Source organism: Eucalyptus grandis, chromosome 6, assembly GCF_016545825.1.
Source record: "Eucalyptus grandis isolate ANBG69807.140 chromosome 6, ASM1654582v1, whole genome shotgun sequence".
NCBI lineage: Eukaryota > Viridiplantae > Streptophyta > Magnoliopsida > Myrtales > Myrtaceae > Eucalyptus > Eucalyptus grandis.
In genome coordinates this window covers 24475677-24547765 of record NC_052617.1, presented here as the reverse complement: position 1 = coordinate 24547765, position 72089 = coordinate 24475677, and the positions used below count along the sequence as shown (strand labels likewise).

General features: G+C 38.3%; 1 protein-coding gene across 1 annotated transcript; it reads left to right on the top strand.

Moving 5' to 3' along the window:
• The first annotated feature begins 32271 nt into the window (after nt 1-32271).
• On the top strand, nt 32272-39949 carry LOC120294389 (wall-associated receptor kinase 2-like). Its single transcript, XM_039314454.1, has 2 exons — nt 32272-33139; nt 39399-39949. The coding sequence occupies exons 1-2, from the start codon at nt 32272-32274 to the stop codon at nt 39947-39949; spliced, it is 1419 nt and encodes a 472-aa protein (XP_039170388.1).
• The last annotated feature ends 32140 nt before the right edge of the window (nt 39950-72089 follow it).

The window sequence follows — 72089 nt, the reverse complement described above, 5'->3', positions numbered from 1 at the left end:
AATTTCCTTATTATGAGTGCTAGCTCTTCATCATCCATGTCATCTTCAGAATTTGTATCATCAGAATCATCGTTAGATTTTAAAGCAATTGATTTCTTACCTTTAGGATCTTCTTCTTCATTGAGTTGCTCCACTTCGTATGACTGAAGTATGCCTACAAGTTCATCGATTATAAGAGGCATGATCCTTTGGGTTTCTCTTATTGAAGTCTTCACGTGATTCCAATCTTTAGAAAGTCCACGCAACAATTTATTGACCTTCATTGGTCCTAAGATTGGCTATCCCTAATATGATAAACCATTTACAATCTCTATGAAATGACTAAACATGTCAGTAATGGATTCTCCCGGTTTCATCTTGAAGGCTTCATAGTGTCCGAGTAAGATATTGATTTTTGTTTCTTTAACTCGATCAGTTCCTTCATAGGTAACATGCAACCTATCCCAGACTTCTTTGGTTGTTTCATAAGATGAAATTCTATTATATTTGGTAGGAGATAAAGCATAGTATAAATAGTAGATTGCTTTAGTATCAAGAACTTGTCTCTTGGTTATTTCATCTTGTGCCATTTCTCCAGCATCTACAGCTTCTTTTCCTCTTTCTGAGACTAATGCTGCTTTAGGAATGATTCCATTTTCTACCACATCCCATTCGAGAGGATCTTTCGATCTTAGGAATGTATTCATCTTGTTTTTCCAAACATTGTATTCATTTCCATCAAAGTAAGGAGGTCTGGTGTTGCTTTGACCTTTAACCAAACGTGGAGCTAAAATACTAGTCATAGATCTTTAGCTCAGAAGTAAAGACACTTCAATAAAACGAGCACACAAGCTGCGATACCAATTGAAAGGGCTAGTAAGATCACCTAGAGGGGGTGAATAGGTGATAAAGAAATTTTTACGATACTTCAAAATAATTTGCTAGCGATGTAAACAGTAGTAAACAGTTGTCGCGACCTAAATTTTCAGGGCAATCCTAAAGTTTAGGTTAATGGATTACTAAGTCTAAAGACTTGGTACGGACCCTCCCAAGTCCTACCAAACGCGACTTGATGTTAAGAAATTTAAACATGCAATTATATTCAATTTGGAGCCGCCACTAACCAATTAGGGTTGGTTAGAAACCCAAGTAAAGTATGAGAGAATACTTTACTATTGCGAACTAGAGATTCAATAGGTCCGGGGACATGGTTACGCTAGATTAGTCTAACGCCCTTTCGGTACCTTTTATTTTAAAAATATTTTGCAGGCAATGTTGATTAATTTAAACTTAAGCTACTAACATGCAAATTGTGGTCATGCGGGTGCACAATCAATAAAATAACATTAAAAAAATGCTAATAAAAATGCATGCCCTAAACATGATTTCTAAATGACATGACACCTAATTTTTCTTTTTTCTTTTTAAAATGTTAATTATATGCAATCTTAATTTAAACTTAATATGCATGAATTTATTTTAATGACATGCGAGATGCAATTCATATGGTATGACTGAAACTTATCACTGTATGTATGCAATCTAATTTTATAATCCTAAATATGCATGTGCTACATGATATGGGATAAATGACATGATATTTCTACATACATGCTCTTTTTTTGATTTTATTTTAATGATGATTCATTTTTAATGCATATATGCAACCTATGCTAAATAATGATGATATTAACCTATTAACTAACCAAGGAAATGATCTTTTTTTTTAATGTTTTTAATGACATAATGTTTTTTATTAAAAAGAAAACAACTTAATGGTGCAATGATCATCTTTTAGCATTTTCTTTTTTATTAAAAAAAAACTATAACTCATATGGCATGCATAACATTTTTTTGTTCATTTTTTTGTTCTATTAAATGAAAATTGACTTAATCTAAAAATATCTAAGTGTGTTGCTTTAATATGAAATGTGCATGGACCTAAGTACCTAAGTTCTAGATATGACAATATTTTACTAATAAACAAATTCTAATTAAACCTATTATGCAAATTAACTAGCATGTACCTAATATTTTTTGGATTTATTTTTTTATATTTTTTTTTGTGTTTTGGTTTTATTAAAGGAAAATCATCCTAATTCTACATGAATCTTTAAAAAAAAACTAAAATGCGTTGCTTCAAATGTGATATGTGTATAGACCTAAATACCTAATATGATGCATGATATGTGATGAGCAAATAATAATAACATGCCAAAATAAAAATCCATCCATATAAATCAATGGCATTTTAATATGAGTCAATGGTGCAAAGTAATTCATGAATTTTTCCGTAAAAAGTCGAAATAATCAAAAATCTAACCCGACGTCTCGCGGGTCAATATTTTTAATTACCATAACTTAATATGACAAATTTCCTAATGATAAAAATAAATCAAAACAAATCAAGTTAGAATATATAAAAAGTAAATAAATAAAAACTATGAAACCAAATACCTAAAATTTACCTAGTCTAACTCACGGTAGACTTGAAGAAATGGCAAGGAAGCAAAGAATGGCTGAACTGCGATGGTGGCTCGCCAAGGGTGATGGGTCCCGTGACCGGAGCTGGGGTGGTCGTCGGAGCTCCGGCAAGATTCGGCAAGAACTGCACTCGTAGCAAAACAAGGGAGGCAACAGGTGGCGGAACTCGGGCGTTGCGGCGGCGGGCACGGGCGGTGCGAGGCTCGGACGAACTGCACCGACGCGCAGCTACCGGCGCGGGCGTCGGGGTGGAGCAGCGAGGCGTCCCGGCGGGCTGGGTCGGCGAGTGGAGTGGCGAGGAGCGTGAGCGTTGGTGGCTGTGTCTGCTGCGTGTCAATGGCAAAGTCCGGCGAAGCAACGGTGGCGGAGGCGTGATGATGCTCGGAGTAGTGTCGCGGGGAGCGGGCTGCTGCGATGGAGGTCCGCCGATGTTGAGTGATGCTGGAGCAAAGGGCGGAGCGGCGCACGGTGGTTGCGAGCAGCGGGTCGCGGGTCACAAAGTGGGCTGCAACAGGAACCGAGGGCGGTCGCGGCTGGCTTCGGGCGGCGGTGACGCGGCGGGGACGTCGGGCGCCGGGCGGACGTGAAGGTGATGGCGTCTCGCTCCGGCGGAGGTGCGGTCGCCGGACGCCGGGACGTGCGGCGGCGGAGGTCGGATGACCGGTCGAGCGGATGCGAGACGGGGAAGCTCCGGAGAAGATGAACAAGAACTCTTTTTTTTTTTTTCTTTTTCTTTACCTTTTCTCTCTCTCTCCGTCACTCTTACGTCTTCTCCCCCGCTCTGTTTTCCCTCCGACCTCTTTTCCTCTCGCAGCAAATCAGCAAAAAGGGAAAAAGAATACTGCCCTTTTTCGACTTCCTATTCCCAAAGAACCGAATCCTCTCTTTCCTCTCCTCTCTTTTCACTTTTTTGACTTTTTTTCTCTTCTTCTTCCGTTTTTTCCTTTTTCCTTCGACGAAGAGGAACCCCACACTTTTTTTCTTTCTCTTTCAGTTTTCTATTTTTTCTTTCGACGAAAGATGAAGAGAAGCCCCCCCTTCGCTCGGTTACGAAGCCTCGCATTTTATAGCGAAAGTGCTCAAAGTTGTTGAAGATTTGCAAATATTTGCTCAACCATCCAACAAGAAAAGGCTCCAAAATCACACAATCGAAATTTTTTTAAAATTTTGAAATGAAGATATGTGTTCAACAAGAAAACACTTCATTATTTCTTTTGAAATCTCCCTCCACAAACCCAAATGTTTTATTTTATTTATTATCCTCCATTTTATTATATAAAAAATAAAATAATAAAAATCCTAAATTAGGTGTCAACAACAGTTATATAAAGCTGTAAATTGAAATAAGGAGTTTAAGAGAAAGAGAATAGAAACATAATATTTATAGTGGTTCGGCTTAGATCAAGCCTACGTCCACTCTCCCGCGCTGACAGCTCACTGGCTGGATTTCACTAAGAATCAAAAGAGATGTTACAGTCTTATGTCATTGACTTTACAGTGTAGAGACTCTACTACACTTTTTCAAAGTCTCACAAGTGTTTGATCTCTCTTTTGAGTACAAATAAAGCTCTACGATTGAAATAGCAAAGAACTAAGAGTTTCAGACTTTGGAATTCTTCTTTCACGTACACACTTGAATAACTTGAGCGACTTCCTTATATACTCCTTCATGCCTTCACGATCGTTGGCACTTTTCAAAGGAGTTCTTCCAATCTACCCGTTGGACAGAATCAAATAAGGAGATCTCGAGTCATTTAAGGAATGTGATGATAGCCCACCAATCCTGCTCACCTATACAATCAGAATCTAGGTTTCCATAAGTAGAACCTTCCAAGTATACTTCGCATTTCAACAGATCTGATTATTCGAATTGATTCCAATAAGAATAATGGAACACGAGGTGCTATCTCCAGCCGTAAGATCTTCTACAAACTGTACAAACCGAATCCTTGGAGATAAACTCGCATTTGGATAAGTCTTCTCTTCATCAGTCTAGAAACTGTAAGTGAAGGTAAACTTTGAGTCTTGAGTCTTGCGGTCTTCAGACTTTGACAACAAAGTCTGGAATTCTTCAGACTTTAACACTTGAGTCTAGAAATCTTCAAACTAGACTGATGAAAACGTTTTGTCAACTTCAAAATAATAAGGGAGTTTTCTCCAACAATATATACACATGCATAGACACTAGTCCAGTTTGGATCGTTTTAGGAGGCAATTTCACACCTAAAAGAGGGAATTACCCAAAACCGGCTGGTTCGGCCTGATTCGAGTGGTACCCAATTCATTCTGGTTCATGTGCTCACCCCTAGGGCATATGATGGCCAATGGCCAAGGTGGAGGTGGGCTACAAGGAATTTGATTAGCGTGCATGTGCATGTGTGCAAACATGATTTTGCCAAAAAAATTTTTTTTTGACTAAACTCACTTCACTTTAAATAATTAGTTAATGAAATATTTTCATTATGAACAAAATTTTATGTCTAAATATATTTGTAGACAATATAAATATTTTTCGTTCATTCATTTTTGTAAGTGATATAAGTGATCATTTTTATTAATATATTTTTAAATTATTCATTTTTTATGAAACAAAAGAGCCTTAATATTATGAGTTTTGAATTTGGTCAATATTGTTCCCTTTAGGTATCCTACCGTGAATTCAAAAATTATTCAATTAAATTTTACTAAAGTAGAGAATTAGAAAAATAAAGAGAGGTAAAACGAGAAGAAAGGGGCAAACAGAGTTTTTGAGAGAAACAGAAGGAAGCTATGCGACAGGGGGCGGATCTTAGGATACTGCTTGTGTAATTTGAGATTACAAGGACAGAGAACAGTATGATAATCCATATTTTAATTGAGATTTTGCAATGGACGTGTTGATTTTTCCTGAGGTATAAAAGTACATTTTGCCATCTAATTTACATATTGAAGTGAACCATATAAATTGAAATGTCAAAATTAGGATATTAGTAGCCACAAAAAAGGAACGGATCCCAACCTAAAAGATTCTAGGACCGGGGTTCTTAGGTGCAAAGGATGGGCAAGAAGCACGGCCAATCTGTGTCCGTCGGGGCATATTTTCCCCGCATGGAAATTTGGCAGGACGATGGGCGACGTGAGGTGGGGCTCGCACTAGCGCTACCTCGCCAAACAAATATGCCCTCGTGTACACTTATGGAATTTTTTTTTTATTTGTAAAATTTGTTCTGAAGTTATGAAATTTAATAATAAAACCTAAAGCATGATTTTTTCTCCTTATAAGTCTTATTTTTATAGATGATGAAAGCTTGGAAAGTCTTTGGATCAAGGTGGGCTAGCAATATCACCTAGAAGAAAGTGAATAAGTGATTCTAACAAACTTGACAAATAATGCAGTATAAGAAGTGTCAAGTACGTTTAAAGTGTAACAATGTGGAACAAAGTGTTGATGTAAGCATAGTTTGACTATATCCAGCAGTGTAGTGCGATGCTTTTACCATACAGTAAGTAATAGTAGAGAGACAAAAAACAATGCATAAGAGCTTATAGCGGTTTGGCTTAGCGTAAGTCTACATCCACTCTCCTAGCTAATAGTCTTCTAGCTAGATTGCACTAGCCAATCATTGAGAAGCATAGTAGCAATGCCGCTTATATTTAAGTACTTCTCCTTGAAGCTGGTGTTGCTTTTATCTAATTAGATAGGTCACTCTATCTCACACTAAGCACAAACTATGGTTCTGTTAGTACTTCTCAAGAGACTAAAATGTAAAGCTCACAAAAGACAATAGAAAGAAGTAAAGATCTCTCGAATTATGGAAATAAGAATTATTGATCTATCTGTCTCTTCAATTCCTTAGTCTTCTTTTATACTCCTCAGCATTCAAACTTCTCATTGGATAATCTTTCAGATGATTAATCTCCAATCTAGCCATTAGACATATTGTTGAGAAGATTAAGTAGTCATTGAGGTCAATCAATCAGAATTCACGTAGATTTGGCCACCTATACAATCATATCTTGGTTTCTAGTCATAGAGTACTCGTCTATGGAATGTATCTTGCCTTCAGGATGAGTGTCAATAATTAAAATATCTCGTGCGATTGAATATTTCGTGAAGATAATCTTTAAGATTAATTACCGATCAAAATTTTCTAAATTAGCATCCCATACCACATCACAAGTTGTCAAGGAACGAGATAAAATATCTTAATATAATAATAACTTTGAATTCTGTGATAAGATAGTTGTTGTAGGTTGTATATGTGCTTCGCTTGTATTCACAGTTAGTGCTTATTTCCAGTATTCTAGTATAGTGATGGTATCCCGCTTACATTCTGCATGTATCCACTCAGTAAGCTACTAGTGTTTGTGCAGTACTTTGCTTCTATTCATGTGATACGCTACTTCTATCCATGCGATAGATACAATTAACTCCTAAATATACTCAACTATTTCTTACAAGATACTTTGACAACGATAGATATGTAGATCATTTACCTTAGCCACTTGGTATATTCAAATACATGACATCCACATATGATCATATCAAATTTCTTTTCAACACAGATATGTTTTGAAACATAAATTGTAGCAATTATCAAGATCGATATAATAGTGCAAATTTGCCTAAGCATAATTTTGAATGATGTCTACATTTGTAATCCCACTAGGTAGACTTTCCTCCAATAGGATGGACGGAAACATGTAATCATGATAATTACAACGTGCATAATTGATTACCTTTCATATCATTTGAAAATGGAAAGAGATAAAACAATGTGAGGTGAATGCTTTCTTATTTACCTTTGTTTATTACAGACCTTGTCGTTAGGATCAAGGAAAGACATTTGGAAGAATTTTTTTTTTTTTTTTTTTGGTAAATTTGGAAGATGTTGGTAATACGTATTCCAATTGAGTCCAATTGATTACATAAGGACTTTTATAAGAATTGTTGCATGATACATATTATATTTTGAAAGATAGATTAATTATCTAAATAAATGGTGATGGATGCAGCTTATGCAATAAAAGATTAAATGGGTAGTTTGTTTGAAGTTAATTTCTTTTATGAACTATGTGGACGGTGTAAGGATTACATGCTTGAATCATTAATCTAGTAACATAAATTCTTTGGCAGTGATTGCTTTGTCATTCTTTCACATAACTTTTGGTGCTTTAGCCTTTGACATTGTAGGAGGAGAAGCAAACATAAATACTTCAAAAGAAATGGAGGAAAGCTCTTGGAACACCATAGAGTTCAAATCTTTACAGAGCCAAAGCTGGCAAAAGCTACCAATAACTATGATGATAGCAATAAGCCCAACGAGGGCGGTTTCGGTTCTGTCTACAGAGAAAGAATAGCAGGGAAATCGTGGTTGCGGTCAAGAAGCATAAAGATGTGCACAAGTCTCTAATAAGGAAGGAGTTCCAACATGAACTTGAAACTATGATGCAAATGAACCACAAAAATGTGGTGAAGCTTCATGGCATTTGTTTGGAGACTAAAATACCCTTGCTAGTTTATGGATACATTTCTAATGGTATCCTATTCCAACACATCCATCAGAATGTGTCGGCCATCTTAAGATCATGGAAAAACCAGGTCAGAATAGCCGCCACAGCTACTCTTGCACTCAAATATATGCATTCCTATGCAGAACCCCCAATCATTCACGGCAACATCAAGTTGGTAAACATACTTCTATATCAAAATTACTTTGTAATACTCTGTAAAAGTATCTGATTTTGGAAGTTCAATACTTCTATCACCAAAACATAGTCATGTCGAAGCTAATGAAATACAAGGCATGTTGGGCTACATCAATCCAGAATATTTGACCACCAGTATACTAACACCCGAAAGTGATGTATATACCTTTGGAGTTGTCCTCATGGAGTTGATAATAGAAAGAAGCCCACAAGTTTTATTACTAAGTTTGGAGAGTCAATCAATATTATCCATTATTTCATCTCTTCCATGAAGGATGAGACACTCTCCAATGTCATAAGCTTTGAGGCCGGTAGTGAGATGAAATAGAGAGAGTAGGAATGGTTGTTGAGATTGTAGTGAAGTGCTTGGACCCAAGTGGTGTGAGGAGGCTGGCAACGAGGGAAGTGGCTAAGCAACTTGCCAGGATTAACCGCGAGTTTGACAGCTCAATAGTTGAAGAAAACAATGAAGAGACTAAGAGCGTGGTGCACCAAGAAAACCTCTACTCCCATGCGACTTCAACTACTTCAAGGATGAGCTAACATGGGAGGACGGGCTCTCTTTTCTATTTAGTAGGTTCCAACATCCAATCCTTTGTTACTATAATGACACGTCTATTAATTGTCCATAAGGACTTCTAGGGTTGATTGTGTATTCTATATATATTTATGTTATGTTTGCCATTTGTTTTGGACTTATAGTTGTGGAAGCATTTGTGCAAGTTTAATTGTCACAATCTAATATCATTGTGCACTAAGGTAGACTTACAGAAGGCCGACATATGGTCATTTTGACATTATCATAATCTCTCTTTCCCTTTATCTTTTCTTTGTTGTCTTTTTTTTTTCCCTTACATATGACAATAATAGGTCCAAAAAAAAAAAATCTACTCACTGCTTTTCATCTTCTTCTTTTCTTATTATAAACCCAATTCAATTTTATGACAAGTAAGAATCCCCATTCACTTCCAGTCTTTAGTTTTCCTAATTATATTGCAATTAATCTTGATGTAAATTTCATTTCTGTGAAAAGATAACAGAATTGTTGGCCAAAAGGATTCTAATAGGCCAGAAAAAGTGTCTTTTTCAATTTTTCTTTCTTTTTTGTAATATGATCGTAATTTGATATGATGGCAAAACAAAAATAAAATCTCAATTTGCTTTACTTTATCTTTATTTTTAGGTTCATTTAATCAGTTTAGTGTTAAATTAGAGTAAAATTGGGAAAGACAAACCGATTCAAAACTCGGAAAATACCACATCTTCCAACCTTGATATGATTACTTATATTTGTGCAAGTTTAATTGTCACAATCTAATATCATAGTGCACTAAGGTAGACTTACAGAAGGCCGACATATGGTCATTTTGACATTATCATAATCTCTCTTTCCCTTTATCTTTTCTTTGTTGTCTTTTTTTTTTTCCCTTACATATGACAATAATAGGTCCAAAAAAAAAAAAAAAAAAAAAAAAATCTACTCACTACTTTTCATCTTCTTCTTTTCTTATTATAAACCCAATTCAATTTTATGACAAGTAAGAATCCCCATTCACTTCTAGTCTTTACTTTTCCCTAATTATATTGCAATTAATCTTGATGTAAATTTCATTTCCGTGAAAAGATAACAGAATTGTTGGCCAAAAGGATTCTAATAGGCCAGAAAAAGTGTCTTTTTTCAATTTTTCTTTCTTTTTGTAATATGATCGTAATTTGATATGATGGCAAAACAAAAATAAAATCTCAATTTGCTTTACTTTATCTTTATTTTTAGGTTCAGTTAATCAGTTTAGTGTTAAATTAGAGTAAAATTGGGAAAGACAAACCGATTCAAAACTTGGAAAATACCACATCTTCCAACCTTGATATGATTACTTATATTTGTGCAAGTTTAATTGTCACAATCTAATATCATAGTGCACTAAGGTAGACTTACAGAAGGCCGACATATGGTCATTTTGACATTATCATAATCTCTCTTTCCCTTTGTCTATCTTTGTTGTCTTTTTTTTCCCTTACATATGACAATAATAGGTCCAAAAAAAAAAAAATCTACTCACTGCTTTTCATCTTCTTCTTTTCTTATTATAAACCCAATTCAATTTTATGACAAGTAAGAATCCCCATTCACTTCCAGTCTTTAGTTTTCCCTAATTATATTGCAATTAATCTTGATGTAAATTTCATTTCTGTGAAAAGATAACAGAATTGTTGGCCAAAAGGATTCTAATAGGCCAGAAAAAGTGTCTTTTTTCAATTTTTCTTTCTTTTTTGTAATATGATCGTAATTTGATATGATGGCAAAACAAAAATAAAATCTCAATTTACTTTACTTTATCTTTATTTTTAGGTTCATTTAATCAGTTTAGTGTTAAATCAGAGTAAAATTGGGAAAGACAAACTGATTCAAAACTCGGAAAATACCACATCTTCCAACCTTGATATGATTACCTATATATATGATAAAGGGATGAAAAACACTATATTAGTCAATTCAACTAGAACAAAATATTCTTATCCAACATATATGAGAGGATCACAAGATCAATAAAAAAGTACTAGGGAGATTACATGATGATAACTTCATATCACAACAAACTCGTTTTATTTTAGGATAAAAGAACTTAATTTATTGTAAGTTTGATACTAATAAACCGCAATGAAAAACACTAGCTAGCAAGGAATAAATAACCTACATCAAAGGCGATAGAATTTTTTTGTTTTTTGGGTTCTAAAAGGGCAATAAAAATAACCAGTACTTTTTTGTACTCTCTATCGGAACTTTAGAAATTAATGGCTCAGAGTAAATTAATATTTTAGTCATTGACCGGGCTGCTCCTATATAATATCTCAACTGACATTGCAATGTAGTCTCAAACTCTATTTTAATTGATCTGCAAGTGTAACAAAAAAAAAAAAAAAAATCTCTTATCAAAAAATTGAAAACAAAAGTATTTCTTGTAGTTTACCTTCGAGTAATGCATCTTTGCTATATTTCTAAGGCTTCCGTACATACCAAGTCACCACAATGCCTCATTATATTGAAAATGAAGTCAGAATAATGCTTCTCTATATCGCAATTGTTGCAGTTCGACTGATGGTGACAACCTAGTCTTTTTGCAATTTGGAAAGAACGTGATGGTTTTAATTGGTGATGGGCTTAAGGCTCGTCCGCCCATGCTGGTTCCAAAAGGCCCGGCCCACGGGAATAGGGCCCGTGGATGGGGGAAGGCATAAAAGGGAGGAGAGAGAGAGAGAGAGATGACACTCGTTGGAAATAAAAACGCACGTACGTCTTCTCCCGCGCGCTCCCACTCCCTCCAAAAAGGAACAGTAAGCAAATGGCGACACTGTCTTCCCTTCAAGGCGTCATTGGATCGAACAGGGCCAGTTTCTCTTCCTCTATCAGCGTCGGTGTCTAATCTGTGGCTAACAAGGTACGCTCGAATCCGTGGTGTGCTTTACGATCGGTGATATGTGTTTTTTCCCGAGCTTCGTCTTCCGCATTGATTTAGGGATTCGATTTAGTGTCGAATCCGGTTTTTCGGGGATCCATATTCCCAACATTGGTATCAGAGCCCTAGTTCACGTTTTCCCAACCTGTTGACGTTTTTTGATTGATTTTTCGCAAAAGCAATTCGGCCGTATGGATCGGGGCGAGAAATCCCGACACTTGAGCGCTGTTCGGCCATTTTTCCGAGTTTTCGTAAGTCAAAATCGAATTCTAATGGCATAGGAAGAAAGGCGACGTCGAGATGACTCCGGCGATACGTCGAGCGCCGCCGAGAGACGCCGCACACGCCCACACGCGCGGCCAGAAGCGCTGGCTCGCCCAGCGCGTGCGGCACACGCGCCGGTCGGTGAACTGGCATGTGCTCACTGCCGACCGGCGAGCCGGCACGCGCCGGTCCACGGACCGACGCGTGTGCCGACGTCAACATGACGTCACCCAATGGCCGCACTGCTAGGGTGACGTCATCGATGACGCGCACGACGACATTTCGCCGGTCGGTCACCGGCCGACGACCCGACCCGACCCGAACCGCGGACGCCGACACGTGCGCGGCACGTGCCAACCGACGTCCGCGTGACGTCGCTCGTGCACGCGCGCGGCACGTGCCGTCTGTTCGCCCGAACTAGCCGACCGTCCGACCGTCTGTCCCGGTCCGACCGCCCAACCGGTCCGACAACCCGACCGTTGACCCGTTGACCGTTGACTTTGACCGTTGACCCAAAATATATATATATATATATTGTTTCTTTTTTAGTTATGTCTGTGTGGGTTAGAAGTAATCCATTTTTTATTCTTTATTTGTTGCATGAATCATGGAAAATTATGTATTTTCCATTTTGTTTATTATGGATTAAAAGTGATCCATTTTAGTTCTGCATTTATTGCAGGAACTATGATGCGTAATGCACGGATACCCGCAATCCCGAGAACGGACGAAGGAAGAGCTAGACTGAAAAGGCCGATGAAAGAGTTAGCTGATTATCGGTGGCTTGATGGTGATTTAGTATCACACATGGTCAAGGTCAATCGATGATACAGAAATCATCTGGAATGGTTATCTTATGCCGGATTTTCAGTAGGTGCCGGCTTTGATGAACACTCTTCCACCTGAATGGCAAGGAGTGTTAGATTGGCTATGGGAGGTCAACGTGGTCCCGGATTACAGGGGGCTAGTGGAAGCTTTTATAAGAGAGTACTATAGGATTGAGTTGGCCAAAACTTCAACCCTTAGATTGAGCGCCACATGGCGCAGAGTGAATGCGCCTTGGTGGTGACATGAAAGCTCTCCAAAAGTTTTTCCATGGTTGGCAAATGTGCCTTCAGTTTTCTCAGACACTTTGACTGATAGATTAGAAGGGACTTTCCCTATTTATTTCTTAGATTAGTTTGAGATGTTTTTTGGTGTTGAATATCTCTTTCTATGTTGATATTTCTTTTTGGATATATTACTTAGTGTAATGAATTGTTGTATTAGTTGAAAGCATTATTATTTCATTGGATGTCAATTATCTCGTTGCTTTATGTTAATTGCTGATTCTTTGTGGGTAGTTAGTCAGGTGGGTAGTTATAGAAGTTTTTGTAACTTCATAGAATTAGTTTTGCATAAGACAATTATATTAATGATAGTTTTAAGTTAGGATTTTGGAGGATGATTGGAAACATAGTGACCTTTTGATTCTGAAACCTTACTTGAAATTATTCATTAATATGATGGGTCTGTGCAAATAGGGATGCATAAATGATAGGCATTAATTATTCGTGCATGTATGTCTGATGTGTTCAAATCGATGTTTTCAGCAACTAAGAACGTAATTGCTGATATAAACGGCAACAATTGTGAAATATTGAATATGAAGATTCAATATGTGCTAGAAAAGCAAGAAGCACTAGAAGCTCTTGACCATGTTATGGAAGATCTTGAGGATGCTGTGCGCCACCTTGAGCTGATAGAGGACCGCTTAATGGCATGTGAGCTGAAAATAGAAATTTGCAATGCTAGTTCTAGCTCAGAAAGGGCTTTGAGCTCTAAGCGCAAACGTATTGATTCGTTCAATATGTGGGAATGCAAAGGATCAAGTCCTTATTGCAAGAGATCAAGAGCTAACCAACACAAGAGAGGAAAACGTCCTCTAGTGAAGAAAATGTCAAGGGTGAGGTGTTACAATTGTGACAAGAAGGGTCAATATGCTCGCGACTGTCGTGAGCCAAAGAAGGTACACACCTCTTGTACATTTGAGAACTTTGCATATGTGTCAAGTTCTGAATTATTGGCTGAATCCAATCCTTTGTGGACTAAAGATTCAGGAGCGACAGACCATGCAGCAAAGGATAGATGATCCTTCGTGGAATTCCGACGAATACCAACTGGAACTAAGTGGATTTATGTGGGAAACAACTCCAGAGCTGAAGTGAAAGGGATTAGCACCTACCAACTGAACATGTGTGGTGGGCGCACCTTGTTCCTGCATGATGTTCTAAATGCTCTGGAGATTCGTCGAAATTTAAGTGTCTGTTTTGATGTTGGTTAAGCTTGGTTTTATGTGTGAACTTCCATAATAGCGATGTAGATTTGTATTTGGATACAAACTACTATAGATGTGGTCACTTTCTAGATGGTTTTATTGTACTGAATGTTGACTGTGGTGATGTCAATATGCTATTCCCTTATTTCACGTTTTTTACTTCATGTGATAATGATGTGAATGTGTGGCATGCTAGATTTGGTCATATTGGCCAACAATGTATAAATAGACTAGCCAAAAAGGGCTTGTTGGGCAACATTGAAAAAGTCGATTTGCCCAGATGTTAGCATTGCCTAGTAGGGAAAACGACAAGGAAACCATTTGGAAAAGATAAAGAGCTGAATTTCCTCTGCATTTAATCCATTATGATATATGTGGTTCAATGAATGTGAGAAGAAGGCATGGGGCTGTTTATTTCATCACTTTTATAGATGATTATACTCGATTCGGATATGTCTATTTGATTTCTCATAAATTTGAAGCATTATATTGTTTCAAAAGGTTTATGAACTTGGTTGAAAATCAATTAGACAAGAAAATAAAAGTATTTAGATCCGATCGAGGTCGAGAATATTTATCTGATGAGTTCAGAAAATCATGTGATGAAAAAGGAATAGAAAGACAGTTATCTATTCCATATACTCCTCAATAAAATGGTGTTGCAGAGAGAAGAAACAGAACCCTACTGGAATTGGTTAGGTCCACGATGGTGCATGCTAACTTACATATCATTTTTTTGGAGTGATACGTTGTTAACTGCTGCCTATATACTTAACCGGGTGCCTTCCAAATCAGTTAGTTCCACTCCATATGAGTTATGGACAGGTAGAAAACCGGACTTAAGTTTTCTTAAGCCATGGGTTGTGCTGCCTATACTCATGAGTCCTCTCACAAGTTTGGGAAATTGGGTCCCAAAGGAAATAATAGTATTTATGAGATACTCTGAATACTCGAAAGGGTATGTGTTCATAGGTGAGCAGGAAAGTGGGAGTATAACTGAATTTGAATCACATGATGTCACATTCTTAGTGAATGAATTTCCTAAGAAGGGAAAAATAGGAGAAGATTACTCCATATTTGAAACATTGGATCAAGATAATGATATTAGAGGAGTTCGTCCAAGTGGGAGTAATATGAGAAGTGATGAATTGAATTCAACTCATTCTCAATTACAACCACATGATGAAATGATATCGTCATTATCTAATCCGAGTGGGAGCATAATGGGGAATGATGTGCTAAGTGTATATTATCCCATATAGCGAACAAGTTGCCAAAGTATTCCCCATCGACGTTTCGACATTGAAGGGGAAACTTTTATGGTTGCTCCACAAGATGAGGATGAGCTAAGAAATATTAATGAGGCTCTGAATTGCCCTAGTAAGGAAAAAAAAAAATAGATTTATGCAATGAAAGAGGAAATTGAGTCAATGAAATCAACCAAGTCTGGGAACTGGTTGATCTTCCAAAAGGGACGCAGAGCTATTGGGAACAAGTGGGTTCTCAAAATAAAGCGAAAGGCTGATGGCTCGATAGAAAGGCATAAGGCTCGCATTGTGGTGAAGGGGTATAATCAATAGGAAGATATTGATTATGAAGATACATTTTCTCCTATAATGAGATTTACCTTGATTCGCATAATTCTGGCAATAGTGTTTAGTATGGATCTTGAGTTACATCAAATGGATGTAAAGACTGCTTTCCTCAAAGGAGAATTAGAGGAATGAATATATATGGAACAACCTGCTGGTTTCATAGTGAAAGGCCAAGAAGAATAGGTATGTCGACTTTGGGGGTCGATATATGGCCTTAAGCAGTCGTCAAGACAATGGTATATACGTTTTCATAATGCCATAATAGCATATGATTTTACAATGATAGATGAGGATCATTGTATATATATCAAAAGATCCAAAGGTCTATTTGTGATCATATCATTATATGTTGATGATATACTAATTGCCGGAAGCAATATGGAGCTTGTCAATACTGTCAAAAGTTGGTTGTCTTCCAATTTTGAATTGAAGGATATGGGATTGTAAACCCATTGACACTCCTATTGCAAAAGGTGAAGGATTAAGCCATAGACTGTGTCCAAGGACTCCACAAAAGAAGGAACAAACGAAATATGTTCCTTATGCTAGTGTTGTTGGGAGTTTGATGTACACTATGATGTGTACAAGACTTGACATATGTTATGCAGTTGGAATGGTGAGTAGATACCAATCTAACACAGGTCAAGCACGTTGGAAAGCCGTTAAGAGAATACTAAGGTATCTAAAGGAGACTGCTGATCATACGTTGAGTTATTAAGGAAAGGATCTATGACTTTAAGGCTATTCTGATGTTGATTGGGGAGGAGATTTAAATGAAAGAAAATCTACCTCTGGATTTGTTTTCTTACCGAATAATGGCACCATATGTTGGAGCAGTAAGAAACAAAAGTGTATAGCCTTGTCCATGATGGAAACTGAGTTCGTGCCATTATCAGCAGAAATATAAGAAGATGTTTGGCTTAAGAGATTGTTGGATCATTTAGGTGTTATTAGAAGTGCTGCAGATTCATTATTGGTTAACTGTGATAGCCAAGCAGCAAAAGAGTACACCAAAGATCCAAAATATCTTAGCAAGACCAAACATATAGATACCGAGTATACTTTTGTCAATGATATAATTGCACGAAAAGATGTGGACTTAGAGTACATACTACGCATAGAATGGTAGCAGATCCTATGAAAAAGCCAATACCTAGAGATGTGTTTTGTGACCATATAAAATCTCTAGGATTGCGTAGAATCTGATATACTGGATTAAAATTTCCCTGAAATGTTCACATTTGATGAATTTGTGTTTTCATCATTAATGCCTATGAATCTTTGTTTGATCTTTATGCATCTTAATGCTCAGTGCATTACTTTAAGTTGAGAAAGTATGTCGGATAGATATAATATTAGCCCACTCACACGGGTAATCGTCTCTATTTACTGTGTGATAGATAGAGATGAGACTATTTTTAAGCTTATTATCTAGGAGATAATCGAGAGCTCAAGCTTAAAATACGTATGTCGCCTTAACTAAGTGTTAAGATGAGGACATAATACTAACTATGTCCGAAAGTAAAATAACCCACATATTTTACTTTATCTGTCTAAGATGAGGATACAATACTAACTATGCCATATGTTCCTTATGCTAGTGCTGTTGGGAGCTTGATGTACGCTATGATGTGTACAAGACTTGACATATGTTATGCAGTTGGAATGGTGAGTAGATACCAATCCAACCCAGGTCAAGCACGTTGGAAAGCCGTTAAGAGAATACTAAGGTATCTAAAGGGGACTGCTGATCATACGTTGAGTTATTAAGGAAAGGATCTGTGACTCTAAGGCTATTCTGATGTTGATTAGGGAGGAGATTTAAATGAAAGAAAATCTACCTCTGGATTTGTTTTCTTACCGAATAATGGCACCATATGTTGGAGCAGTAAGAAACAAAAGTGTATAGCCTTGTCCATGATGGAAACTGAGTTCGTGGCATTATCAGCAGCAATATAAGAAGATGTTTGGCTTAAGAGATTGTTGGATCATTTAGGTGTTATTAGAAGTGCTGCAGATTCATTATTGGTTAACTGTGATAGCCAAGCAGCAAAAGAGTACACCAAAGATCCAAAATATCATGGTAAGACCAAACATATAGATACCAAGTATACTTTTGTCAAGGATATAATTGCACGAAAAGATGTGGACTTAGAGTACATACTACGCATAGAATGGTAGCAGATCTTATGAAAAAGCCAATACCTAGAGATGTGTTTTGTGACCATATAAAATCTCTAGGATTGCGTAGAGTCTGATGTACTGGATTAAAATTTCCTTGAAGTGTTCACATTTGATGAATTTGTGTTTTCATCATTAATGCCTATGAATCTTTGTTTGATCTTTATGCATCTTAATGCTCAGTACATTACTTTAAGTTGAGAAAGTATGTCGGATAGATATAAGATTAGCCCACTCACACGAGTAATCGTCTCTATTTACTGTGTGATAGATAGAGATGAGACTATTTTTAAGCTTATTATCTAAGAGATAATCGAGAGCTCAAGCTTAAAATACGTATGTCGCCTTAACTAAGTGTTAAGATGATGACATAATACTAACTATGTCCGAAAGTAAAATAACCCACATATTTTACTTTATCTATCTATGATGCTAGATGTGAGTTCTGATAAATTTTGTAAATGAGTAGATACGTGAACTCAAGTTAGACATTGGGTATGTCTGAACTATCATCTATACGGTATTGAAGGTGTAGACATACACTCCATGGGAAATGAGTTATTACCGTAATACTTATTTCATACTACGTATGCATGAGACGACCAATAAGAGTGGCAAAAGTTTGATCTCAACTTTTTATGTCGTGTGAGACTCTTGAGGAAAAGAGTTCCTCAATTCATTTGTCCCCTCATGACTCTTACTTATTCTCAAGATTTCTATTTAGTGTTTGCTATCTTAGGGTGTTGCCAGTGGTCATGAGTTGATTCGATCTAATGGGACATTTCTAGAAAAGCAAGCTGAACTGAAATTGAGAGTTTGAAGGGAAGAGGAAGATCGAATTTGGAGAATCACATTGTAGTTTTTGTATTCACCAGTTAACCAATTATGATTGTCTTTGTGATAATCATAATTGTGAATACTATATATATATATCATTGTTTAAAAGGATCAAGAGAGATATAAATGTGATCAATCGATCTAGGTACTGCATACTAAATCTACTCGGAGTGTGACGCCCATTATGAGCTGCTATATATTCCTAACAGATGTATAGCAACGAGCTCTCAAAGTATGCTGGTCGCACGGATTATTCACCGGTATGAATGTTGAAGAGAGGTTAAGAGAATCTTGTTCGGCCCACCATGTGCGAGTGGGAGATGATGGTTTTAATTGGTGATGGGCTTAAGGCCCGTTCGCCCATGCTGGGCCCAAAAGGCTCGGCCCACAGGAATAGGGCCCGTGGATGGGGGAAGGTATAAAAGGGAGGAGAGAGAGAGAGATGACACCCGTTGGAAATAAAAACGCGCGCACGTTTTCTCCCGCGTGCTCCCACTCCCTCCAAAAAGGAACAGTAAGCAAACGACGACACTGTCTTCCCTTCAAGGCATCATCGGATCAAACAGGGCCAGTTTCTCTTCCTCTATCGGCGTCGGTGTCTAATCTGTGGCTAACAAGGTACGCTCGAATCCGTGGTGTGCTTTACGATCGGTGATACGTGTTTTTTTCCCGGGCTTCGTCTTCCGCATTGATTTAGGGGTTCGATTTAGTGTCGAATCCGGTTTTTCGGGGATCCATATTCCCAACAGAACGCATCCAGCGAGCTACCCTCATGGCACTTATCCCTTCAGGGAACCCACGAACACAAGCTGGTCTAACATCTTAACTGAAAAACTAAGAAGTCTACCCAGGTTGCGGTGGAAGCATAATCCATGACAGTCTTCCGGAATTCCATGAACTTCATTTTGGGGACCGAGTGCACGTGCATCCTATGCATTCCGTTCCTTAAATCATATGGGTCTCGTGTGACCGGATTATCGGATGCACCGAGCGTATCGCGACTTTATATCAGGACGATTCCACACCAAAATGTGGCAGCTGAGTTCAAGCCTTGATGGTAGTTTGGATTAGGGGTTGGATCAACTAACAAAACCGCATCGGCTATATGGGCTAACTCCCACCGAGAGTGGTCCTAGAAACAAGACATGGGCTGGCCCAGCAAAACCCAGTAAGCGGGACGGTGTTGGGCTCTTCTTGATGGCCCCGATAGAACACGAGCTCGTGCTGTTCCCGAAAGCAAAGAAAACGCCACGTGCCGATTTCTCGTGCAACGACGAAAGGAAAAAGAAAAGAAGAAAATATATTGAAATGGGGAAGTTGACCGAAGGGAGAGGGAAAGGGCAGTGGGTTGGTTTCAAAGCCTACGCATAAGGTGACCTCGGTGGCTGCGGCCCCGACGAGGGGGACATCTGGGTTTGAGTTCCCGCAGCTGAGCTGTTTCACAACTGTTACATTTAAGGGCTTCAATCCCACCCATTTCTTCTCCTTCCCACACTCTCTCTCTCTCTCTCTCTCTCTTCAAAAACAACGTTAGACATACACACAAATTTATATATACATATATGTATATATACATATATGTATATATACATATATACATATATATGTATATATATACATATATGTATATATATATATATTCCTGCATCTTTGAGCCATAACTGTTCCGATTTTCACAGCACATGTGGCAAACTCCTCACATTTTGCTCCTTCCTAAGATTCGAAAATATTTAACTTTTCATATTGTTTAATGATTTCGATAGCCACATCTAAACTCGTATGTGGTGCTACAATAGCAATTAATTTTAACTTAGTGCCATAATGGCAGCACCTTCATAAATTTTTTAGATAGATGGACTGATACAAATATATATATTGAAGGACACAATAAAAAAAAAATCACAAGCTTGATTGAACGTTGTGTAAAAGTTCTAATCCAATAGTTACACTCTTATGCCAAAGATTAATCTGAGGAGAAAACACATGTTGGAGACCCGGTAGCTACATCCATTGGTTGGTACTGAAAAAAAAAAAAAGATAAACAAAAAAAAATGTCAATTAATGGCCGATTTCTGTATAAGTCAAGCATATTTTATGAAGATAATTACCATTATCATATTTGTTCCCAATTATAACTCTTACAGCATATCGTATGCCTTTTTTTTATTTGCCCATACAGAGCATAAAATTCAAAGTCAATTGCTTTTTATATTTGCTTGGAACTACAATTACCAATGTATTCTAGGATGCCACTCTTATTTAAATAAATATTGCAATTCATTGTCAAAAAATTCTGAAAATTAGTGCAAGTTTTTCTTTTTATGATTTTAATACATCTTTACATGACAATAAATATGGTTATGGGAACATGTCAAGTCTACGTGAAGAGTATCCAATATTTTGTAATATTCATAGAAGAGGCTACTTTGTTGTAAGGCACCCAAATGTCATTATATTTGTAATTCGAGAGGTAAAAAGTGACTTCTTTGATAAGCTAATAGTTCTAAAGATATATTCATTAATTCAAAATTTTCAACATTCGAAGATTCTAATAACTTAATACCTATAAAAGCAGCATAGTTAAATTAACAAACGATGTTATGTGACAAGAGCTCGTTGAAATAAAAAATAGGGAGACATATTCACGGCGTTGTGAAAATCATCATTATATTTTTGGGGTGCCACTGTTGTCGTTGTACTTGATCATCTTGCTATGAGGCCGAGAGATCATCAATAAAATCCCATAGATCATTGTGAGGAACAAGAATATTGAGTGGCGGACCATAGAGGATACAAGGATTTGGTACACAAAATGGCGCAATATTTTGTTTTAACGCTAGACGGCAAGAATTTGGACAGTTGTCTTCAACTAAATAAGGTAAACAAGTCTCTTTAAAATAAAAAGGAGCACGGAGTATATGGAAAAATCACAACAGATCGTACGCCCTTAATGTACTGAGTGCATATAATAATTTTCCCACTGCTATTGCGTTCAAGCAATTCTAATATGAGAAGCAAAGTAATCTTTGTACGTCTATGCCAAGTTGTCAACATGAAAAAAGAAGAAGACTGTATACTGCTCATTTTTTTTTGAACTAATACTGCTCATTAAGTAACAATATGCCCCAACTACCCGTCTATTATCATGTACAGTGAACTTGATGACCTCATATTATGGGTGATCATGGTCTGAGTTGGACTAGTCCAACACCTAACCCTGAGACTAACTTGTATAGTGTTGATCCCCAATTTTTTGGACTAAAAACTCACCTAATTGAGCTTCGGATCAAGGATCGGACCGACTCTATGGGTTCAATCCAATTCCAAGGTTAATCCGGGACTAACCAATAATTTTTTTTTAATTATTTATATTCTCTGAAAAGACAAACCTATTATTTCAAATTACATATCCATCAATAGGGGGAGCCACGAGACGAGAGTGAGTCACGAGGCAAGTGGCGAATGGCGAGCATTGCTCATGAGCAAAGAGGGTTTTTAAGTAGGGTTTTATATCCTTCTAATTTACTCGATGACGTTGAGGCCAGCAAAGAGAGGCGAGCGGCACGGGTGTTGAGCGGCGAGAGCGTTGAGCGGCAAGCACCAAATGGGGTGAGCATTGCACAGCAAGCGGGACGAGATTACTCACGAACAAAAATTATTTCTTTCAAGTAAAAATTGAAGAGGACAAATAATAAAGGAGAACAAGAGTATTGGAGGAGGATGGCGCCTATTGATGCCATTTAATGTCGTGTAATGCCATGCCGTTTAAGTTAAGTTTCCTCTTTAGAATAAATATAAAAATATTATATATAATATATTAAATATTAAATATATATATATATGTAGTCGAATCCTAAATTCTTAGGATCGAGAATTAGCCTACACAGTAGTAATTTAGAAATCTCAAAATCAACGATCAATCTAGTCTCCCTAGAGAATTGGATCAGGACCAATAGAGTTGACAACCTCGGTCGATGCTCACCGTTATCGCATATGGAAAAAGATAGGTGGAGAGAACAAATTTGCTCAAAACACGTGTGTTTTGTCATTTTTCCATTTGGTGTGGCGTAGAAAATAATGTGGCATTTCTTTGCCTCTTCAAATTCACATGCACCGAGCACAAGAAATGCTTCGGGGGAGCCGCTGTCGTCCTGCTTCGGGGGAACCGCTGTCGTCCTACTGCTCGTCCACGGCTATAGTCAATGGACTGAGCGACGACCAGCTCACGTGACACACATTTCGGGGCTGGGAATCTCCTCTCGGACGTCCTCGATTCGCGTAAGACGTATTTCGCCGTTGAGAAAGATCACAGTGAACCCAACGGCGTCTCGGTCTCTTTTAAATGCATTTTTCTCTGGCGTGTTGTCTTGTTCTTCGAAAGACTTCGAGACGACTTGAAGTCTTCATGCACCGAGTCTACCCTGGCGGTTGCCGGGCGTTGGGCCCGGTGGTTTTAGTGCGGATCCACGGTGCACTCGCATGAACCGGATGCACAAGATTATGATGAATTGCAACCGTTAAATGAGGTCGGTCTTATATGAGGCCCGTATAAATTAACGCCGGAGATTGATTAGGCTCATTTACTTACGAAGCATGTTGTTGGATTTTTTTTTCCTTGGGTCCAGAGCCGGGCCAACTGGGTCCGAAGCCAGCACAAAACGGTGAAGGTCTGACACACGTTAATCCAATGTGCTTTTCTATATTTAATTTATGTCGTGTAACACATGCTTACTTTAGCCTGATCAATAGAGAGGCGTAGTGGATTTTGCAGCTAATATTTTAAAAAAAATGACTATTCGAAAGGAATCTGTGATTAAAATTCATTTGGTGGTAACTTTCGGTTAGATTTTTATTTTATAATCTCGAATTATTAGTCGACTGAATAAATATTTAATTTGTATGCATTAAATACAATCACAACACCGCACGTTCAGAATAAATCTCGCCGGACACACTATGAAGGACCTTTACTAGATGCATGTTAACAAGTGAATTGTGTGTGACATTATTTTAAGTCAAACAAACTGAATACTTATTACTGAAAAAAAAAAAAACTAATAACTTGTTTTGGACCACATGTCAAGACTTTTAAAGTTGTAACAGCAAGTCAATTACCTTTTAAAATAAGATGATTTTAATGAAAATTAAAATATTCTATTTACTGTCTATGTAGGGTCTTCCTCTATAAGAAATCTTAACTACTACATAGAGTACCATTAACAGTTTAGACGTTTAGATTGCACCTTCATGCATTGCAATTAGTTTCCTAAATTAAGAAGGTGAAACTTGTTAAGTAACCCAAAAGTACATATGTTACTAAATTTTTAATATTTATTTTTGTTGTTATATGGGCTGTTAATATTTAGAAATCAAATCCTTTCCCATAACGAAGTGGCATTGATTTTTCAAAACTCAAACACAAGTTGATAAATAATTCATATCACTTGGACATTGTGATTGACTTGTTACATCATATTAGTAAAGTGATTGATCCATGATATTAAAAAGAAAATTCTAGGAAAAGGGATAGTATTGCATCATATAGGCAATGCTAATTTTATTAATCACTTAACACTGAAATATTGCATACAAAAGCACTAACTCATAGGTTCATTGCCTTGTAACCTTTAAATAGAGGCAACTTTCTAATTAAAACATTGCGGTACATAAATAATCTCTTGACTGGTCCATTGATTCAATGCAATTGCAACAATTGATCATGCAAGATTCACTTGTGCCACTTGCACAATCAACGATTATGATGAATCTAATCCAATGGTCTTAGGTGCATGAAAACGTTTTGCTAGTAAAGAAATATGTGTCTTAAATAGTTTTGCTAGAGAAGAAAGTTATCATGAGATTGAAATAACATTTAATATTTCCCTGTAAAATAGGTGGTTAAAGGGCGGGAAATTCTATGACCCAAAAATAAAAAATAAAAAAAATGGGATAGAGATCCTATTTTGGATCCTATAATACAATACTAATAAAGCTTTGCATTGTCCTATGACTAGATTATTGATCTTTCTATTAATTAATGATGAATTTAACTATACTTTAATAACCATAAACTAAGTCCCTTTTTTATATTCTAACATCCCAGCTCCCGGATGCTCAAACCCGAAGTTCCCACCTAAGCTTTTCTTCTTGGGTGAACAGGAATACGGAAGGTAGTAGAAAGTCCCATCCCTTGAGGGTTTTTCCCCTTATTTCTTCTTCGAGCCTTTTAAACACTTATTCAAGTATAGGACTATTAATCTTTCTATTAATTAATTATGTATTTAACTAAACTTTAATAACCATCAACCAAATCCCTTTTCCAAATTTTTCCCTTTATTTGAAACCACTATTACAAATGTACTTTTGGATGTTTATCTCATATAATCAAAAAGTACCACATGCCATTAGAAAATTCTTAAGAATATTGCACGATTGTGGTTTTGATAATTTTAATAGATCTTTGTATAACTCTAACTATGATTATGGGTACATATTATCAAACACTACTTCATGTCATCGGAAAATTCTTGAGATTATTGCATGGTTACTGCATATCATCAGAAAAGTTCTTCCCCGAAAAGCACCCAATAATTGTTAATATACATAGAAGGGGATTACTTTTTCAAACAATAGAACGTCATTATCTCCATTATTTAGGATGTATAAAAATAACGTCTTTTAGAAAATAATGATTCCCAAAGTTTTTTAAAAAAAAAAGATAATTCTAATGTAGAGATAATCATGATTATTTTCTTGAGAATCCCACACTCTTCTCTTTCATTTTTTTCTCTCACATTTTGTGGTGTCTTTCGAAAGACTTCGAGACAACTTGTAAGTCTTCGTGAGCCGTCGCGATCACCATGGCTTCCCGTACAAGTCATCATGTCGTCACCTGGCCAGGCGTTGGGCCCGAAGGTTTTAGTTCGCATCCAGGCCACACTTGCACGAACCGGATGCACAAAATCCCAATGAATTTCAGCTGCTAATTACGACAGACTCCCGTGGAGCCCACGTAAATTAACGTTGAAGAGCCACTGAACTCATCTTTATGCGGAGCACGTTGTTAATGTTTTGGTTGCAGGGTCAAGCCAACTGGAAAGGCAAAAAGGCCTCCTCAAACGTTAATCGATAAAAAGGAAGCTTTCCATGTTTCACTGTTGTCGTGCAACATGTTACTTTAGTCTGTCGATAGAGATGCGCAAGAATAATATAAAAAATGACTGCCCGAAAGAAGATTCAATGATTAAAATTATCTGTTGGACAGCTTTCATCTTAGTCGTATCATTTGCTTTTAGAACCTCAAATTATTAATTATTAAAAGTTTAATTTATATATAATATATTCTATCACGGCGTTTTACATTTACAATAATCACATTAGCCTCCTCGTAGATAAAGCTTTACTAAATACATTTGAATAGATGAATTGTGTATATTCACAACATTTTTGTAAGTCGTATAGTTTGAAATCTTTGTATTGAAAAAAAAAAGCAAATATCTTAACAAACTTTTGAGGTTATGATAGCAAGTCAATTACCATTTAATTTAAGATGACACAATCAAAATTAAAATTTAATCATTGCCCTATTCATTGCCTAAGATGGGTTTTCTCCTATAAGTGATCTTAATTACTACACAATATTTATTAACAATTTAGATATTTAGATCGCACTAGCATATGATATAGTTATATAAACTTTCAAATATAAAAAGGGATCACACTTATGACATTGATTAAGTAATCGAGCCGAAAAAGATGTATATTGATAATTTTAGATGCTAACTTTTGCCATGATAGGTGCAATTAATATTTATAAGTCAAATCCTTTTCCAAACAGTATACTTCACCTTTGCAAATAAGAGCTCATTAACAGGATTTCATATGTTTATTTAGAGCAATGGCTTACGTGTCTTTTCTCTCACTGTGTACTCACAATAAAAATCCAATAAGAACACCACAACTACAGAGTTTTCTCTATACGAGCAATTTTTATAAATAATGGACACGTGCTTATTTTCCAAATAGATAATTAATGAGTGGAAAAATCGACAGAATACGAGAAGAATAGGAATAACAAGCAAGAGAAAATTTAGAGAGTGTAAGAATTTAAATAGTTGAGTTGTGTTATCATATAATGTTAAAGTTACCGTTTTTCTGAAAAAATTAAATTGTTAACAAGCATGTTCACAATTATTATTTTTTTTATGACAAACTAGATCACAAAATAATGCAGCATCATTCATTCTTCTAGTCGATTTATTCCTGAACAAATGAGACCCAACACAAAGTATGCCTTCATTTAATTATCCAGCAATCACGTAGGACATCATCTAGCAAATATAGTTCACTATACTTTTCTGGAAAAATAGATCAGACATTGTTAGTGTAAAAGAAAGTTCACAAAGCAATCTCATTTATCTTTGATTCAAATATTTTAACCTATGAAGCACAGACATGTTCCAGGTGCTTCCATATTATGTCAGACACCCCAACACATGTTCGACACAGGGTCAATATGTGTAAAAAAATTCAACACATGGTCATTTTTTTTTTTTTTGATGCGCTTCAGCAACCGTGTCCAGAATTGCGAGAGGCATGATGGGTTTCTGGGGCAGGTCTACAAGTGCGAAGGGAAAGGGAATTGTTGAAGAAGGCGATGAAGGGTGGAGGCGAGGTGAAGGAGCAGAAGTGAGGCCACGAGTGATGACGAGGCTATGTTTTCAAGGGAAGGCCAGAGGAAGAGTAGGGATCAAAGCGACCAAGAGGACTACGACTACGATGTCACGATTGAGGGTTGGAGGCGAGGCTACGACTACAAAAGAGGGAGGGCCAAAGGTGAGGTGGCGAGTGACTATGATGAGGCAATTGAGAGAGAGCAAAGATTGAGAAGAAGAGGGTTGTGCAAGGAGGAGGAGGAGGAGGAGGCAGCCAAGGTTATTGGGTTTCCAAGGTTGCTCTTTTAGTTTTAGGAAGAAGAGCAAAAAAAAAAATTAAAAATTGGGATGCCGTGCAAGGAGGAGAAGCCTAGGAAGAAGAGGAGGCAGCTAGGGTTTGGGTTTGCAAGGAAGAAGAGGGAAAAATTAAAAATGGGGATGCCGTGCAAGGAGAAGGAACCTAGGAGGAGGAGGCGGCAGTTAAGGTTTAGGTTTCCAAGGTTCCTCTTCAAGTTTTAGGAAGAAGAGCTAAAAAAACAAAAAATAAATGAGGTCGTCTGTCCTACGCTTTTTCTTTTCTTTTTTGGAGGGAGGGAATGTTGGAGAGTGATTTCAAGAAAGGAAGTGACAGGTGATGATGGGGGAGAAATGGGAGAGTCAAATAAAGGGTGAGGCTAAAAATGATTTCAGAAAATAAGGATTGAATGTTGAATAATAATAAATTCCGGTCACCTTAGAAGATCATAAATTTATTTAAATAAGTTTACTCTAGTCTCTACTTTTGTTAAAGTCATAAACATGTCCCAAAACATGAATATGCATTTCCAATAACTATGTCTTTTCAATTTCCGATGAAAAGATTTAGTAATGTTATTAGTGTAAATTCATTTTTGATTTTTTATTATTTGTTTATGAATTTGATTTAAATTAATTTGATTGAAATAATATAAAAATATTTATTTAATATACAATGTATCCTAATGTGTCAGAATTTTTTATTTTTTGAGAAGTGACATGTTGACGTGTTGTGTCACGTGTCGCTTGTCCATATTGATGCTACATAGATTATAACTACCAATCTTTCAAATCAATAATGTGTATAGTTATTCTTGTAAAATTTTATTTACACTAGCTGCATATGCTTCAATAGCTCTATATTTTTTCCGATATAACTTCTCACATCTTGCAATTATGTATCTTGACAACAAAGATACTGATGCAAATAAAATATATTATTGTACATCATAACAGTGTTACTAATATAGTATTATTTGATAGGTAAAATGGAAGGAAATGACAACCAATACTGGTAATTAACTCCCACTACCTGTTATCATTAGAGTTCCACACACGTAATATAATGTTCCATTTAAGCTACTACTAATTTTAGTGAACCCATCATTGCCAGCTCACCACAATGTAGCGAGAGTATAATTGGGATAATCCTATATCATGGCACAATCGAACATATGCAACAAATAAATTATGATTTCTTGAGGTCAACAAGCAACAAGAATGTTTCGATGGCCTTCTACTGGGTTGCTAGGAAGCCAACATCTGGGTTGCTAGGAAGCCAACATCTGGATCCTGGCCCTGGAAGAGCTTGTTGAACCTAAGAAGGGATTTTAGGATGGCCTTCTACTGGAATATTGGCGATGGCCAAACAACCTCTCTTTGGTTTGACAATTGGCACCCTAGAGGACCCTTGAACTTGATCTTCTCAGATTCTCTTATCTACAGCTCAGGGCTCTCTAGGCAAGCCTGTGTTGTTGACCTCTTCTCAGATGCTGGCCAAGCTCTCAGGATGGTGCTTGAATCGTGGGGTCATCCTCTTCCGGTCCTGGCGAGTGTCCCGGATCGTTGCTGCTGGCGTGAAAGCTCTTCGGGCCAGTTCACTATGGCATCGGCGTAGAACTTCATCAGGAAGAAGAGGACCATTGGTACTCTTTCATGTGGGACAACGCCATAGTGCCTCGATATCAGCTCAATCTTTGGCTCATGGCCAAGTGCAGGCTTCCAACCCAGGATCTCCTTCTGTCCTATGGTATAATTGGAAGTGCTGCCTATGCGTTTTGCAAGAATATGCCCGACTCGTTGATAACCTTTTTTTTTTTATTGTTGTGTCACGGCTAGCATTGCTTTCTTTTGGGCTTCCAGATGCAATTTACCTTGGCGTAACAGAACTTGGGGGGAGAACTTCCGATGGGCAGCTACCTATTTGATGGGTAAAGATTTCTACAAGTGCATAGCTCGTTTTTCCTTTGGCGCGCTTTGTCACATCATTTGGAAAAACAGGAATAACATCATCTTTAGAGACTAGCCTCTCTCGGTTCTGGCCATGAAGAACCACCTCTTCAAAGTGGTCCGAGACGAGGCTATCACCTTCAGGAACATCGAAGATAATTTCAGAAACAGAAGGTTGCAAAGAAGTTGGGGCCTAGACCCGATTATTTTCACTGGGGACCCATAGGTCGTTCGATCTGACGGTGGCCTCCTCCTTGCTTTTGTTCTGTTTGGTAGCCGGTTGACCTAGCCGTGCTTAGTTTGGTCTTGTTGTTGTAGTGTTTGTGCCGTCTTTGCGGCTTTTGCATTTCGTCACCCTTCCACTTCTTTTGTTCCTACATTTGAAGTGCAAGTTCCTAGTGTCGAGATCTGTTGTACATTTGGCCTTTCCTTAATATATTTCTTACCTTTTACCCCAAAAAAAAAAAAAAAAAAGAATGTTTCGAACTTGTGAACAATGTGGCTCAAGAGGTCCAAAAATACCATAAAATAAGCTTCGCTCGAAATTGTGATAATTCCTATTGTTCATGTTACTTATTCTAGAATTTCTTGATAATGCTATTTCTAGACAAGTAATGTTATATGTATTGATAAATCATACTAAAATTTAATAGTAAATAATGTGGCAATTTCTTATTGGTTTCTTATACAAGATGGCCATTCAAAGAAATAATCTTGCTTATTTGAACACTTATTTGAACACTTAATTGAAATTCGTCATACCATTTAGTGAAAATGTTCTCATAGAATTTCTTTGTACATATAGAATTTCTCATTGTAAAATATGCTTGTATCTAGATGGAAGTTTGCAAAGCGACCTCACCTATTCTTTTTCATATATTTTGACCATCGTTTTTACTGGGAAAATGATTTAGGGGGCGTTGCCCTTCATGTATGCCTTTTATCTATGCAATACGGATACGTTCCAAGAGCTTCCATCTCTTGTTGGACACCCTGACACATATTCAACATGCTCTAACACAGTCAAACATGCTTCGATAGGCAGTCAACACATGTTGAAAAATCTGACATGTAATCAACTTTTCCGGACACACGTGTCCTGAATTGCAAGAAGCATGGTGGGTTTCTAGGGCGGGCCTATGAGTGTGAAGGGAGAGAGAATCGTTGAAGAAGGCAATAGAGGGTGGAGGTGAGGGCAAGGGAGAGGAGGTGAGGCCGCAAGTGACAGCTAGGCTATGACTACAAGGGTGGGCCAAAGGAAGAGTAGAGACTGAGGCAACTGAGAGGGCTGCGACTGCGATGCCATGATGGAGGGTCGGAGGTGAGGTTACAATTGTGAAGGAGGGAGGGCCATAGGTGAGGCGGCGAGCCACTACGATGAGGTGACCGAGAGAGAGTAGAGATTGAGAGGAAGAGGATCGTGCATGGAGGAGGAGGAGGAGGCAGCGGCGGCTAGGATTTTTGGGTTTCCAAGGCTACTCTTTTAGTTTTAGAAAGAAGAGCAGAAAAATAAAAATGGGGATGCCACGCAAGGAGGAGAAGCGTAGGAGGAGGAGGAGGTGGCTAGGGATTGGGTTTGTGAGGAAGACCAGAAAAAAATAAAATAAAAAATGGGGATGCCATGCAAAGAGGAGCTTAGGAGGAGGAGGCAGTAGCTAGGGTTTGCGTTTTCAAGATTCCTCTTTAAGTTCTAGGAGAAAGAGCATAAAAAATTAAAAATGAGGTTGACTGTCTTACTTGCCAGGATTTTTTCCTTTTTCTTTTCTTTTTGGAGGGAAGGGAGGGTGGAGGAGAAATGAGAGTGTAAAATAAATGGATGGGGCTAAAAAGTGATTTCAAAAAATAAAAGGACTAAATATTGAATAATGATAAATTCTTGTCACCGTAGAAGATCACAGATTTATTTATACAAGTTTACTCTAGTCTCCACTTTTGTTAAAGTTAGAAACATATCGCCAAACATGGGTATATATTTCCTATAAATATGTCTTTCCAATTTCCTATGAATAGATTTATTAATGTTATTAGTGTAAATTCATTCTAGTTTTTTTATTATTTATTTATACATTTAAATCAAAATAATAAAAAAATGATAAATATATTCATTTAATATGTTTTAACGTGTTAGAATTTTCTATTTTTGAGAAATAACGGGTCGGCATATCCGTCGTGTTGTGTTGCATGTCGCGTGTCCGTATCGGTACTATATAACCTTTTATTATTATTATTATTATTATTATTATTATTATTTTGTCTTGCATTTCTTCATATATGCAATCGATTCCTTCAATTTGTTCTATTGACACAATTAGCCCTTCCTCCCTCCATTACTGTACTTAATTTCCCCTATTTGTCCACGTGAATAAATAATGGCTCCATTACTGTACTTAATTTCCCCTATTGGTCCACGCGAATATATAATGGCTTGGGGTGAACGGCTCATGCGTGAATCCCACTCTGTGAACCGAGTACAGAAGCGCAAAGGTCCCAAAAAGGAGAGGGAGGGAGGGAGGAGAGAGAGAGAGAGAGAGAGAGAGAGAGAGAGAGAGAGAGAGTCTCGAAGTTTTTTGGGAATGAAGGCAGTGCATCGGCTTCTACTGGTGGCTGTGGCCTGGTGGTTGCGACAAGGCCGTGCTCCCACCGTGGCCGGAGACTGTACACACGCATGTGGGGGCGTGTCCGTACCTTATCCGTTCGGGCTCAAACCCCAGTGTGCGAGTTCCGAAGAGTTTTCGCTCCATTGCAATACCTCTGGGAGCCGTGAGCAACTAATGTTGGGGGATATTCCGATACGCAAGATCTCAGTCGGGGACTCCACCATGGTCGTCCGTCTCCCCGAACTATACGACTGCTACAACAAGGATGGCCACTCAGCAAGCAGAAACGGTGATCTGTTCATCAATCTAACTTCACATCCACAGTACAGATTGTCGGACACCCGGAATAACCTCACAGTCCTCGGCTGCGACACCTACGCACTCATATCCGACCAAAATGGGATGTTCCGGACCGGCTGCATCTCCTATTGCAGCGACCCCGTCGACTTAGCCAAGGAGATCACTTGCTCCGGTCACGGTTGCTGTCAAGCATCCATTCCGAAGGGGCTCAGGACACTCCGCATTAAAATCTCCTCCATCGACGGAAACGCGTTGGTCTCGCAATTCAACCCCTGTGGAGTGGCCTTCGTGGTGGACAGAAAGGCATTCAATATCTCCAACAGGACACTCCCGAGCTTCAGTGATTTGGGCAAGAGGGCGGACCTTGTTCTGGACTGGATGGTCGGATGGGACGCGACTTGCAGACAGGCAATGTCAAACCGGTCGAGCTATGCATGTGGCAACAACACTGACTGCTCCGACTACGCGAATGGACCGGGTTATCGTTGCTTTTGCAAGGCTGGGTACGAGGGGAATCCCTATGATCGCTTCCACGGATGTCAAGGTAATTAACATATAAGACTCATGCATTATCGCCTTTGAATGAACTGTGTGGATAACTACTTAATTAATCAACGTGCAATAACTAGATAGGGGAGTACGGTATCTATGCATTGTTTCCATCTAGCTTACCCATTTGATTAGGCGCCGTTTGATTTGTGCCACCCTTTTCTCTCTCTCCTCAATCTCTGCCTCCCCTCTCCCGCTTGCACCTCACAACATTGCCGCCACCATATGTGCGTCGGACCTCCACAGCCCTCTCTCTCTCTCTCTCTCTCTCTCTCTCTACACCATACCGAAACACACTCCCTCTCCTCCACGGCAACAGCTACTGAGATGACAACAAAGTGCCGCCACCGCTCCAAGCAACGACTATGACGACTCTCTCTCTCTCTCTCTCTCTCTCTTTCCACGAGTCTGTCTTGAACCTCATCTCAGCATTGACAAGTCCCCCCGAACGTCTCCTCCGCAATGAAGGAAATGAGGTTTGCTTGCTAGTTTCTTCCATTACGAAGAAGGCAATATCTATAGGTCTCCTACGAAGAAGAGAAAACTGCAGCAGCATTTCATAAAGAGGGACACGTCAGTGGTGGTGGTGGTGGTGGGGAAGCGGCCTTAACTCCCCGGAATATCAATCTCAACAAGGAGACGACGAGCCCATGGCTCGAAGCTGGCGGGGATGACGATGGAATGGTCACAATGACGATAATGTCAGTTGCATGGCTGGGCCTTGTTGGTGGTGGTGGAGTGGGTGGTGAGTTCAGTGGAAAGTAATGGTGGGATAGTCTTGCCGAGACCTAAATCTATATCTAGCATTAAGCATGTAGGATATGAGATTCATATGATCAATAATTATGATAGGCCCGATCAAATAAATTTAAACTTGGGCATGTGTTTCTCCCAAGATTCCAACTTTTTGCCCAATAGAATAAAGTCTAGGCTATTGCCACTACCCTATGGATGTTAGTGTCAACATCATTTTTAGCAACTCTATTCCCACGTTTTGACAACAATCTTCTCTTCTCCTTTCAAACTCTGTGCCGCTGCCCTATATTCACTGAACTTGGTATACGTACTAAAATGCATCTAAATAGAAAGACCCAATGAGCCCGTCGTATTTAGTGATAGGTACACATATTAGCACACCCACCCCACTCACGCTTGTAAAGATCAATCTTCTCCTTCCTACCTAGGTAAATAACATGGAAACAGCAGCCCCTCGCCTCGCTCTTGCAATGTGGGGTCCATGCATCATTGCAAAACCTCGATTTATGCGAGTGCTGCTGCAGGATCCTTTCCGAGTTCGTGTGCCCTCAATGGGGTCTCGTACATAGAGTTCGAGGCAGCGATGATCTCCGTCGATGGCGAAGACCAACGGCATTGTTGAGGTCAGATTCCCCGCCGGGGGTTTTGTGGGTGGGGGAAGGAGATAGACACAGAGAGAGATATCTTTAAAGAAAGTGACATGTGTCACGATACTATGGCCAAAATCTGAATGGGATGGCATTGCCCATATAATAATCCATGTAGTAGAGGTGTCAAAATTGAATCTATACTAAATGAGATGGGTCATATATGAATTAGTTAAGTTTTAATAAATAGATTGTTAATAACTTTGAATTGTACGTAGGTCTAATGATACATGAGTTGTAAATGGGTTTGTCTTTAAATTCATTTATGGCCTATTTAACTTAAAAGATTATTAGTTAAGTCAACCTATTAATGAAATATCATCCTCTTGAGCATTTTTTTAAAAAAATTTTAATTTTTTTTTTCATTTTTTATAACTTTTTTCTATTCTTTTTTTCTTCTTCTTTCTTTCTTTTACATTTTCCCCTATAGTGTAGTGGTCGACTCTCATTGGCCATCAGGCGAGGTCTGTGAAGCCCTCACTTATAGCAGGAAAGGTTCACAGCCCTTGCCCAATCGTCTGATTGCACTGGCGAGCCTCAAGCTCGCTAATCGAGCAAGGCCAATGCCTCGTCGGCCTTAGGCGAGCTCAAGCCTCACTAATCCGACGAGACTCGATCTCACCAATGTCGAGGTGAGCTCAAGTGAGGCCAAGGTTCGAGCCTTGTCAATTTGGCGAGACTCAAGCTCATCAATGTTGAGGCAAGCTTAACCTCGCCGAGTCTAGCAAGGCTTAAGCTTGCCTATTGCCAGCCATAGCCACAAAGTGGCCAACGACTAGATGAAGAAAATGAAAAAAGAAAATTACTTAAAAATTCTATTTCAAAAATAAAATTAATCAAAAGAAGTGCAAGGAAAATCAAATTAGACTTCCATACCGAATAGAAAACATTTTCAAGTTTTGACCAAATACCAAAAAATATTATCATTTTCAAAAATATCATGTTTTTCATGAAATAAATGAAGCCTCAATCTTTAAAAAAAAATTTATAAAATTTGTCCGTTAAATGTGTAATTGTGTGAAAGGGTTTTAATGGTATAATTTTTTTTTTTAAAATGAGTTTTTCTAGATTTGATTAAATATGAAAGTGTTTTAATAATATAAATCGAGTCATGTATAGATTGGATATGTGTCGGGTCAGGTATGGATCGATACATTTATATTGCAAATAAATGAGTCATAAATTAGTTAAAGTCAATTTGGGTCAAATCATTTATTCCACTATCTACACCAACTTATTCAATCTATTTTTGCAATTAACTGAGATAAAGTTTCAATTTGTGTTCTGCATAATGTAGACATCAACGAGTGCGAAGACCCACATAAATACCCATGTCGTGGAAAATGCCAGAATCAATCTGGGAACTACACATGCGATGATCCATTTGGCATACACGGCAACGGTGAAGGCAGTCACCGCCAAAATAAGCATCCCCACAAAGATATTCTGGGTAATTCCATATATCTTCTTATCGTTCACCTGACAATATTATATTCTATCAATTCATTCTTGATTTTACGGTAGGTTTGACGTATATGTTTTAAGGATTATTATACTGTTCTTTTGATGTTGTAATCCCTGATAACACAAGCAGTGAGGCACAAGCTGCCGGATGTTCCTATTCTAGCTGCATTTGGTTCAATTTTGGAAATGAGCCTCGGGGAAATGCAAATATTTTTGACTTAAAGGGTTTTGGGGAAATGCAAATCGTGTTTGGTAAAAAATTATTTGCAAAACTATTTTGGTGTAAAAAGTGTTTGGCAAATCTTTTAATATAAAGGGCTTTTGGATTTCATTTTTTTTTTATTAAAAAATATTAAACTCTTTATCGACTCTAGTGAAGGTAAGGGTAGTTTTGGAACAATGAGAGGTAGAACCGAAAAATTAAAAAATTTATGATAGTAGTTCTGAAAGAAAAAAAAGAAGAAGTTAGTTTCAGCATTTGGGTCAAACACCCAGTATTTCCCTATGAAAGGCCATTGGAAAAGCTGAACCAAATGTACCATCCCAGACTAAAACTGTTTACATCTTTTTTTCTTTTTTTTTTAAACTCCCTTCTTGCCCTCTTGTCCGGGACAGATTGGATTAGAAAAAGAACAAAAGAAAACACCTTAAAACTTCTAGCGAAAGGGAGCACAAATTTGAAAAAAGAAAAAAGAAAAATGGAGCACAGAATTAACCAATGACATGTGAAGGTGATTGCTGAAGAAGGCAAAGCGGTTGAGCTCCGCTAAAATCTGAACTGTCATTTACCAACAAAAAAAAAATCTGAACTGTCGAAACATTGGCCAAAAAAGCAGCATGAGAAGAGCTTAGTGACTCGGCTTCTCCCGTGAGTTGCTGGAGTAATAATGGCTCTTGTTGAAATACAGAAATAGTGTATTTGAGGGTAAAACAGAAGTGATGCAATGGGAGACGTGGCAGATCCTATTAAATTGCTTCTGTAATTTGACATTGCGGTCGTGGCAGAGCACGGTATAATAATGCATGTTTTAATGTGGATTTGAGGATCCGAACTAAAAATATATATATTTTGAGGTGAACGTATCAGTTTTTTTTTTTTCCCGGGGTATAAAATTGTATTTTCTCTTTTATCTTACATATTTAAAGCTATTGAAATTATATATGTTTGTGTAAAAAATTTGAATAATAATAGCTGCAAAAAAGGAATAGATCCGAACCTTAAAGTTTGGGGAAAAAAAGGGCTCTGGACACGAGGAATTTGTGCCCCATAACGAGGTAAATATCCCTCGCAAAAATTCCCCCGCAAGGCATGGGGCGGGGCTAATATTGCTCCGTGTACACCTTGTAGAATAATATATATGTCTGTATACATATATATGTATATAATTTAGTGATTTCTTTAATTTTATGACAATTATTTGTTATAAAAATGTGGTATGATAACCCTATAAAAATCCCTTTTCCTTATCAATCTTGCTTTTATAGAAGATGCAAGCTTGGTAAAATCTTGAGGTAAATAATGTGGCACAACTATTTTCCATAGGAAAAATGATACAAATAGTTGCTGAATATTGGCTTAATGTGTACTATGGTTCATGAACTATTAATTTGTTTAATGTGGTCCTTAAATTTTAGCCTAATGTTTAAAACTTTTAATTTATTCAACTTAGTCCTCGAAGTTTTGGTACATATTAAATTTAATCTCCAAACTATATAAAAATGTTTAATATTATCCTTGATCTTGAATTTATGAAATGATTAATTTGAATAATTTAATATAGTTCAATGACTATATTAAACATGTATGAAAAGTCTAAGGATCACATTGAACAAATTAAAACTTCATAGACCATTTGTATCATTATCCCTTTTCCATATACTTCATCTTTTGTGAGGCCGGTCTTTCTTTGTAAAATCCACCCATGAGGCCATTACTTTTTATAAAAATAAGAAAAATGTCAAATAGTCATCTAGAAAGTGGTTTAGATCTTTTTTGAGAAAATTACAACAAAAATCTTAAAACATATTTCACTTATGCCAATCTAATTTTAAACTTTTCAACTAGGTCAATTGAGTTTTCAATCCTAATCCTTTTCACATTTTACCAATTAAGTCTATTCAGTCAATTTTGAATAGAAATTGCCGACATAGATGACAATTGTTTTACGTGGCACGATTGATACTAATGTAGATATTTTTAAATAAATTTTAAAATAATTTTTATTTTTTTATTTTTCTCTAAACGTAGGGCTGATGAGAGCCGACCCTCATCGGCCACGGTTGAGGGCCACAATGGCATTGCTCACCCAAATCGGGTGATGCCGTTAGGGGCCCCACAAGGAAAAAAAAAAAAGAAAAGAAGAATATAAATATATAAAACATTCAAAAAATTATTAAAATATTACTTAAAAAATTAACAATCTCAATATCGGTTGTGCCACTTAGGACATCTCGCCATCTGAATTTGGTTGAATAGATTCAATTGGTAAAATGTGAAAAATGTATAGTTAGGATTAAGTTGGGACAAATGTAATATGTTTAGGATATTTTTGGTAATTCTCCTAAATCATTTTTGGGGAAAAAAAAAAGATACTATGGTAGTGCCTCGCATGCGACAACGGCATTTCATTTTAAGGGGTGGGGATGAAGGACGTGATCCTCGTCCCAAGCCCTCCCCTTGCCCATTCCTAGTTAAAACTACTTTTAGAGTAATAGTCAATGTGAATTTTAAATGGCTACATATTCTTTCATATCTAGTTAGAGGAAAAGTCTTTCAATCATGCTTTTGATTGTACGTAACCCGTCGATCAGAGTTTCCACCAATAGAATGGACCAAAGAAGTTTAATCATGATAATTATAAGGTGAAAATTTGGTTGAAAAATTCCCCCAAGTTTTGATACTATTCGTAGATGGAAAGATTTAGAACAATGGGAATGGAAGGTAAATGCTTTCACATGATCTTTTATTACAAACCTTCTTCATTATAGACAAGGGAAGACGTTCATAGGAGTTATAGAAGACGCTTGTAATATATATTTAAATTGAGTTCAGTCCATTACTTGCTTACTTTATAGTGATAAATGTAAAATTTTAAATAATATCTTTTATAAGAATTGTTATATGATACAGCAACCCATTTGTCAAAGAAATTATTCTTATCACCGTTAAATGAGGTATTCATAAGTGAAAGATTGACTAACCATACGAATCGATGATGACGGTTGCGGATTATATAGAACAAGGTTAAATGGGTTGTGTTTTTGAAATTAATTTTCCAATGAACTATGTGTGCCGTATAATGTTACATGCTTGAATCAGTAATTTAGGAAGATGTTTTCTTTGGCAGCTGTTATTGTGCCCGTTGTGCATTACTATTGGTGTTTCAGTTTCGGTCACGTGGAAGCGGAGAATCAGAAAGATAAACTTCAAACGAAATGGAGGAAAGCTCTTGAAACAATATGGAGTTCGAATATTTACAGAGGCAGAGTTGGCAAAAGCAACTAATAATTATAATGACCGCAATAAGCTCGGTGAGGGCGGTTTCGGTTCTGTCTATCGAGGGAGAATAAAAGTAGACACCATGGTCGCAGTCAATAAGCCTAAAGATGTGCACAAGTCTCTAGTGAAGGGGGATTTCCAGCACAAAATTAAAATTGTGACGCAAATGAACCACAAAAATGTGGTGAAGCTCAAAGGCATTTGCTTGGAGACTAGAATACCATTGCTGGTTTACGAATATAGTTCAAATGCTACCCTCTTCCAGCACATCCATCAGAATGTGTCAACCATCTTAAAATCGTGGAAAAATCGGCTCAGAATAGCCGCCGAAGCTGCTCTTGCACTTGAGTGTTTGCATTCCTGCACAAAACCGCCAATCATTCACGGCAACGTCAAGTCGGCGAACATACTTTTGGATCAAAATTCCCCCTTAATCTAATCCCAATTCACTCTTATGGCAAGTAAAAATTTTCATTCACTTTTAGTCTTTGATTTTCCCTAGTTATATTGCAATTAACCTTACTATTGATTTTTCATTTCCAGAAAAAAAGATAATAATTGTTGGCCAAAAAGACAAAAATGGGCTAGAATAATATGTACCTTCACTCTTTTTTTTTTCTACTTTTTCATAATTTGATCTTAATTTTACTTGATGGAAAAAAAAATCTCTATTCACTTTACTTTCTCTTGATTTATAGTTCATTTAATCTAATTTGAGGTTAGATGTTGAATTTGGATTGAGAGTGGGAAAGGCAAATCGATTCAAAACTCAAACAATGCCACATATTCCAGGGGAAAAGTACCAAAAAAGTCATAAACCTATTGTATTGGTACCAATTCAGTCCTAAACTTTTCAATTGGACCAATTCAGTCCTAAACTTTTCAATTGGACTAATTCAGTCCTAAACCTTTTAATATTGGTACCAATTCAGTCCATCCGGCCAATTTTGGCCGGCCGACGTGGACATCAGCCCGGGTGACCGCACGACGTGGAAATTTTATGATTTTTTCGACTTTTTTTTTTTTCTTTTTTTTTTTTTTTTTCCTTTTATTTTCTACTTTCTTCTTCGTGGTTGCCGGCGAGCCTCAGTGAGGCTCGCCGCCACCGGGCGAGGGCCGCAAAGCCCTCGCCGCCGGCGAGGGTTGCGGCCCTCGCCAGGCCTCTCCTAGAGCCGCCGACGAGGTGGCTTCGCCCGGATCTAGGCAAGGCCAGCCTCGCCCGGCGAGGCCATGGCGGCCATCGCCAAGGCGGAAGCGAGGGTCGCGACCCTCGCTCGGCCTCGCCCTAGCCTTGCCGCCCCGGTCCCCAAACCTCCTCCGGCGACCGACCCGGAGCTTCTTGACCTCGTCACCGCCTCCCTCACCTCCACGAAATCCCACCCGAGGCCCCGGTCCCCCACCTCCCGCGACTCACGCTGCCGCTCCTCCGCCCGATCTTCGCCTCCAAACCCTAGCCCGCCGTCCCAACACCCTCCTCTCCTTCTTCCGAGGTTGGCCTCGCCCGCGGCCCAGGCGACGCCGAGCGAGGGTCGCGACCCTTGCCGGTGGCTGGCAAGGGCTTCGCGGCCCGCCTCCGCCTCTCGGCGATGGTCGCCATGGCCTCACCAACCGCGGGCGAGGTTGGCCTCACCTGATCCGGGCGAAGCCGCTCGCCGGCGGCTCTAGGAGAGGCCGGGCGAGGGCCGCGACCCTTGCCGAGGCGACAGGGGCTTCATGCGGCCCCTCACCCGGCGAATGGCGAGCCTCACCGGAGGCTTGCCGGCAACCACGAAGAAGAATGCAGAAAAGAAAAGGAAAAAGAAAAGAAAAAGGAAAGAAAAAGGAAAAAATTAATAAAAAAAATTCGAAAAAATCATAAAAAATCATACAAATTGCCACGTCAAAGTCCGCCACCGGCCGACGTCCACGTCACGCAGCCGGCCAAAATTGGCTAGATGGACTGAATTGGTACCAATATTGAAAGGTTTAGGACTGAATTGATCCAATTGAAAAGTTTAGGACTGAATTTGTACCAATGCAATAGGTTTAGGACTTTTTGGTACTTTTCCCCATATTCCAGCCATGATATCATTACTAATAATTATGAAAAAGGGGGATAGTCAAACCTATTGGACTCTGAGATCTACATTATCTTAGTTAACTCAATAAGGACGAAAACTTCTTACACAAACCTATGTGAGAGGATCATAAGATCGAGAAGGAAGAATTAGGGAATTTTCTCCATTATAACAATATCGTAGAACAGAATTTTTTTATTTTTTGAGAAAGATAAAATAAATGACTTTTATAACATTAATAGCAAGATCGACAATCCACCATTTAAGATGAAAGAACTTGAATTATATAAGTGAATTAAAAACCGTGATGAATAACAATAGCAAGGAATACCTAATCTATTTTATCTTCAATAGAACTTTTTTATTTGCTGTCTAAATTTTACAAATTAAAGGCTCAGACAATTTAGTTTTTAGTAATTGACCATGATGTTACAAAATATCTCAGATGACTGTGTAAAGAACCAATCACAATTATGTTCCACCAAGTAGTGATGAACTAAATTGACAATAAGATAAAATCTGTATTTTTAATTGGTTTTCAAGGGTAATTTGAACCTGGCATCTGTTTTCTCCGGAGTATTCCAAGAAATGATATATATATATATATATATCATCTTCCAAATCTCAAGACAATACAGACGAATCCTCACAGTCACATCACAGTGGAAACACCAATGAAGACGACTGCTACGGGATCAACCTAGACAGAGATTAAATTCAAGACATCACATGCCAACACTATTACGAGCGGCGCAAATGCTATACATCGTAGCATACACTGTTCACTGTTCACTTTACACTATTCACTCAGTACTGTTCACTTTATATATATATAAGGAATTATGGGGGAAATATTAAAGTAGTCACCAGATTTTGTTGGTCCCGTGCTAAAGCTGAAATTCTAGTTGAATGCAAAGACATCCCAAGTTTGTTTCAGCTGGATGCTTTTTTATGATAGTTTTTCTTGTAGTTTACATTCGAATTATGCATCTTTGAATTTTCAAAAAAAAAATATTTTTTTTTTTCATATTATTCATATGATAGCCCTTGTGGTGCTAGAACGACAATTACCCGCAAGGCCTCATCCAAAATAAAATTAGAGACTTAATTGTACATTGTGCAAAAGTTCTTATCTAATAGTTATTGCGACCTAACCTCACATGAGCCACTTAGGGCTGGTCAATAGATTATTAAGTTTAAACTTAGCTTGAGCTCTTCCAAATTTATACCAATTTTGGAACTAACATGTAAGATTATTTTTATTTGGAAGTCACAGCTAATCAGTTTACTATGGGTCGATTATATACCTAAATAAAGTAATGGGAGAACTACTTTATTACTATGAACCAGAGAATTTAGGATCGAAAACTTAATTAGACTAATTAATCAGCTAGTGCCCTCTCGGTGCCTATCTTATACCAATCATACGTCCTAGGATTCAATTCCTAACCAGGCTAAGGAAACAAGAATCCATGCATCAAAAGGGTGCAATCGGAAAAATAGATATGTGCATACAACACGCCAACAATTGTTTCCGTGAATATTCAATCCCTATTCTAAAGCCTTGAGAAGCTTGTTCAATTTTGAGCATAATAGTTTTAAGGACTTCCACACATTTTAATTAAAAAATTCAAAAACTAATATTTAAGCTTTTCCCTAACTTTAAAAAGAATATTTTTTTTTCATTTTTTTTTTTTGTAAATTAATCTATAATCCGAAAATATGGACTCAAGCTGGGGCTGGTGATACCAACTAGAATAAACGAAGCGGGCTCAATGATTGAACCCCAATCTGTTCACGACCTGAACCGAGTCTAAATTCAATTAACCTAGGCCCAACCCAGATTTACCAACACTAAGCGCAAGTTCACTTCCTATTTTTCCGTTTTCTCCTCTATTTCCCTAAGCCCTTCAACGTGTCCTCCCTATTCCCCTACCCCAGGACAAACTCAGACACAACACACCAAAATGCAAGACGATCGCACGAGGAGTTCAACAATCAAAGCTCGTTAGACTAATTCATCAATATATCGCAAATACAGATTCCACCATCGAGCGCTCATGATCGAAGACTCCCCAAACCAAACCGGGAAAAAACTTCCGACCTCCGGACAACTATCAGTTTCTACCCACGATCACTTGGGGCTCGCAATCGCAGTTGCACAATAAACCCTAGGAACAATCACAGGAAATAGCTGAGCCCGAGGCAAAACAATGGCTGAAAATTCGGGGCTGTTCGGACTTTGTAGAGATGAAATTTGGCTAAAGAAATGTATTCGGCCATAAAATAAAATAAAAAATTGTTGTACAGGACTCTATAGATCCTTGGAACAATTCGGAATCCGAGACTAAAGCGACCATTTTTGGTTCGGGTGTTTCCCTCAAATTTGTGGTGGGCACATATTGAGAAGAAGTCATTACCCATTCTTAGATCATGGATTCAGATCCAAACTCAAAGAAAACCACTAGGAAAGAGTCGACACTAACAAGTTAGAAGTAAAACACGCATAAACCAGGAAAGCCGGGCCGCAGCCTCTCCTTCAACCAAAATAGGGCGGAACAAAGAGGGTTCGAGGGAACGAGCGTTTAATTGCGGGGGTCCCTACTTGGCTTGGCAACGACAGCCTCGACACATAATCTAGCTATAGCTAGTTGTCTCCGTGTCGCCAATCCGGGATCCTCAAGAAGACGGCGAATCGAACTAATAGTTTCTCTCACCGGAAATCGAACACCGTGAGAAAGGGGAAAGCCACAGGCTTAGTGGGGTCAGTTAGGGGCTGTCGGTTCGCATCAAGGGGGGGCTGAACGACGCTTAGCCGGGCTCGACTTTTTCCCCCCTCTTCTCTCGGTCTCTCTCTCACAATTTCTCTTGCGGCCTCCTTGTTTTCTCTTAGTCTTGCGCTAAATTCTCTCTCTCTCTCTCTCTCTCTCTCTCTCTCTCTCTCCCTCCCTCCCTCTTCCTATTTTATTGTTCTCTGCCACAGTTTGGCTTGCTGAACGGTCCAATCGGCGGAGGCCCTTTGCCCTCCAATCTCTCCTGTGCCGACCGGTCCTAAGCCTACACTAGCGGTCCTCCCCTTACATCTGCTTTGCCCCCGGTCTGTGCTCCGCCCTAGACAGATCTGCGGCCTTGAGCTCCTCCTCAAATTTATAGCTTGACCTATCACTTGGTCGCCTGTCCTTCCCTTTTAACAGGCAGTCACTTTCGCTATCCCCGGTGAATGTGCTGTTCTCTGTCCCGCGTGAATAGCGGGACGGAGGAAGGAAGGGCCGAGCGAGCCCACTTGCTTGGCTCCTTTTTATATTAATTATTTTTTTAATTATTACTTTGCTATTATGTTATTCTTTTTATTATTTTTTATGATAAAATTAGTAAAATTTAGCAATATCGAGAGGAAGAGGATCATGCGAGGAGGAGGAAGAGGAGGAGGAGGAGGAGGTGGAGGAGACGGCTAAGGTTTTTGAGTTTCCAAGGTCGCTCTTTTAGTTTTAGGAAGAAGAGTAGAAAAAAATAAAAAATGGGGATGCCATGCAAGGAGGAGGAGGTGGCTAGGGTTTAGGTTTTGCAAGGAAGAGCAAGAAAAAAATGGGGATGTCGTGCAAAGAGGAGGAGGGGGCGGCTAGGGTTTGGGTTTCCAAGGTTCCTCTTTAAGTTTTAGGAAGAAGAACAGAAAAAAAAAATGAGGTTGCTCGTCCTACTTGGCAGGATTTTTTTCTTTTTCTTTTCTTTTTTGGAGGGAGGAGAAGGTAGAGGGTATTTCAAGAAAGGAAGTGATAGGTGATGCTGGGAAGAAATGAGAGGGTGAAATAAATGGTGGGGCTAAAAGGTGATTTCATGAAATAAAATGACTAAATGTTGAATAAATGAGAGGGTGAAATAAAGTGTGGTTACCGTATAAAATCATAGATTTATTTAAATAAGTTGACTTTAGTCTCTACTTTTGTTAAAGTCAGAAACATATCCCCAGATATGGGTATGCATTTTCAATAAATATGTCTTTTGAATTTCCTATGAATAGATACAAGCTTAGAATTAGAGAAGATGGAGTCAATTTCCTGCAGTATGCCTTCCCACTTATGGGCGAACCTCTCGTTCAAGCCCTTCGAGGACAGCCTTTTAGCGAGAAGACCACTCAGACTTTTAGTTCAGGACCTAGAGACACTAAGAGATGCCAGGATGGTAACATTTCTAACTATCTAAGCTGCATTTCTCAAAGGATCCTACCAGGCTGGAGAAGAATGAGTGTTTAGACCAACATTGAGAGTTGAACAAAACACTGACTTTACTTCTAGGGATTTTGTCCAACACATTACATCCTCCTTGCCTTTTATAGACATTAAGAGGTCACACACAAACAAGGACTAGGCTCACGAGTCCTAAAACAAACAAAGGTTCTAGAAAATCCGGTTGGGAATTATTTTCGGCAATATGAACAATGACAATGGACAGTTATTTCCTTAGCTTACTGCTACAGTAAGCGATTTCGTCATGGGCGTTGTAGTCATAGTTTCAGTCATCAGAATTATGCATTTCTGCCAGAAGATGTTCCTCGTATTTTTGCTTGAGTCCTACAAGTGAATCTTCAAAGAGAGCTCGAGTATTTCACCTGCTTGCCTCGTTTGATGAAGATGCTTCTTCATGATTCCTAGAGGATCTTGTAGTGTCGGCAGGCATGTTTGGCTGAGGCCAATTGGATGGTTGAGCATAGTAAGATGTGTCCATTCCTAGGGATAAGGACAGAGGTCCTTGGTCATAGGAGTCTTGAGAGAGAGGACCCTCCCATTGTGCATAGGGGTCTTGAGATGACCGTGTAGGGTCATTTATGTCTATCATTTCTTGCTCCTGTGATGATGCAACACGTTTGAATTTCTCGAGTGCTTCTTTGACTTTTGGTGTAAGGCTATAATGGTCTCATGTAGTGGGTACATTATAGTTCCATACATCTTCATGAATGATTTTGTTTTCTTGGCACAAAACTCTTTGGAGTTATCGGTAATGGTGTTCACATCAACCAATAAGTCTTGGAAAAGATTTGTAAATCCGAGCTTCCTTAAGGTGCGGTTGAGGTTTATAGGATGTAGTTCATATGCGTTATGGAGCACTAGTGATGATGGCATTGCTATTTACAAAAGCCCATGGTTGTTGGAAGAACAGAACAGTGTGGATTTCTGGGTCTGGTCGGACAGTTCTCAATTCTTGCTGTAAGAGCTGCTTCCAATGAGCGGGAGGATAAAACCAATTGAGGAAGGCTAAGATATTTCTGTCACTTTCCTTTTCAATGTTTCGTCTGAGTTTGAATATCCTGGTGAGGTTGGAAATGAATTGTCTAGTTGGAATTTCAATAACTATTAAGTACTTAATGGTAAAGTACCATAATAACCATTGCAACTAATCAGGAAAGTCTTCTTCCTTCCAGATTAAAGGGTGTATGAACGGATAGCTAGAATTTAAACCAAAAGGATAAAGAATTGAACTTCCATGGAGTCTGAATAGATTTGTGTGGCATTGCCACATGAGGTTTTCTAGATTTTCAGTGAGGTTGTTATTTTGGATTTGTTCAACAATCTCCTAAGGGTATTGCCAGCTTGGCCAATCTTGTATTCTTTTAATTTTATACATTTCATTGTGGTGAAAAGTATGGAAAGCATGCCTCATGATGTACATGTTGATTTTTGCTGATGCCTTTGGTCTTAACAAGAAGTCAGCAAGTATGTTCTTCTTCCTAGCAATGTGTTTGGTTTCAAAAGAGTATTTTGAAAACCATTTAGCTCATCGAAGCAATTGAGAATGTGGAATTTGCTTCTGTTTGAACTTGGTTATCTGAGAAAAAGATGCCACGTCCAATTCTATCGGGAAGTGATGGCCGATGAGATGGAATTCGAACTTTTTTATTCCATTTTTCACCTCCAAAATTTCTTTGAAAGTGGAATGATAATGCATCTCAACTTGAAAAAATTTCCACTCTTGTAAGCACACAGATGTCACTTACCATTAATTTCTTCGAATAGGATGGTTGCCCAATATTCATCACCAACGTCAGTTTGGAGAAGTCTCTTTCCTGTTGATGAGAGTTGCAATGGAGGAAGAATCTGCATGATCTCCTTAAGTTTAGCAACTACTTTAGTTTTAAATTTTCCCCAAGGTGGGGGATTCTTCTTCAACATTGATTGTAATGGAATCGGTAGTTTTGCAATGCTTGGAACGAAATCTCTAAGATAATTAATTATCCCGAAAAATTGCTGAACTTGCTTTGTCGTAAAATTCTCTTTTGGAAACTTTAGCAATTCCTAAGCAATATGTGGCTTTGGATAGTATGTTCCTTTGTTAAGGTGTATACCTAAAAATTCAATTTATGTTTGGGCAATATTCATCTTTCTTTGAGAAAACAAAATCCTATGTTCTTTCACAATTTCTGCAAACTGCCCAAGAAGTTGGCAATGGGATTCCTCATCAGGGCTATAGAGCAAGATATCATTAATATACACTGCTGTACTTGACAAAGTTGGTTGGAAAATTCGACACATGGCCTTTTGGAATAGGGATGGTGTTACCTTTAGACCAAAGGGAAGAACTAATGGAAGTGTTGGTTTAGGATGCAAAACCTTGTTTTGGGACTGTCTTCAAGATGGATGCTCAATTGCCAAAATCCTGTTTTAAGATCAAATTTGGAATAGATATAGGCTTTTGATAATCCGGTAAAGAGGGAATTTCTGGACGGTAGAGGAAATTTGTCATCTTGAAGAAAGAGATTAAAAGGCCGATAGTTTATTACCAGCCTCATCTTTCCTTTGTTTTGCTCGGTACGTTTATTGACATAAAAGGCTTCATAAGCCCATTGAGAATTTGAAATTTCAATAAGGCCTTGTTGTAGTAGTTCTGAGCATTCCTTTTGAGCAGAGACCAGGTGTTCTGGCTTCAATCTCATATGACTCACCTTGGTTGGATTAATGTCTTCATTCATTTTGAAGGGAAGGCGAACAAAGAATTCTGGATTTTTCCATAAAGGATAAGAATACTTTGGAGAGAATTTAGAATGGGATTTTGAATAGGATTCTAACAACTTTTGCGTAATTGGATCTAACAGTTTCATTTGGATGGAAAAGAGTCCTTGGATATTGATAAATTTGGAGAATTGATCCGTATACCTTAGACCCTTTCCAAGGATGATATGAAGCTGAGAAATTTGGATCATAATGTCCCAACCAATGATCAAATCTTTGTTAGGAAGACTGGATCTGAAGATCTTGGTGGTTTTGGAACATTGGGAAAAGAACTGGATAGTTACTAAGGTGGTTCTTACATTCGTAGAAAAAGTATCTTCTAAGGCAGAATTGAAATATTGAATACGGGAAGTCCAATATTCTTCAAAAAAAACTTTAGTGTCTAGGATTGGAGAACTTGCACCAGTATCTACGAGAGCAATGACAGTGATGGGTTTGACAAACTTTGAAGTGAAGATTTTTACTGGAAAATGGGGACAATGGATCTGTCTTGAAAATATGTCAGGGTTTTGTTCTGAAGAAGTGAGGGATATATGAAAAAGGTATTCAAAATTTGATTCTAAATCAATTTCGCTTGAAGTTTGGTAGCAATGAATGATACAAAGAGTTTGTTCAGATGGTTCTTCCTCTGCAGAAGATAGAGATTAGATATAATCATTTTCGAGTGAAATACCAGTTTCAATCTCTATATGATGTATCAGATGATTCTAACATTTTCTTTCTTGAGGACAATTTTTGGCGAAATGACCATTTTGGTTGCAAATGAAGCATTGAGTTGATTTCTTGTGGCCTAAGCGGTTTTTCCTTTTGTGTAGGAATCGCTACTTTTTTTTTTTTTTTTTTCCGGAAGTGCTTAGATCTATGCTTGGATTTCTTTATCCAGAATTTCTTAAAGTGCTTCTTTTTTCTAGAATGCTTTCCGTAAGAACCATCACGGTCTTTTTTGGAGCATTTAATCTTCAATTTCCGGTGAGAACAAGCTCCATCAAGTTCTCTATTGTCCGTGATATAAGTTTTAACCATCTGGCACTTCAAACACAAATCGTCAAGGCATAGATGGATTTTTTCTTATTGTATTTTTCCCAGAGGAATATCTGCAATTCTCCTCTGTCTGTTGAGAAAAGATCTCTCAACCTAATGGGATAACTCCTTGGGGATGGAAGTAAAAAAAACTTGCTTTAGGTTTGGATAAGCTCCAATACCATAGAAAAGCTTGAGTATTTCCCGATAATATTTATCGAGATGCCTCTTCTGGAGAGAGCAACATTTTCTCTCAAACAATTCTCTTCTTTTAAGCTCATGAAGGTTAGACAGTTTTCCAATGAAAAAATGGTATAGGAGGGTGATGGCATGGCTAAAGTTAGGTGAAAGCAAGAATTAAACCTGGTCTTGTTCTATGACCAATTGCCACCAATGTTTGAGGCTACCTGTAAACCTTGTGACGAAACCAAAAAGGACATCGTATTTATCTTGATTGGTAAGAGTTTGGGCATTTAACCAAGTATGGAATTCTTCAAATCTTTCTAGCCATTTATTATATGGAATATCATCAACAGTGAAAAACTGTCTAGAAGAGGTAGTCACATTCTGAGAAAGGTTGTTTGGTTGAACAACCTCTGGTTCAGAAGGGTTGGATTCCATATCTTGGTCTAAAGGGTCGGTCATGAATATTGATGAAGTTACTGGTACAATAGGAAGGGAATCAATGGTAGGGATTGAGAAGGATGAAGAGGATGAGAGGGATATCAAGTCTGATTCAGTATCAAAGTTGTTTAGGAGGATTGGTTACGATGGAAATAGGATCGACTTTCAAGGTATCAAGATCAGGCTGTTCTTCCTAATTGCCCAGATCTCTCAGGAATGATTCTAGCGGATTGGATAGCATTATTTGATTTGGCTTTTCTCTTATAGCTAGCAAGGATTCTTCAGGGATTTTCTCTTTTCCCTTCTTTTTCCTTATCCAATCCAGTTCTTTAAGGTGATTTCGCATTTCTACAACATATGTCTTGTCTTGTTTGGAAACTTTTGTGAGGATAGCAAAGATAAACATACTCTAAGATGGTGGAGGAAGTGAACGTTCTGTCCTCAATGTAGTGGGAAATGGGTTGAAATGATTGAATCTTCATTCTTCAAGGAGTTGGATTTGTCTCTTGAGCTTTTCTATTTCTACCTTGGAGCTTTCGAGATGCTAATATCCCAAGTGTTGTCCGAATTCCAAGGCATAAAGCCTTTTCTGGAAATCCGAAAGCGTTTTTTTGGTGATTTCATCATAGCTCCGAAGATCTCGTTGCACATCTACAATTTTGGAGTCAATTGTTTTGAACGCATTGTTGTGTGCTAAAAGAGTCTCCGATTGCCAATTAAGGACGGCTTTAGCTACAAGAGTCCTTTTTTGTCTTCCATGTTCATCCACATCAGTGGGGGTAGGTATTTTGGGAACATGTCGATATCTGCCTTGCGGGTCAATGAATTCTTTTGGAGCAGGAAACGAAAGTTTCGAACTTTCTCGAACAAGAAGAGGAAAATCTGTCTCTTGAAACATGGTGATGGAAGAACTAGGTGATGCTTCTTCTAAGGTCTCGAGTGGGTAGGAATGCCTTTTTGCCCACTTTAAGATTGGCTTATAAAACGGGAAAATAGCTTGTTTTTTATGAGAATGAGGTGGTGGTGGTAAAGCTGATGAACATGAGGGCAAAGTAGTGAACTCTGGTGGTGGAGTTGGAGCATAAGGGACCATAAATTGGAATATTGCCCAAACAAAAATCAAAGTTCTAGGTATGCACCTTAACAAAGGAACATACTATCCAATGCCACATATTGCTCAAGAATTTATAAAGTTTCCAGAAGAGAATTTTACGACAAAAAAAGTCCAGTAATTTCTCAGGATAATTAATTATCTCAGAAATATCGTCCCAAACATTGCAAAACTACTGATTCAACTACAATCAATGCTGAAGAAGAATCGTCCACCTTGGGGAAAATCTCAAACTAAAGTACTTGCTGAACTTAAGGAAATCATGCAAAATTTTCCTCCATTGCAAATCCCATCACCAAAAAATAGAATTCTCCAGACTGACGCTAGTGATGAATACTGGGCAGCCATCTTGTTTGAAGAAATTACTGGTAAGAGATACGTGTGCTTACAAGAGTGGAAAATTTTCCCAAGCTGAGATGCATTATCATTCCACTTTCCAAAAAAAATTGGCGGTGAAAAATTGAATAAAAAAGTTTGAATTGCATCTCATCAGCCATCACTTCCTGGTAGAATTGGACATGACATCTTTTCCTCAGATGACTAAATTCAAATAGAAGCAAATTCCACATTCTCAACTGCTTCGATGGAATACTCTTTTGAAACTAAACACATTGCTGGGAAGAAGAACGTACTTGTTGACTTCTTGTCAAGACCAAAGATACAAGTAGAAATTGACATGTACATCATGAGGCTTGATTTCCATACTTTTCCCCACATTGAAAAGTATAAGCTCGAAAGAATACGAGATTGGCCAAGCTGGCAATACCCTCAGAAGATTGTTGAACAAATCCAAAATGACAGCCTCACTGAAAATTTGGAAAACCTCATGTGGTAGTGCCACAGAGATCTATTCAGACTCCATAGAAGTTCAATTCTTTATCCTTTTGGATTAAATTCCAGTTATCCATTCATACACCCTTTAATCTAGAAGGAAGAAGACTTCCCTGATCAATTGCGATGGTTCTTATGGTACTTGACCAATAAATACTTAATAGCTATCGAAATTCCAACCATAAAATTCATTGCCAACCTCACCAGGATATTCGACCTCAAACGAAACATTGAAAAGGAAAGTGACAAAAATCTCTTAGCCTTCCTCAATTGGTTTTATCCTCCCGTTCATTGGAAGCAGCTCTTACAGCAAGAACTGAGAACTGTCCGACCAGACCCAAAAATCCACACTATTCTGATCTTCCAATGACCATGGGCTTTTGTAAAAAAAACAATGGCATCATCACTAGTGCTCCACAAAGCATAGGAACTACATCCTATAAACCTTAACTGCACCTTAAGGAAACTCAGATTTACAAATCTTTTCCAAGACCTGTTGGTTGCTGTGAACATCAGTATTGAGAACTCCAAAGAGTTTTGTGCCAAGAAAACAAAACCATTCATGAAAATGTATGGAACTATAATGTACCCACTGCATGGGACCATTATAGCCTTACACCAAAAGCAAAAGAAGCACTCGAGGAATTCAGACATACTACATCATTACAGGAGTAAGAAGTGATAGACACAGATGACCCTGCACAGTCATCTCAAGACCCCTATGCACAATGAGGGAGTCATCTCTCTTAAGACCCCTATGATCAAGAACCCCTGTCCTTATCCCTAAGAATGGACACATCTTACTATGCTTAACCATCCAATTGGTCTCAGCCAAACATGCATGCCGACACTACAGGATCCTCTAGAAATCATGAAGAAGCATCTTCATCAAACGAGGCAAGTAGGTGGAATACTCGAGTTCTCTCTAAAGATTCACTTGTAGGACTTGAGCAAAAATATGAGGAACATCTTCTGGCAAAAATGCATAGTTATGATGACTCATTTTACGACTACAATGCCTATAACGGAAGAGATTGCCGACTGTAGCAGATCACTGTAGCAAGTCACTATAGCAATAGGTTAGGGAAATCATTGTTCGTTGTCACTATTCATATCGCCAAGAATAATTCCCAACCGGATTTTCCGGAGCCTTATTGTTTTAGGACTCGTGAGCCCGGTCCTTGTTTGTGTGTGACTTCCCAATATCTATAAAAGGCAATGAGGATGTAATGTGTTAGGCAGAGTCCCTAGAAGTAAAATGAGTGTTTTGTTCAACTTTCAATGTCGTTCTAAACACTCCTTCTCCAGCCCGGTAGGATCCTCCGAGAAATACAACTCGGATAGTTAGAAATGTTACCATCCTAGTATCTCGAGTGTCTCTAGGCCCTAAACTAAAAGTCTAAATGGTCTTATGCTAAAAGGCTATCCTTGAAGGGCTTGAACGAGAGGTTCGCCCATAAGTAGGAAGGCATACCTGTAGGAAACTGACTCTATCTTTTTTGGTTGTAAGCCTAGGTGCATTCATGGTAGTGTAAATTTATTCTAGTTTTTATTTATTTATTTATGAATTTGAATCATATTAATTTGATTGAAATAATCATAAAAATGATAATTTTTTATGTATACATATAAATATTTATTTAATATACAACATGTATCAACATGTCAAAATTCTCTATTTTTTTAGAAATGACGTATCGACGTTTCATGTCGTGTCATATATTGCTTGTCTGTATCGATGTTACATAGATTATAACTACCAATCTTTCAAATCAATGGTATGTGCAATCATTCTTGTAAAATTTTATTTACCGGTTTTATATGCTTCGATAACTCTATATTTTTTTTCTGATATAGCTTTTCACATCTTGCAATTATATGTCTAGCCAACAAGGTATCTGATGCAAATAATGCATGCATATGTCATGAAAAACTTATTTTCAAAATCTGGGTTAGGAATTCGCCCTCATGTCATTGAACATCCTTATTCCACTAAATCATTTTGAAACTATAGATCATGTGGAGGTCAAAGCCTCAAAACGTCATTATAAGACTGGTTTGAAATACCTCACACATCTATTAATGAAAAAAACATGAGTTTTATTGATGTGCAAAAACTGCATTAGAACATATATTATCTTGGATCCATAAAATTCGTAATCTAGACTACAATATATGAATGAAATTAACAAATAGAATTCCCTCGCAGGGGAGAATTGAACGAAACACAATTGAAAAGGAAAGTAAAAGGAACATCCCTTACAAAGGGGGATCAATAAACTCTTCGTCCACACCAATGGCTCCAATCATGCCATCTTTAAATAGATCGGCCGAACAATGGACAGTGGCTTCCTCCTCTTGTAGGAGTTTTGATGGGCCAAGAAAGAAATCCTTCAACGGAGGAGATAGAAGGCGTTGATAGCTTTTGCTCTTGATGCTTGGGTCTTTTTGGTTACCTTGATCTTTTTGGTCGCCTTGATAACCTAGGCCTTTATGCCTATTCCTTTGGATTGTCTCAACAGGGTTTAGAATACCTTGGGCGAGCTTGCCCAATCCCTTACCAATAGTGAATCTATTCCTAAGAATTACTTTGCTTGACATTAGAGATGACTTTGAGAATTGAGGCTCCCTCATGATGGTCCTAGTGAGCACGTGCATAACCGACACAAGTTCAAAGGAGTGGTAACTTGACTGTCCTTTCATTTCAGGCTCAATGTAAGATATGGTCGTGTAATGAAAAAGTCTCCACATCTTTCTCGCATCAAATAGTTACAATTTTATCATTGACAACGAGACCCATCATTTTATGAAGGCTCAAGGGGATGATCCTAGTAGCATTGATCCAAGGGCGCCCAATAGGAGGCTAAAGTTGCTCAGGCTATCAAGCACTTGGAAGATTTGGGTGATCGTGATAGGACCAACCGTTAGTAGTAAGTTAATCTCCTTTCCTTACTCATCTCATCGAAAGCTCAGATAGGAGTTTTTGGAAGGAGGATGCTTTCCATGCTTGTTCCTAATTGATGAGGGGTGGATAGGGGGCATATATTCAGAGCGAAGCCATTGTTAATCAATACCCTTGAGATTCTAGTGTCGAAGTGTCAAGCAGACACATACAGCACCTTAGTGTGCGCTTGCCCATCAGATAAAAAAAATGATCATTTTTTAAGAAGGAAATTTGATCTCTAAAAAGTATGGCACCTACGAACTCTTCCAATTGTACCTCTCTAATGCTTTCAAGCACATGAACTTTATTTAGGATCTTAAGGAGTACATTTCTATGCTTCTCAGAAGACTTGAAAAGCTCAAACAAAGAAACTTGAGCAGGCATATCTTGCAATTACTCGATTACCTCCGCTTCGCTTGTTTTGAGTGTCTTGAGGAGTTGTTCTTCCTCATCAGTTACGGCTTTCTTTTCCACACCTTCACGAGGTGGATAGACTTGACCTGATCTAGTAACGGCGTCGATCTCATTGGCCTCGTAATTCCACGGATCCGCCTTGGTGCTATAAGTAGAAGATACCTTGGTTTTTGAGCACTCACCAACTTGTGGTGGTAATTCGATGATCACGTGTACAAAACCCATGCTCGAGATCTTCATGGCTTCAAAGTGGTCAAACGAGCCCAATTTGATAGAATTAACATCAGTTGCACAAGCTTTGTGAAGGACGTCCTCCTTGGTTAAGTCAATCACAACGGGCTCAATCATAACCACAAAATCATCATCAAATTCATCTCCCCATCCACTTGGAACGATGTCCTTGGGGTCATCAAAGAAGCTTGGAGGAGAAGTGCATTTAACCATGAAATGATACTTCTCCCTTGGTTTCTGAAGGGTATCCACTACTTCACCCTTCCCATGGGCCTTCTTTATGAATTCACGATCCCAGTGGAGGTCTTGTATTCAAACTCGTCGTTATTGGAGGAAATTTCTTCATCCTTTATCAGGGGTTGAACAGGACCTTCTTCATCATTCCATTCGCTCGGGACAATGTCTTTAATATCCACATAGAAACTCGGCGACGGTGTGAACTTCACCTTGAAGTCGTATTTGCCACTTGGTTGGCAGAGGATATTGATAACTTTGCCATTCTCACAAGCTTTCTTGGTAAACTCATGATCCAAGCTAGAAGTTCTATACTCATCCTCATTTTCGATTTCTGAGTCTTCATCTTGGTACATCGGGGTTTCCCCTTTTAGGGCTTGACGTCCTCTTTTCGAGCATCCTTTTCGCAAGGGCTCTTTTTGAGCATCCTTCTTGCTATGGCTCTCAACTTCCTTTATAACCTTCGAAATCCTATCTTCGCCAACCAAATCAACCTCGACTAACGTCATCAGCCCTTGAGTGGTTGCATCATCTCCATATTGGAGGACTCCTAGCTCGACCAATTTAGTTAGACAAGCTATCTTCCCATTGCAAGTGATGTTGCCTTCCATTTGGCAGTTAGTGTGGGACATGATTTGCCTCAACTTATGCATATCCATGAGAAATAGATGCTTGTCCTTATCCCCAAAAAATCATGTTGACTTCTTCAGCATGTTTCGGAAGAGGATTTTGTTGGACATTTGGCATCGAGTCCTTAAAGATGAGTAGTTTCTTATCTAGCAAGTTTTGGATCTTCGAATAGAGGACATAGCACTTATCCACGTGATGTCCTTTCTCTCCCATGTGGTACTTACAAGTCTTGTTTGGATCAAATCTAGGAAACCTTGGTGGGTTATTTCTTTGGACTTCTCTCGCCACGAGACGATTCTCGATCAACATCAGAAGTAGTAGTGACATCGATATTGGAAGTGGGGTAAACTGCCTTTGTGGAGCTTCTCCTTTATGGTTGTAGTTTCGGGAAGGGCTCCCAACTTCCATGGCAGGCTTATGAGTGGAGGATTGTACACCTTTTGGATAGAAAGATTTTGAATATAGGCAATCTCCACAGCAGACTCCTTATCCTTCCTTGGAGCAAACTCGCAAGTTGTAGTCTCAACCAATTTACCTTCTCGCACAATTCCCTCAATGCGTTCTCCCAACTCAACTAATGTAGCAAAGTTGATGCAAGTATGATTATACATCTTTTTGAAGAACTCTTGAGGCATAGTTTGGAGTAACAACTTCATAGCCTCCTTTTCTAACAATGGAGGCTTTACTTGAGAGGCAGTGACTCTCCACCTTTGATTATTGCAAGGACTCATTTGCGAGATCCTTCCAAGTATGGATCTTCTCTAAATCCAACTTAATGAACCATGTTAACTCGAGACCAATCAAGTTATCTTGGAATAAATTGATGAGGAGCGGAGGGTTGTCAGAATAGCAAGCCATCTTGCCCAAGTAGTACTTCAGATGAGTCTTTGGGCACCCAATACTATTATACTTCCTTATAAAGTCGGGCTCATTGTAGAACTCAGGGACTTTCACTTTGGCCAAAGGTGACAACTTGTCAAGCCCTTGAAGTTGGTAACCTTGCAGCATGCATAAACTGTGACAGCCTGAATTTTTAGATTTCGTTTTCAATTAAATAAATCGGGCATTTCATCGACGCGTCTATAGTGCTATTCTCTGAGCCGATCACTCATGAGATAACTAGACTATCTGGGAAAGTCATTAAGGGATTTTAACGTAAAAGACTTGAGAATTCGATCAGGAATCGACTGCTCGACCATGTTAATTTGCAAGAGTTATTAGACACAATTAAAAATCGATCAGAGATCGTAGATAGATCGATTCGACTGAGATAAGTGATCAAAATATGGGTGATTCCTTCAAATTGCAAAATTCTCATCGATCGACACTAAATTGATTTTTTGTCGTTTTGGGTACCCTATGTCCGTATTTGAAACCTTGAGATTTTCACGAAAACCAAGAGTCGCCAATGTGTCGAAGATATACATTGTGACTCAAGATAAATTGATCACGGGTCAATTGCACTAAAAATTCCTAAAAGTTACTCGGTAGACTAGGTCATACTAAAAGCGCGCTGGGATGAAATTAATCGTGAATTCAAACCCGATTTCAGAAATTGAAAGTTCTGTCATGTCACGAGCTATTTTAGGAATGTCGACTCATACTCTGAAGATTTTTCGGAGATTATGAGATTTTTACGGAAAACCGTTTCGAATGTCGTGGAAAATTAGCGGAAATTCGGATCGGCCGAATTGAAGAGATTTTTGACTTGCAAATTGAGCTATATGACGAAGGGGACCTGTAGAAATTATGTGGGATTTTTCTTCATCGAAATTGGACTTCAATTTGGAAAATTGAGTGAAGAAATTAATCCTAAAGTGGTGAAATTCGGATCTTAAGATGGGGTGTGCAACTTTGGTAACAATTTGGATAATTGTGTATTGATACTTCAAAAAAATAGTTGGGGGACAATAAAGGATAAACATGAAGATTTTAGAGACCAATTCATGATTAATTTGAGATATTTTTGGCTTTGACTTTTTGTTCCTCTCTTCTTTGATCCTTCCTCCGCACGCCTCACCTATTCCCTCATCTCCTTCGGCTCTCTCTCTATTGCATTCGACTGCCCCCCCTCTCAACCGAACATCTCTCTCTCTCTTCTTTGCTTCTGATTTTGTTTCCTTTCATTTCCTCTTTTTATTTGTTATTCGTTGAAGCTGCCATCCACCACCGAATTTGCTCAATCCTTTCTTCTCTGCCGCCTGCAAGCCACCTTCCCTTGTCCCCTGGTCAACAACCAAGCCTTCTTCTCCTCTGTTGTTGACCGAAGCCCACGTCTACCTAGCGAAGCCAGCCCACGCCAGCTGAAGACCACCGAAGCCGCGAAACAGCTTCCGTTCATCCACCGAGCTCCCATCTCTTCACGTGCTGCTGCCTGCCACTCCACGCCAGCGCCGTTTGAAGACCGAGCAAACCAACGCCTTCACGATTTCCATTTGTCCAGCAACCGAATCTACACGTCCCGGCTTCTTCGGTCAAAACCCCAAGTCGAAGCCCTTCCATCGTTGACCGAAGCCGTCCCACGAATCCTCCAGCAGCTTCGGTCTCTTTCAGCTCGTGGATCAGCCGCAACAAAGCCCGTAGCCCATCCAACCTGTTCTCAGCCCAGTTGAGGTCTTCAAGTCCAGCAAGTGTCTTCAGCCCATTGGATTTCGGCCCAGTCTAGCGAAGCCCAAGAAGATCAGAAGCCCGCAATTTTGAGGCCCAAGCCCGCGAAGTCAGCCCGCTTCAAGCCTAGTCCAATTCAAAAGAAAATCTCAGATTGGACTGAGATTTGTTGGGCCAAGTTTAGGCCCAGTCCCAAGCCCGTGGGTGTCGTCGCGAGCCCAAGTTTTGCCGCCGTCGCACCGTCGTCGCGGTGAACCGGTTTCATAATAAACCGGTGAGTTTATGCACTAAACCCTTCTTAGTAGGCTAATGATGTTTAAGGAGTGTTTAGATTTATTTAATTAGGAATTAGGTGGTTAGTTGGATTAAATTAGAAATTTAATTATTTAATTGAGCATGTTAGGTGGTTAGCATGGTTTAGCTAAGGCCTAAATAAATTGTATTATTTATCTAGAAGGGTTCGGGAATTTTTCGAGTCCGTATTGGTATTTAATTTAATAATTTTAGCCTAGTTAGTATTTTTTAGAAATTAAATTGAATTATTTAATTAATTTTCGAAATTAATTAATTATTAATTATTTTTCCAGAAATTAGGCCGGGAGCTAGTGACCGAAATTTCATGCTGATTGCAATGGTGTGGTCAAATTTTGCAATTGAGTGATAATTTCTACAAATTGAGTGTTAATTGGATTTCTGGTATTTAATTCCAAAATTTGTGAAATATTGGTATTTTAATTGGAAAATACCGGGTGCCGGTGTTGACACCGAAAGTGATTTTTAAGTACCATTTCAGCTTAGGTGAGCAATATAGATCTATAACAGCTTCGAGGAGCGTTAACACTATTATAGATCTCGAGCAGCTTCGGTGAGCAGTGGCAAGCAATAATGCTTTAACAGCTTCGGTGAGCACTTTAGATATTAGCTTCGGCGAGCAACAATACTTTAGCAACTTTGGTGAGCAATGGCAAGCATTAGTAATCTAGTAGCTTTGGCAAAAGCATGTCATCTAGCAGCTTCAGCGAGCACATGTTATCTAGCAGCTTCGGTGAGCATTATTTGATCTAGCAGCTTTGGTGAGCAAATTTTAGATATCAGCTTTGGGGAGCAATGATATATGAGTATATCTATTTTAGCTTAGGCGAGCAGTGTTCGAATCGATAGAATTTATGGATAAAATTAATGACATGGAGTCGAATGAATCGACTGATTGATGGTGGATTTGAATTGAATTGTTTAATTGAGTATTTGAATTGTACTGACTTATAATGTGGATCTGAGGTCAAGGTAAGCCTTTGTGCTTGTATGATTGTGTGATTAGGACCCTTCTGGGCGTATTTCCGTCCTAATTAGGGTTTAGAGCATGGACTTGCTAAGACATTGTCTCACTAGTTATTGAATAACCATTTTCATGGTCGTCGAGTGGAGGACCTGGAGCTAAGAGGAGGTGATCGAAGCGTAGGTCGATTAGGACCACTTCTTTTTGGAAGGCTAGTCTTTTGTAGTCTTTTGGCCATAGACTTTTGTAGATTACTGAGTGTATATATAAAAGCATATTTGTTTGTGAATCTGTTATCCTGCTTTTCTATCCCGAGATGATTATTGTCAGGGGATTTATTTTCGCTTCCGCATGCGCAATAAAAATAAAGGGTCGGCGACTCGACCTGGGAAGTCGCAAAATTTTATCGACCAGAGAGGGATTGGTACGCATTCGGAGGTTTGGGGCGTGACATAGATGCTTCTCGATCTTTGCTAGATATCTCAAGCTTTCCTCATCGAAATGGGGAGTTGGAGCCTCCTTATATGGAGTATCTACGTCAATAACTATTGGAATAGGAGTAGAAATCTCTTCAGCAGGCCCTTTCGTCACGGGATCAACCACAGGCACATCAGTAGATGTGGTGGGAAAATTTGTAGCAAGAATAGTAGGAGCTATAGGCGTCAAGTTCTTAACTTGATTGGAGAACTCGGTTAATAGTGTCATATTTGTGCCATTTGATTCTTCATAGTAATAACACGAGTGTGTGTATCCTCGTTCTCCATCCTTCTTGGTGGCGAGTTTGTATGTACAATGGAGTGCCTCTCAGCAGTGATTTAGTACCTTTTTGCAAGGAGGAACTCAAATCAGTAAGAGATAAAAAGGAAATTAAGAAATACGAACGTTATCAATTCTATATTTTCTTGAAACGAAATAGTGATCAGAAGTTTATATGACCCTAGTATCATATAACACCATCTCATCAAAATTTCTTCAGAAGAAATTATACAATTGAGAAGGATGACGACAAATGTTTAATTGGAATGCCTCTTTTTAAAAAAAAAATTAAATGAAAATGAGAAATTTCATGAACTTTTATTAATTACATCGAACAATTACAAGGGAAATAGAGCCTTGTATATTTGAGGCTTACAAAGCATTTTGATGTAATGTGAAAGTGAATATAGGGAAATTTCACTCAAAAGGAAAGAATTACAAAGGAAATCTCTCTACAAGGAAAGGGGAATACAATGAAAGAAAGTCAAACAAGAATCCTAGGATCTAGGTGAGATCGTGTAGAGACGCTTGCTATCATGGGCCAAGTGCTCCACATCGATCAAGGTCTTGTCTTCATCTTCCTCAACTCGAGCTTGTCGAAATCCCTGAGGCTCGGGAATATCGAGCAATTGGATTTTGAGTTCAAGTTCCACTTGATGGTAGATATAACCGATGGTAGCATAATGAGTCTTCATCTCTCCCTCCAAGTCGGCTTTGTCGATGGCAACCATGTGATGTGAGGGGCGGGAATACCAAATCCCGATAGCAACTTGAATCGCGACTCTAACATGGCTAATTTGGTTTTTCTCGATGACCTTATCATGATTATCAATATGATACAATCTCAGCTTGAGGATTGGTGTGATCATTTGAAACACGCCATATTGGTGGAGCACCCTTAAAAGGTAGTACGACATTAAACCCGTTAACCCCACAAGGGGGAATGGGTTATCTACTCCACTAACAAGGCGCACCTTGGGATTCCCAAGCCATCAAACATGCCATTAGATTAAGTTCGGAGTGAGATTTTTTAGGAAATGAAACCATATAGAAAAGGACCATAATGGAAAGAATTCATTTCTTTAATGAAATCTAAGAATAGGATGATGATGTTTCATGACATCGATGATTCTCATATGAGGGGCATATTTTTTTATGTGAGAAAGAAGACAAATTTGGAGAAGTCCTAATGGGGCTCTAAGAGATCCTCGTCCATTTGTTTTGAATCGGTTAAGAGGCAAGAAGGTTTTGGCAAGGATCATGTATGTAAAGCGGCTAAAGGTACATACCTGATTAACAATGTGAAAGACTAAAGGATCCATTGTTTTTCGGATATATGGGAAGATCACTAAACCAAAGAAAATGAGAAAAAAAAACATGAGGAATTTGATTTCCAAACTTGGGTTCAAGACTGAGAAGGTGTTGTTCAAGAAAAGCATGAGGCATGGAATTTGAATTTCCTTTAAGAATGACTCCAATTTTGTCGGTGGAGATATTTAAAAATTGACTTAGAAGTGAGATTGAGTTTTGGCCAATAGGATGAGTAACGAATCCTAAGGAAGCCTTGCCTAATCTAACAGCCATTTCGAACTCCTCAATTGTAGGGGTCAACTCATATTGATTAAACACAAAGGTGGAGGTCAATGGGTTCCAAAAATGAACCAACCTTTCATCATCGAGATTCGAGGCTTGACTTTTAGCAAGGTCGGGAAAAAACCGATGCATTTCTCAACATAACCTTGATATTTCGGGTCGAGGTTATCCCATATGATCGTGAAGCTCTTCGGCATGGGAATTACATCGATCTCGGGCTTGCCCATCTAAGCCTAAACCTAAAGGAGCATTCACGATTAAAATGTATAATCGTTGAAAATATAAATTGCGAAATTGAAATCCGAAAATTTAAGAAAAACAACAACAATAAAATAGGAACAATGTCTTAACAATCGAAACTCATGGTAAGTACAAATCGCACATCGCATGAGGATTGTGAAGTTTTGATGCCTAAGATGAGGATCGTAAAGGCTCAAGGTCCCCATCCCCAAGGATAAAAGTAGTTTATTCACTGTTACTATCGTCATTTAGTGTTATTTTTATCAATCGGGACAAGCAAATTTATGGAAGAATAGATTACCATGAGTGTTCACTCGTGGATTCCACCCATAAATCCTCTTAAGGTTCTAATTAGGCAATCAAGGTTTTGGACCGCAGTTGTGCGTGCGGTGTCGTACTAAAACTTGTAAATAAGTATTTAAAGCTAAAGATCCATCACTTCAATATAAACCCTCATACATTCATACATCATTACTCTTGCAAAATAAAGCGTTTATAAACATGCCACCTCTTATAACTGCCACCTACAAAATCACTTAATATCTAGTTAGCGACCAACCTCATTTTCCACATGACTTTGACATATAGGCGATTCTACATAAGACACATTAGTTAATACGACAACCATGTTTAATGGCTTCAAGTCCTCTTAAATTAGTAACTAATCCTCAATAGAGTCGCCAAGCATGTCACAACCCGACCTCGGGGAAGGTCAAAATTAGGGGTACTTAACCATGAGAGTTCCCTCACAAATCGCATTCCAAGAGACATCGTCACCTCGTTTTTCGGATCGAACATCTTGTGAGCTCTCTCATACATGGTCGCAAGTTCTCTCAAACTCGTACTCAGCGTGACAGTGGAGTGTTATGATCCATACTCACACGGGTGACACACCTTAAAAAAGGAGATCAGATGTGGATATCAGATTAAGGGTATCTTTACCAAGATAGTCTTCTCAATATTATGCTTCGCCCATAATAATAGCATCACTTCATCCTTTCGGATACTGCCACAATAAGTATGCTAAATTGTGGTGAGTATTATCAAGACCCATACCCCTTGCGATGGGTTCATTTATACGATCTAGTTGTCTAAAACAACATAAAAATAAGATAGGAGTCGCCACTAACCTCGTTTTTAGAGGTTAGCTGGAAAACCCAATCGAGGGTCAGGAGTTGTTCCTCGATTTCTACGGAATTAAATATCTAGGTTTGGAAATTTGAGTTACGCTAATATTTCTACTAGTGCCATTTCAGTATCTAATAGCATGTTGTGTTACTTAAGGTGACCATGCATGTCTTTTTTACTATTTCGGGGTCGTTTAACCTAAACTAAATTATCATGCGTGATTAGTCATTTTCGTGCTATTCTATTTCTAAGAAAGATGAAAGAAGGCAATAAATTGTATTGAAAATGTGAAACAGTAAGTAAACATCAAAGGGAAAACTATAAATCTACCATGCAATCATAAAACTTGAAAGAAGTAGGAGGAAAGAAAGCAAAATCGAGACATATGTCGAAGATGAATAGTACAAAACAATGATCGGAATGGACATCAACCTTCCACCGTCTTCGTGTTCTTCCCATCTTTAGGATCCTAATCTAAGGAGTATAGCTAAGTACATACAATAGAAAGAAACAATCATATACATCAAAACAACCAAAATCACGGTACGAGGTCAAGATCACATGATTCAACAAAACAAAGTTTAAGATCAATCAAGTTTCGACCCCAGGGTTAGCCTTTGCAATTCATGCATGGGTCCCTTTAGAAACTTACCCAATTCATTTTATGACTTATAGCAATAATTGACCATTTGTGTTCTTGCATAGCCAATAATACTTGTAAGTTCCTTTAAAGGCATTGTAAGTATTTTCCCAAGATTTTCCTTTGGTATCATATATCGCACCTAACATACTTCTAGCAATCACATGTGCGAGCATGAATTAAACACACAGATAGGTAGTTTCGACCTTATCTCATAAACAATCAATCAAGAGAGTGAATCGTCAGCGAGTCACTTATTACAAAGGCATGCACCTATCACCGACCATAAGCATTTCTAAATGAATGACGTGATTATATGCATGTTGAGGTATATGTGATATCTCAAAGATGAGCTTGAAATCATTGATAATGGAAAATAATGATTTTTGAGACAAGATGATATCTCAATTATGGAATGCATTTAATTGCCAATACTAACTTGAGGCTCGCATAAATACACTCACAAGTATCGTAGGGATTTTAAATATGGGCAAAATCGTGACTCTCACAACGCCAAATCGAAGTTCAAAGAGATTTGAAAACATTTTAGACTACGGAATATCTTAGGCTATGGAATGCATTTAATTACCGAGACTAGTCTAGAGCTAGTATAAATGCACTCACAACTATTGCAAGCATTTTAAATACAGTCCAAACCATGATTTTTCCTAAGTCAAATCAAGTATTAAAAAATAAATTTCAAAAGGTTTACTTTTGGAAACATCACATGTACTAAAATCCTTTCATTAGAATTCATTTGACAATAAAGATTAAAGGATTTGAAACAATCTTCATGAAGATGGTACCCTAATGCTATGTCACGACCTCTTTTTTCCGTCCGGGGGAAAAGGAAGAAGGTTTAGGGGTATTTGCCTAAAGGCGGACCAATGGCCCTAAATTAGACACAAGCTCTCCCAAGCCCATACCTCGCGCGACGTTGGATTTTTTTTTTAGTTCTTAACAACCTAAATATTTTTAGGAGTCGCCACTAGCCTATTGGGGTCGGCTAGAAACCAATCGAGACACGGGAGTGTTGTCACGATTCCTACGCAACCAGAGATTTCTAGGAACGGGGACTTGTTTACGCTAATATTTCTATTAACGCCCTTGCGGTACCACTAACTTAAAAGGTTGTTCATCTAAATGGCCACACAATCTTGATTACCAATTATAATATTTATAAAACCGCTAAGCGTCCATGCAAATGTTTTTGTAGGTTTGTTTTCCTTAATGTCTAAACTAATCCTAACATAATTTAGAAGAGAAATTTAAACTCAAATTAATGAAAAGCGGTGCGCAAGTAAATATTTAAGAAATTGAAATGACTTGAAAGTAATGCGGAAAAGAAAGACCCGATATAAGTCGGGCAAATAATATTACATGGCCTTGTTATCACGCCCGGGACAAGACCCCGTGAGCGAAATGGAAATATAAATATGCATGAAATTACTCTAGATGCATGAAATAACTCTAAATAATTTTAATCTACACAAAATAGATTATTTACAAAAATGGTTATAAAATACCAAAATATCATTAAATTAAGAAAATGACCTTTTAAAAAAGAAAACTTTCCTAGATGTCATTTTTGCCTTAATTTGATGTCATCCATCATTTTTATAATTTTTTTTGAAATTTTCATTTTTTATTATTTTATTATTTTTATTTAAAATTAATTCCCTAAACCGATATATGCCGATTTACACTAATTTAGGACTACCCAGCACATGAATATAACAAGAATCAAGCTCAAATCGACCGTTTCAAGATCGAAACTTGGTTTGCGCATTTCGTCAAACATTTGGCGTGCATCAAATCATCCCAAACCAGCTTCCTCGGGCCATGTTTGCGGCCTTCAATCTCAACGCATGAGCAATATTATGTGGAACTAAAACATCAAGGTTAAACTATCACATGCAAGGAGTAAGATTAGATAGAAATCACAGCTTAAAACACACGAAAACCAAGCTGGAATCGGCCTCAAATATGTGGGTTGAGCTGATTTTGAAATCTGGGTTTGAACCAAAGTCAAGTAAACAGGTTGCATGCCCATATTCAAGCCTCAACACTCATCGTATACGAGATCTAAAGGAAACATTACTTGATCCAAGTAAAAGTAGGTAACATGTTCTTTCAAATGCAATAAACATCACAGAGAATGACCCACCGAACAACATCAAAACGACCTCTCCAAGAAGCACACATGCAACACTCTTGACACTTAGAAAAATTTCAACCTCAGAAATCAGTTTTCCGGGCTGGTTTCCCTCTTGATTTTCATGATCAAAACATACTCAAAATCGAAAATACGTACATCTAGGATGCTTACCTTACTTCCTAGTTTCCTTTTCAAGTGGTTCTTGCCAAGGAAACCGAGAAATTGTCCTCTGGAAGCACGTGGAAGTTGGCTTCTTCAACTGGAAATGAGATCTGCAGAAAAGAACTGACAACGAAGGTTTTTGTTGACCTCTAAAATTAGACTTTAAGACGTCTTTTGTTGGAAAAATTGACACCAAACCAAACTATATGTATTGTAGCTTGGGTTAGAAGTCAATATTTTTCTCATTTGTTTCTCAACTTTCTCAAAAACACTGCCTTTTTCCCACTCGTGACCAACTGGGCTCAACACTTAGAAAAATTTTCAGTGTTTCCTGGCCCGCCTAGAGGGTGTTTTTCGGGGGCTTTAGGAGGCCTTCCCGATCTCCATTTAGGACGTGCGACCTATGGATGGAAAGATATTTGAGTGAAGTTTCACTCTCTAGTTGAAGGTTTTGGCTAATTTTGGCCGAAGGGTTGTGAAAATCTCACTTTTCTCTCAAAAGGTTGATCTGGAATTTTCTGGGTTTCTCCTCTGGAGTTGCTTCTGAGGGCCTCTTTGGGGGACGATTCCGAGCTCTCTCCTCTCCCTCTCGTCTCCTCTCTCTCATCCCCTGAAATACCTTGCTTTAGTGATATTATCCCCGAATTAAGGGATTTTTGGTCAGCCTTTTGTCCACCTACCAAGCCTATCAACAGGGCTACTTCACCTACTCTTCAGACTTAGCCAATTTTTTAAGTTCTGCAGCTGTTGAGTGTGCGGACTTTGCTGCGAATTTCCGGTGTTGTCAGAAGCTTATCCCTGGCCAATTTTCGTCCACTTGCACTGCTATATACGGTCTTCCATCACGTGCAAAGATCGGGCTGGTTGGGCAGCTGAGGAGGATATGGTGGGGCCACCAAATTGCTTACTCAGCAACTCCGGATTAAGACCAACTCGTGGACTGAGTTTTGGCTGCTGATTTGAGTGCTTTAATCCACTATTTGGCCACGGTTTCTGATCAATTAGCAACCTCATGTATAGTAGCTTAAGATCTTGACCATTTTTCGCAATTGTGCCCACCCAATTTTGCAAAAACGACCCTCAAAGTTGGCCATTTTCTTATCCGAAAATACCAAATTCAATACAAATGTGGTCTTTTTGGCTCAATTTGATTGATTCTACTTGGCCAAATTCAATTTCAACTTAATTGATGACCAAGATGATGATTTAAGGGCTCGGGCGCAAATTTTACAAAATTTGCGAATTGGTCCCTTGACTTTTGGAAATTGCATTTTGGCCCCAACTTGTCATTTGGATTCCAATCTGACCTCCTAGGCTTGGCTAGTCACATTTAGATCGTTGGCCCCAACTTGCTCTCTCTTTTTTTTTCTTTCTTTTTTTTTTTTTCGATTTCTTTCTTTTTCTTTTTTTTAAATTATTATTATTATTTTTTATAGGAAAAACATCTTTCATTTAAAACACGATATTAAACACCTAGATAATCTATATGCTGGAATGAAATATTTTTGGGCAAAAATTAGGTGTCAACATGCTATACACAAGTTAACCTAAAAGGCCTAGCTAAGCAATCACAACTAAAATTCATAACAGGAAATTTCATATCAAACACAGCAAATCATCAAAATTGAGTGAGACCCATTGATGATCTAACTATGGGAAAATTTCCTAGCATGCATGACAAGATATGAAATAGCTTTCACGAAGGGAGCTTTTTAAATGAGCTAAGTATGATTTATAAAAATCAGATAACAAGCACCAATGCATCGGGAAATTGTCAAAATGACAGGACACTCAATTATTACTACCAAGATTTATCCTGCCAAACGAAGTCTAAAAATAACAAGATTTTCATACAACCTAGCCAACATGATAGTAAACAAACTTTATTGAGGGACCAAGTCAATAATCCTTACAGAAAAAATGGTACAACAATAGTAAAGGTCTATCTTAACAAAGGTAAAAATAGGAATCCGAATTTGATCATAAGTCCAAATTCTAGTCTAGATTAGGAAAAATGGAAAATAGACTTAACGACAAGCAATTTGCATGAAAAAATCAATCCAAAAGTCAACCGATTGGCTTTTCGGGTTTTCTCAAAAATGAATTGAAAAATGTTTAAAAGCGACAATGCAACAAAAAAAAAAAACACTTTTTTGGTCGAGAAACAGGCTTTGTTGTGATCAGAAACCCAAATCTCGATTTTTAACTTTTTCGACACATCAAATAAAAATAAGGTATCATAGGCCTCATCAGGTTGTACGGGAATGTGCTTGAAAATATTGTACTTTGTTTGGATGATTTCAGCCAGTTCATCTAAAGATATAACATGATTTTTGTCTATGAAAAGTAAAGACAAAAGAGTCATGGTTTGGAAAATACAAATTTGAGTAAACGTTGCCACGAGTTCAAGATGAACTTCCTCTTTCATGAAGCAGAAGTATTTGAGTCAAAGGGCCTCAAATAACTTCGACAGAAAAATCCCATGATTTTCTAAGAAATCAAAATCAACACAACAATAATGGATGATGCCTCGATCGTAGAAGTGATGTTTTGCATGTTCATGTTCTAGTGAAAGAAAGAAATTGGATTTGAAATTGGAGTCTTTTTCAAAACCAAGAGTGGGTTCAAAATTTTGAAATACCTAGTCATCATTATCTTCATAACGCTTGTCTCATGGGGCTTCTCTTGTTTCTTTTGTGACTTCGCTTCCTTCGGGCTGTGAAGTAACTAGCTTAGTGATGATTTCTACTTCTTCAACAATTTGTTTTCCTTTATCTTTGGGAATAGCAGGTTCTAAGGTATCTTCCTCTATGGTTGAGGATCTTTGGGGTGAAGGTTGAAATAGCTGAGAGGGCTGAAAAGGTTGAGTAGCTGAATGCGATGGTTCAGCAACTAGTTTTTCTTGAACAGTCAGTACTTGTTCAAGCTGTAGGGTTTGCGATCCTGTGGTTTCAAATTTGAGAAGTTTCTTTAGTTCTGGTCTATGGGTTTCCATAGGAGTGGCTAGGCCTTTCAATACATCTCCTAGAAGTATTTGGGTAAGAGCTGATAGCGATGGAACGACTGTAGTTAGTGGTGCCATAGATGATGTAGCACCTATGTCCTACTCTACAGGTAGTCGCGATTCACGGGTTTTTCCAAGAAGGGTTTCTTTTTCTGTAGCTATGGGCAGTGGAGTACTAGCAGTGCTTGATTCACCAGCTTAGGTCACACTTTGACTTTGAGTGGCTTCCAGTGATTCTTCCTATTGGGTGATCTCCTCTTTAGAGATTTTGGACAATCGGGGAGTTTCCTCCCCGGCCTGGGTCATTTCCTTGTACCGTGACCAGTCGTTAGCTGGGGTAGGCATCACGGGGATCACCAGTGGGATCCTTGCCCTTCCGCGAGGGAGAGGATGGTGGCGGAGAGCCCAGTGGGATGTACCTTTCTTTTCCCCGAAGAGACCCTGAAAGGAATCCATTTTTTAAGAGGGGAGCCTTTTAGAGACCTGCTCAGGTCTACAACGATTCTTCCTATTGGGTGATCTCCTCTTTAGAGATTTTGGACAATCGGCCAGTGGTTTGTGAAAATTTCTTTACTTCCTTGCAAGAGGGGCGAGTTTTGGGTGCTATGGGTTTGAGCGAAAGGTATTTGTATGTAGAAGGGACAAGAAGTTTAGGCAGATATTATAAAATAAGTATGAGAGGATAAGTATGAGCGATGAGTGAAAATGTGAATACTCACCCTCTATAAATAGAAGCGGCATATTGCACGAAAAATAGCTATTGTTTCATCAACGGTGATTTTTCTTATCTAGAGATTTTTTGTATTTGAAATCTACCGATTAGATAGGCAGTTAAAATTCGAGCATACAGAGTTTGTTACAACAGTCGTATCATCTCTAGATGGTCAGAATGGTAACAAGCGCAGTACTTGTAATGATAAATTTTTTAATTAATATAGTAGATGTGTATTTATTATTTCTTCTGCATATGATATTATTTGATATAATTGACACATTACCTGAATGTTGTCATTCCAAAGCATTGCATATTCCTAGTTCACCACAAATATATTCGAAAGGCTAGCTTGTCCAACAGTTTGGTGAAAATATCCGCTAGTTGCTATTTTGATACTACAAATTATTTACAAATATCATCATTGTTAACATGATCTTTAACAAAATGATGTCTTATCTTGATGTATTTGGCTCTTGAATGTAAGATTGGATTTCTGGTTAGATTTATAGCACTAATGTTATCACACATGATGGGAATACATTCCCCATCTTTTCTAAAATCACTTCATTGTTGCTTTATCCAAATGAGTTAAACACAACAGCTTTCGAGGGCAATATATTCAGCCTCAATGGTTGAGAGAGCAATTGAATTTTGTTTCCTTGAGAACCAAGAGATCAGCATGTTCCCTAGCAGTTGACAAGTACTTGATGTACTTTTTTCTATCCACTTTACAACTTGCAAAGTTAGCATTCGAATATCTAAGCAACATAGAATCTGTATATTTGAGATGCCAGATCCCTAATTTTTGTGTGGATCTAATGTATCAAATAATTCATTTTACCGCTAATAAATGTGATTCTTTTGGATCTAATCAAAATTGAGCACATTAACAAGTACTAAATGAAATATTAGATCTATATGCTATTAGATATAGAAGTGAATCTATCATACTCCTATGTAGCTTAGGGTTAATAGACTTACCTTTCTCATCTCTATCTAATTGGATAGAGCATGACATGAGTGTCTCGATTTTCTTACATCCTTTCAAACTAAATTTCTTTACTATTTTTCTTGTATAATTCTCTTGATGTATAAAGGTGCCTTCAGAATATTGCTTGATTTGGAGTCTAAGAAAGAAATTTAATTCATCAATTAGGTTCATCTCAAATTCATTTTTCATCATTTTTGCAAAATCCTTGCATA

What these genes read in the sequence shown, in the direction of transcription:
- LOC120294389 (XM_039314454.1), top strand. Translation starts at nt 32,272, where the DNA reads ATGAAGGCAGTGCATCGGCTTCTACTGGTGGCTGTGGCCTGGTGGTTG. An exon ending in TCGCTTCCACGGATGTCAAG is followed by an intron (nt 33,140 to 39,398) that starts GTAATTAACATA and finishes TTGGTGTTTCAG; the next exon opens with TTTCGGTCACGTGGAAGCGG.